This window comes from Papio anubis, chromosome 3 (assembly GCF_008728515.1).
Source record: "Papio anubis isolate 15944 chromosome 3, Panubis1.0, whole genome shotgun sequence".
Classification (NCBI taxonomy): Eukaryota; Metazoa; Chordata; class Mammalia; order Primates; family Cercopithecidae; genus Papio; species Papio anubis.
In genome coordinates this window covers 176,933,609-176,994,920 of record NC_044978.1, presented here as the reverse complement: position 1 = coordinate 176,994,920, position 61,312 = coordinate 176,933,609, and the positions used below count along the sequence as shown (strand labels likewise).

Genomic DNA, 61,312 nt, shown 5'->3' with positions numbered 1-61,312 from the left:
TAGGGTGGGGGCTCAGGAGAGCTATAGAAACTGGAGGATGGCTGTTGCTCACTAGCCTGGCTGGGCTACCTCTGTGTAGCACTAGAGGTTCACCAGGTGAAATGGATAAAGGGGTTGGCGGGTGAACCATGGCCGAGGAGGGTCCACAGGGACAGCCAAGGGGATGGATGGGCTGTAGGTGCTGCGAGGCTGAAGAGCTATAGGAGTTGGGATGAAGGAGGAGCCAGAGGAGGCCACGAGAGGAGAGGACACGGGGAGGAAGGAGGAAGATCTGCATTCACGTGTGGCCACTGTGTTCCAAGTTCACTCCATGTGTGCAACGGGGACAACAGATGCTCGCTGAGCCAGCCTGGCAGGAGCGCAGTGCAGCTGATGGTTGGGAAACCAGGAAATGCACCTGTAATGGACTTCAGAGCTGATGCCCTACTCTGCAACTGTGCTGTTTTTCTATGAAAATCCTCCTCCTCACTGGTCTCTCGTTTATCTGGTACTTCTGAGTTAGAGCTGCTCAAGAGTATTCGAGGGTGCTCTCCACATAGTCCTCCGTGCAGGCAGTGCTATAAGCAGATCACTGTGACGTGCCACATCCACAGTCTCACCTTGATATTCTAGTGACAGCACCACAGGCACATCTCCTTCCCGTGGTGGCCGTCGAGCCTGCTGGGAAGGGGAAGTAAATATTTAGAAAGCCCTGTCAAGGGCCAGGCCCTGGGTAGGTATTTTCAAGTGGGTGCTCAGATCAGTCAAGCCTTGTAAAAATGCTGGAAGATATTCCTCTCATACTGCAAAAAAGAAACCCCAAAGAAGATCCTGACAGGGTGAATAGCTCACCCATGACCTTGCCAGTAAGTGGCAGCCAGGAGTCGGGCTGTTCTGACCACTCAGAAACCCGCTGTACCAGGAGGAGGCTGACCAATGAGGTTCTTATCCTTGCAGAGTGAGTGCTCGCTGCTATTTATTTTTATACCCCTAGTCTTTAGATTCATAAAAATGCTAGAGGACACATATTACTATTATATAGAAAAGTTTCATTTATTCAAATTAAATTATGGTATGAGTTTCATATACAAATAAATTCTGTGTAAATAATACAAAATGCTACAAATTTCAATCTTGTAAAAATGCAAAAATACTTGTAATACTATACATATATAATTCCTTTAACATGACCAACACGTACAGTAGTTGACACTGCACATGCGCTCTCCCGCTAGCTGAAGCTGCTGAGACAGCATCCAGCCTTTGGCTTCTGTGACGTCAGCGCTCCCTCCCGCAGCTGCCTCACAGTGAGCCAGCAGGCCCTCCCCCTCAACCCTCAGTTCAAGATGCTTCAGATTATGTGCCATCATCAGGAGGGAAGCTACCTATTCTCTGGCTAGTTAGAAGGAACCATCATGGGGAAACCGGGTCCTCCTACAGCCCTGACACCAGCCTGCCAAACTGCGAACAGACCTCTACTGTGGAGAAGCGCAGTACATCACTGGTCTAACTCGTTTTCATTCTGCAGCGTCTTCATCGCTAGGCCCCAGAGAGTCATGCTGGAGAAAAACTGGCCCTCTGAGTTCCTATAAGCAGTGGAAGATGCTCGACTGCCCAGGGGATCACCGCAGTGGTTGTCCAAAGCAGCCAGAGAGGAGCGGATCATGGCCATGCCATCGGCCTGCAGCGGCTCGCCACCGGCTGGGGTGTCCACATCCGAGTAAGCATAGGTCTGAGGCTGTGTCTGCTGCATCTGGGGCTTGGCAAGTTTACCAGGATCCAAACTCAGCTTCTCCTGGTCACTAACTCCATGAGGTTGGATCATGGACCGTAACTTACAATAGGAGCCGCCAGAGTGGCTATCAAATTCCGCCACAGAATTTTCCACTGGGTGGACGGGGAGTTTAACTGACACTGGCATCAGCGTCACGGACGTGTCTTGGGAGAAAGAGTCTGAGCTCTGAGATTTCTCCAGGTCGGAGGTCTCGATAGCTTGGCTGAGCTCCTCCAGCACGTCTGGGCTCTCGTCACCAGCTTTGCAGTGCATCTTCTTGTGCCGCCGGAGCACTGCGGAGCGGGTAAAGCACTTGTTACAGATCTCACACGTGTACGGCTTCTCCCCAGTGTGAGTGCGGACATGTCTGCGGAGGTCACCTGACCCCCCAAAACATTTCCCTGGAAAAAGAAAAACAGTTATTTATTTATTTAAACAGGGTCTCGCCCAGGCTGGTCTTGAACTCCCAGCCTCAAACAATCCGCCTTCCTCAGTCTCTCAAGCAGCTGGACTACAGGCGCGTGATACCACGCCTGGCTAATATACATATACATTTTGTAGAGACAGGGTCTTGCTATGATGCCCAGGCTGGAAAAAGATGTTTTTACAGTGGCCATTCTGGAAGGATTCTCTCCTCCCCTCCTAAGAGACTGAACAACCCTGATCTGAGGAGGGGGGTCACCTCACAGCTCCTGCTCACTCTGGAAGGCTTTCCATTCCGTGGGAGGTGCTTCTCCAGCTGCGGACCCCTCCAGCTTACGACCTTTGGTTTTGAGTATCTCAGCGTCAGTCCTTTGATTCTCACTGAGTCCCCCTGCACATGGGTACCATGGGCACCTGCCAAGCCCATGCTGAGAAACCACAGCTCTCCTCGTCAGTTTCACTACATGTTCATAAATCGAACACAGCCAATCTATAATTTAGAAACATCTTTTCTAAAGGTGTTTGTGTATTCGGGTGTTTGTCTCGAAAAAAAAAAAATTGCCCAGGCTGGAGTGAAGTGGCGTGGTCTTGGCTCACTGCAACCTCTGCCTCCAAGGTTCAAGTGCTTCTCCTGCCTCAGCCTCCTGAGGAGCTGGGACTACAGATGCCTGACACCACGCCCGGCTAATTTTTGTATTAATATTTTTAGTAGAAATGGCATTTCACCATGTTGGCCAGGCTGGTCTTAAACTCCTGACCTCAAGTGATCTGCCCACCTTAGCCTCCCAAAGTGCTGGGAGTGAGGCGCCCAGGCTGTAGTGAGGCGCAATCTCAGCTCACAGCAACCTCCACCTCCTTGGTTCAAGCAATTCTCATGTCACAGTCTCCTGAGTAGCTGGGATTACAAGCGTGTGCCAACACACCGGGCTAATTTTTATATTTATTGTAGAGATGGGGTTTTGCCATGTTGGCCTGCCTGGTCTTGAACTCCTGGCCTTAAGTGATCAGCTCATCTCAGCCTCCCAAAGTGCTGGGGTTACAGGCATGAGCCATGGCGCCTGACCCTGTATTCAGCTTTTAACAAAATTGTATGCATTCCTGTCCAAGTTCTATTTCCTTTCTCTGTGAATATGGCAAAGGTAAGGAATCTAGCTCCACCATTGGAGTAGGTAAGATGAGAAGGAACTCAGCACATAACCTTACAAAGGCCACAGACTAGCCAAGAATGAGCTGCACAACTCACATGGCTAAATATTTAGAACTTTTCACTTTACATCTGAATTCTCAGCTATCTAGCTCCAGTCAAGCAATGGGTAGGCTATTTTTTTGTTTTTTTTTGTTTTTTGAGACGGAGTCCTGCACTGTTGCCCAGGCTGGAGTGCAGTGGCGCGATCTTGGCTCATTGCAAGCTCCGTCTCCTGGATTCACGCCATTCTCCTGCCTCAGTCTCTCAAGTAGCTGGGACTACAGGCGCCCGCCACCACGCCCGGCTAATTTTTTGTATTTTTTTTAGTAGAGACAGGGTTTCACCATGTTAGCCAGGATGGTCTCGATCTCCTGACCTCATGATCCTCCTGCCTCGGCCTCCCAAAACGCTGGGATTACAGGCGTGAGCCACCGTGCCTGGCCTTTTTTTTTTTTTTTTTAAGCCTTTGAATAATCAAACTGGACGTGAGCTTACATGCCTAAACTTTGGGCACATTTTCCATATAAAAAATACTGTAGGCCAGCTGAGGTGGCTCACACCAGTAGTTCCAGCACTTTGGGAGTCTGAGGAGGGAGGACTGCTTCAGCTCAGGAGTCCAAGACCAGCCTAGGCAACATAGTGAGACCCTGTGTCTACAAAAAACAAAATAAAAATTAGCTGGGTGTGGTGGTGCATGCCTGTGGTCCCAGTACTCAGAAGACTGAGGCAGGAGGATCGCCTGTGCCCAGGAGGTCGAGGCTGCAATGAGCTGTGATCGCACCACTGCACTCCAGCATGAGCAACAAAGAACCCCGTCTCAAAAAAAAAAAAAAAAAAAAATTTTAAAAACCAGAAACCAAAACACTACAACAACACATCACAGTGACCTTTGCCTTTGTGCTTTCACGTCTGTGTTTTGCCCACAATGTCAGGCTCAGGCTCAGTCTCCTTCACAGAATGCTAGAGTGAAAGCATATTTAGTTTCTGTGTTGCCCCGTAACACATGCTTTACTCAGACATCCGGAATTTTGTGAATTAGAAGCTTCACTGCTGCACTTGCTGGCTGCTTCCAACTGTTTGCTGCTCTAACATAAAGTTTTTATCTTTTTTTTTTTTTTTTTGAGACAGTCTCACTCTGTCGCTCAGGTTGGAATGCAGTGGCGCGATCTTGGCTCACTGCAACCTCCATCTCCCAGGTTCAAGTTAATTCTTGTGCCTCAGCCTTCTGAGTAGCTGGAACAACAGGCACACCCCACCATGCCCAGCTAATTTTTGTATTTTTAGTAGAGATGGGGTTTCGCCATGTTGGCCAGGCTGGTCTCAAACTCCTGACCTCAAGTGACCCACCTGCCTCAGCCTCCCAAAGTGCTGGGATTACAGGCGTGAGCTACCACGCCTGGCCAAGTTTTTATCTTTCTTTACATTGTTTCTTCAAGATAAATTCTCAATAGTTGAATGACTGAACAAGATGGGACAAGCACTTTTAGTATCCCTAATATGTAAAATTTTTAGTCATGACAGAGTTCCCACCAAGAAAGAGGAGTATGGGAGTCTCTCCTTCGTCTTTCAAGTCAAGAGGAGCTTGGCTCCACCTGTGTCTGGTCGCAAGGAGGGCACAGGGGAATAGCGCCCACCTCCTGCACAGTAGGTCTAGTAGGGGACAGGTGGGTGGGCGCCACACTGCTGTGGGCCTGCAGGCCCCTGAACACAGGCCTGAAGGCTGCCACCCACTGGACAAGAGGCACGCTGGAGCTGCTCTGAATCAGCAGGGAGGCTGCCCAGAAGGCAGTGAAGCCCCAACAAAGCCTCCCTATAGTAAGCTGCTACTAACTCAGGGAGCCAGGAAAGAGGCCAGCTGGACAGAAATGCATGGCTGCGTACTGCAGGCCTGTGTCTTGGAAAGCACAGTGAAATGCTGGGGGAAGACAGGGAAGGCAGACTTGAGAACTATGAAGCCCAGCACGCATGACACAGCGAGAGCGCGCGAGCCTGCGAGCAGTTCGACACACTGAGAAGCTCAGCATGTGAAACCCTCTTAAAATAGAACTGTCTATATACCCAAGAAAATGGAAACACACCCCCACACAGGCCTGTGTACACAGATGTTCATAGCTGCTTAGTGCAAGAAGTCGACTACAAAATACTCCGTGTCGTATGAGTCCATGCATAGGAAATGTCTAGAACGGGCAAGTCCACAGAGACAGAACCTAGAGGAGTGGCAGCCAGGGGCCTGGGCTGGTAATGGGGTTGCTAATAGGTATAAGGCTTCCTTTTGGGGTGATGAAAATGTTCTAAAATTAGATTGTGTTGAGAGTTACACAACTTTGTGAATCTACCAAAAACCACTGAATTGTTCACTTTAAATTGGTAAATTTTATGGTATGGGAATATTGTCTCAAAGCTGTTAAAAACTGACCCTGTCACATAACATTCCTGCTCTCTTCAGCTCTTCCCCATCCCCCAGAAGTTGACCTCATCAGGGTGGGAAACCAGGGTTAGTGAGGCAGGGAAAGGGCAGAACCCTAAGTGGAGTGGAGGGGACGGAAGGCCTCACTTCCTCCACAGCAGCGTCTGAGCAGCAGCAAGTCCTAGCCGGGGAGGGAGGACAAAATTTACCTTTAAATCAAGTTCACAGTTGTGACAATTATTTGGAACTGACATTTTAAATTAGTGATTTGAGACTCATTACTGATGCTTTGAGATGAAGCTCTCGCTGTCACCCAGGCAGTGGTGCGATCTCGGCTCACTGCAGCCTTGGCCTCCTGGGCTCAAGAGATCCTCCAGCTCCCACCTCCCAAGTAGCTAGGATTACAGGCACACGCCTACATTAGTGATTTAAAGTGATGAAACTTCACTTTCTAAGAGTGATCAGAGTGGTCATGGAGCTGCCTAAGTACAATTGAAATGGAGGGACAAAAACCAAGTTTCCTCTGGTTCTATGCGGAAGTCCTGCTGGTTCAGATTCCAATTACGATTAGAATGAGCCCTCTGAATGGTGCCCTGAACCCAGGCTCCCTACAGCTGCACTCTGAGCATTTCTTATTTGGTCTAAACAGATCATCATCGAAGTTGCTGTCACTCATGGTTTTGCCCATGATTCAGTAAGCACCTCAATTACCTGTCATGGGTACACACACTCCCTCTTTAGAGGCCGTGTGTATAGGAATCCCGGCTCCAACGCTGTGATCACAGGTCATGAGCGACCTGATCCTGAGTCTCCGTGTCCTCATCGGAGCAGTCAGGTGCCCTGAAATCGGGGGCCGCCAGCTTTTCACTGTCCTCCCAGAGGCTCACAACAAAGCATCAAGTGCCCACGAGAATAACCTCTGCTCTGTAAGTCTGTGATCTATGGAAGCCCACCCCCTGCGCTCAGCATGTGCTCCTATGCTCTGGCGAGACCGCCGCTCTCCTTCATGTGCGGCCACACGTCCTGCTGTCCTCCACTTTCCCAGCCACCCTCCCTCTTCCCATCTGGACCAGGAGCCCTCAGCACCTGGGACCCTGTCTTAGTCATCTTTGTATTGGGAGCATTTAGGACAGTTCCTAATACCTCAAAGACAAGCAGCAAATGCCTGACACACAAACGCAGGAATGAACGAGAGATCATGTGAGGCAGTAAAAAAACAGCATTGTTCCCATTTTACCTTGGAGAAAACAAAGGGCTCATCCCAGACACACAGTCAGCTAATGAGGGCTGGGGGACAAAGCGCTTCCCACACAAGGATGACTAGGGGACAGCCAGAAACCCAAACTCACCGCAGGCAGAGCAGCTGTAAGGCCGCTCCCCCGTGTGCCGAATTCTGTGCTTTACTAACTTCCTTTGCATATTAAAAGACTTTCCACACTCATCACAGGTGAAGACTTTATCAGCCGTGTGTGTCTTTTTGTGCTCCTTCAAATTACTGAAGTTACTAAACCCTAGAGAAACCATAACAGGTGTTAAGCTGAAGGACAGAGAACATTTGAATCAGAAATCAAGAAGAGGAAAACACTCAGCTGTACCTCGACCACAGATGTCACACAAGTGTGGTTTTTCTCCTGAGTGAATAATAATGTGACGTTGGACGTCGCCAGAGGCTGCAAACCTAGAATGTAATTTGAAAATTCAATTAAGAGCCTTTCCACATTACTGTGGGTCTTTATAACTGCAACTCTCTGAGGGAGGAGATACCTGCCCCTGACATTGCTGCAGAAAGGAATCTGAACTGGACTGGTTTCATCTGAAACGTGCATGGAAAAAATCCTTTTCTATTTTTTTAAGGACAGCAGAACATGATGCAAGTGTCTTGTTTTTGAAGCATTTTTTTCTACCTGATTTCATTACACTTTCTTCCTCAGTTTTACAGAGCACAAGATCAGACACTGTATGGTTTAGCATCTCTACCTTAGGGGCTATAAAGAGAGTGAAAAAGGAGTCTCACCAGTTCAGAGCCAAATGCCCCTTCCACCCTTGCAGTCTTGCCAAGGTTCCTGGGGTCTCATGGGAGAGACCCTAGCTGGGTGGTGCCAACCCAAGGAGGGCGACTTTGAGAGAGCCCAGAGAGAGTTCTGCCCTGGTCTAGCCAGGTGTGACCCTTGACCCTTGCTCTTTTCACTATAAAGTAAAATGCAAACGGGAGCTCAGAGTCTCAGGGACCAAGAGGTATGGTCGTCACCCTCCACTGTGAATATCCCCAGAGAATAAGCTCTCCTCTTTCTGAGCCACAACAGAGACATATACCTGTCAGTCCTAACATTGAGAACAAGGGAACTAAATGAAGAAAGGGAACCAGCATTCACTGAGCGGATGCTGTGTGCAGGTGATCGGTTACATGTTTAACAACCATTATCCCACTGAGTCGTTCCACAACACTGCCAGGCAGGCACCTTCACCCCCACTTTCCAGATGGGAAAACCAAGATCTGAGGCGGTTACTAACTTGCCTTAGACAGTCATTCCAACCCAGGCTCTCAGATGTGGAAATCTATGTTCTTTCCTTTCCACTACGTCTGATAGCAGAGTATGTTATATTCTGAGGAAGACGCTGCATATAGGCCTGGTTTCAAATACATGCCTTGGCCGGGCGCAGTGGCTCATGCCTGTAGTCTTAGTACTTTGGAAGGCAGAGGCGGGTGGATCACCTGAGGTCAGGAGTTCGAGATGAGCTTGGCCAGCATGGCAAAACCCCGTCTCTACTAAAATTACAAAACTTAGGCGGGTGTGATGGCATGTGCCTATAATCCCAGCTACTTGGGAGGCCGAGGCAGGAAAATCACTTGAACCCAGGGGGGTAGAGGTTGCAGTGAACCGAGAGCGAGCCACTTCACTACAGCCTGGGCAAAAGAGTGAAAACTCTGTCTCAAAAAAATAAATAAATAAATAATAAACACATGCCTCACTTTGAAATGGAATTCAGAAGGTTCAGATTTCAAACGCCGTGCAACATGAGACACACAGGGGCCAACAGTGATGTGACGCCATCAGAGGCAGCAGGAGGTCTATGTTCCCAGACATCTGGAAGGAGCGGCAGATGATACTGGGCCCTGAACTTGGCTTTCAGCGTTCAGGCAGCTACAGCAGAAAGGGAGATGTGCTGCCGGCCGCAGCTTTCGTTTGTTTTCTACCATTGGCAGAGACAATGGTTTTCCTGCAACTGAATCTAGAGTTGCTTCTTCCTCGGCTTTCCCCAGCATGTGCTGAGACTGAATATGAGGACTCTGACTTCTAACTGACCCCAATGACTATCTCTTGCCCCAAGATGCTTCGATATGAACCTGTGAGAGGCAGAGACTCTGTACTGTTTATTTTTGTGGACCCATATAGCACTTAGCATACAGCAGGTATCTAAAAAATGTTGAGTCAATGAATGATTAAATAAATGAATATAAAAGCTATGTTACCAAGGTGCGTACGGAGCTTCGTAACTGGTATAGTCCTGGCTGATGCCTGTTGTTCTGGCACAACCACCAGATGATGGAGTATGTGGCCTGACGTACAGCCCAAGGATGGGAAGGAGGGTTGAGGGTGCCAGCCTGCACACACAGCAGGGGAAGAGCTCCTCATTTATACCACGCTGCAGAGGAATCAAACTGCCATACACACTGACCTCAAGAGTCACATTCTCTTTCGCCAGGTCAAAATCCTACCCACCCATCAAAATGTACTTTCCTCCTCCCTGGGGTGGAGCTCCCACAGGCTGTCACAGACCCACGGCTTGTGGCACCTTCCACCATCTCTTTCTCTCCTGAAATCTAGTCACTCGGCTGGCAAGTCCCATCTCCCCTACTAGACAGTCACCTCCTTGGGGGCATTAATCTATTATATTTTCAGAGATATTTTTAGAATGATGAAAATTTTAATATAAAATAATTTTGTGGCATGTAAAACCCCATTTCCTTTTTGCGACTCCTGTCCCAGATTTTCTTTCTTTGAATTTTGTTTTGATTATTCTCTCATGTGTCGCATGCAAAGCCAGAAGGTTTGAATTTACCTGTGTTCTGCAGTGGCAGGGTGAGCCCACATGTGGCTCATCTGCAAGCCACCGCTTCAGAGGACACTGCCAAAGACACTGAGACTAGACATGCTCCCTTCCACACGGAAGAACACGCCCAGCACTGACCTCTTTCCACAGATCTCGCAGATGTATGGTTTTTCACCAGAATGCCGGCGTAAGTGAGTCTGCAAGTTACCTGCCTGCAAAAAGAGGAAAAGAAGAACACGCCAATAACGAAAGTTTTTGGTTTTTTAAATTATATAAATTCAAAAGGAAAACTGACACATTTAGCCAGGTTCTAATTCAACTGCCAGAAGATGAGGCACACACAACTCAGCCGTGGGCAAGAGGATGAGGAGCAGCCAGAGTGCCTGGCCACCTGCTGCACACGGGATGTGTCTCTACCCCATCCTCCATGTGAGCCCTTGGCTGTGTCCCAGCGGAGGCACACACTATGCAGTGCTTCCCTGTTAAACAGCACCCTGTGGAGGCTGCTGTGGTGGTCGCCAAGCCTGGACTTTAAACAGGCCTTGATATATTTTACTTGGGCCATGTATTTAAAATATCATTTAAAACAAACAAAAGCACCACACGTCTTTATTTCAGTATTGTTTCTTTCTAAAAAACATACTTTTGTTCATAAACAAGGGAAGATATTTCCAAAAAGTACTTCCTCTGGCAAGTACCCTTGGTTCTTTCTGACAGGTTTCTCAATGTTACCTTTGTGCAACAGTGCAAATCAGGAGAATCACGGCAGCCTCTCAGGTGCAGGGCCACTGTGTTCCTAATTTCTGAAGCTAGCAAGGCTTTGCGAAGAATAACAGTGAAACGGGGATCATCAGATGGATTTCTATGCACTAATCAGTATCAAATTACCTAAAGTACAGGGAAATCAAAACTGCAAATGCCTCAGACATTTAAAAAGCTACTTGCTAATGTTTCAGATTAGGATTTGGAAAATCTTCCATTGCTGTAATTAATAGTCTCAACCTGTTATTTTCCTCATTTTAATCTTGTACAGTGTTCTGTTGCAAAACAAAGAAAAAGAAAAAAAAGGAAAACCCACTGAAATTAGGTAATACACCCAGCGGTAAAAATAAGCAGGTGTCATGCACAAGATAAGCCAAAAACAAGAATGAATATCAGCCAACTAACATATGGGGCTTTTTCAATTTGCAAATTGTATTTTAAATAAAATGCAAAGATTAAGATTCATGGTTAAGATCTGAAGATGAGTTTGATATCGACTTGTGAGTGAAAACTAGAAATCACAAGTATTAAAAAATGCCATCTGACTATATAACGTGAAAGATTCATCACGTCTATCAAACTCTGGGGAACAGAGTTAGACATTACATTTAAGAATATGATAAATGTGGCTTCGAAAAAACTCAGGTTTATTTTCAATAACCAAAGAGAAAGAGTTTGACAAGACTTTGGAAAATGTCCAGCTTTTAATAGAATGGCTACTAATAACAATAAAACAAGTATCAACAGCAATATACATTTGCTGAACCTGAAATTAGGCCTTTACATGCATTATCAAATTACCATCTATTTTCTAGAGATAAATAATACAACTAACACTGTATTCAGATAAACTGCACAATTACCATTGTATTCAGATAAATAAAGTAGTTGTTCCAGTTACATGGTGGAGGCAGAAATTAATATTGGTTGGTGTGAATCTAAACTCCTCTACTTGTGGGGAAACCTTGAGGACGCACAAGTTTCTATGAATGAAAGTGTGCTTTGAATATTTAATATGACAGTTACTTTGCCACTCAGGAAACACATACTGGAGAGTTAAAATAATACACCAGTGTTTTAAATTAGTCACTTGCAAATTTCAGAAAAGCTGATCAGTTACATAATAATCAGAAATAGCACCATCTGCTGAACTGTTAAATTAGAGCCCTCTTGTTTTTGGTTATTTTGTAAACTATGTACTCCGAATGAAATGCATTCTGGGTTAATTTTTAGCAAAGCTGCATTTTTCTTTTTTAAAAATGGTGGAACAATTACTTGTTTTCAAAAGAAATATAATCAAATGATCTTCCATTTAATATTTTCAGTGATAGAAAAAACTTTAAAGTGTTCTTTACTTATTTTGTACTAGAAACAGACAATGAAAATAATCTTTCTCCCTGATTAAGGAATGCATATTTCTGATAAATAATATAAAAGCAGATTAAATAAAACTAATGGAATGAGCCATGCAAAAAATCCAATAGTACATTCAAATAATTTATTCCAGGTTACATAGCAAACTCAGGCCCAGATTATTAGAGCTTTAGTCAATATTTTTATTTCTGGTAAACTTTTGATATATTCTAGTACTGCATGCACAGACCATGTCTTAGAAATCATCTATAGTTGTGTCCATAAAAATTCTAGCAAGTAAGCCGGGAGCAGTGGCTCACGCCTGTAATCCCAGCACTTTGGTAGGCTGAGGCAGGTGGATCACGAGGTCAGGAGATCGAGACCATCCTGGCTAACATGGTGAAACCCTGTCTCTAATAAAAATACAAAAAAAAAAAAATTAGCTGGGCGTGGTGGCAGGCACCTGAAGCCCTAGCTATTCAGGAGGCTGAGGCAGGAGAATGGTGTGAACCCAGGAGGCAGAGTTTGCAGTGAGCTGAGATCATGTCACTGCACTCCAGCCTGGGCGACAGAGCGAGACTCTGTCTCACAAAAATAAAAAAAAAAATCCTAGCAAGTGGTATAATAGCTATCATTTATTAAGTACTATGAATGAGGCTCTTTGCTAAATTGTTGCAAAGAGTATTTAACTTAGTCAACACAATGTCTTGTAAAGCAGTACTATCCATGTTTTACAGATAAGGCAACAGAGGCTCTAAGAGGTAAGTAACCAGCCTTGGGTCATAAAATGGGGACTGGATTTACTAATGCAGGTTTGCCTAGTGACTCCAAAGTTTGGACTGTTAAACCTATGTTAAAGATATTAGCAGTAAAGGAACTTTGATCCTTTCTAATACCGTTTTAATTCAGATGGAGTTGTTAGAATTTTTAACAGAAAAACTCTGCTGTAGAGAAGAATTAACATCTGCCCTGAGCAATTTTATAATAAACTCCTTCCGACCTTCTGACAGGTACCCTCAGTGCTTCAACGTGAACAAACCCAGCATCTATTCCCAATGCGAGCACTCGCTTTTGAGACGGAGAGTCTTGCGCTGTCGCCCAGGCTGAGTGCAGTGGCTGGATCTCAGCTCACTGCAAGCTCCTCCCGGTTTCATTCTTCTGCCTCACTGAGAAGCTGGACTTAGGCGCCACCCCTGCCAGTTTTGTATTTTTAGTAGAGATGGGGTTTCACCATGTTAGTTGTGATGGTCTTGGATCTCCTGACCTCGATCCACCCGTCTCGGCCTCCCACAGTGCTGGGATTACAGGCTTGAGCCACCGCGCCCGGCCCATGAGCACTCTTAACAGCAGTTGAGTGTTTACATCAAAAAAAGTCAGGAATCGTAATCATTTAGAGATAAAAGAGATTCCAGATCTTAAAAGTCAGTTAGCTCAGGAGTTTCAAGACTTTAGGATTTCACAAAGCAATAAAATTAAAAAGAAAAAAAAACCGTAAGGATTAACATAGAGATATCACTTAAACAATAACTACTATTTTGATGAAATGTCATTTAACAGTAAAGGTGTGGGAAATATAACCTCAGAGATGAAAACGTAATAGCTTGGGCAAAGCTCATTAAGTGCCCTTATTTTTTGTGTTTCCACCATGGATGGATGAGACTGTCACCTCTGGCACGAGTCCACATCGGCATCCTGGAAATGCCTCCTATAGGGTAATCCTGCAGAAGGCACTAGCACCCCCGGACTTGGGCAGACAGCTGGCTAGACAGCACTGCTGGGAGAGCACTGCCTCTCAAAACCCACCTCTCTGTACCAGCTGCCCAGTGTTCCTGTTTCTGCCTGCTTGGAGGAACAAAAGCAATCCTACTCCTCTACCCAAAGAGAGCTAATTACGCCGCATTTTCTTTCCCGTTTCTCATAGGACAAGCACTCAAAACTTGTCACTCTTTTGGTTCTCTCCAATGCCCTCCCAACAGTCCATGTTCTATGCCACAGAGGAAACGTTTCCCTCTGAGTGTGACTCAGTCATACTCTAAAGTACGACATGACTCTTCCTTGCAGAGATCTGGACATATACAGTGTCCAGTCACATGGACAGATGCAGCTTCTGTGGTCACTCTAAGATGATGCTAACTTCCTTATGCTGGCATGCCATACTCATAATGCAGGTTGCGGTTAACTTTTTTAAAAAGACTAACCCACTAAATACTAAATTCTCAGTAAGCAGGATGAGACATTCTTATTTGTAAATGTTTCTATACAAGAGCATTCCAATCCCCTGTAGCCACAAACATTTACTCTAGTTCATTACAAGAAAATAATGTTAGGCATACGGTGGAGGGTGGACCAGCGGGCATTCTTTACCACGCATCCCTATGCAGACAATCTGACTGCTTTCTTGCCCCAGCATGCCAGGGACGCCAGGCTTGCCCAGTGCCTGCTTGTCTGCAGGGCTCACCTAAGCAATCTCTCAAGCATTTCATGGCCTCGTGCTGTCCCAAACACACCTTTCAGGTAGAAAGGACTACTGCCTTTTCTTTGCCCACATTGTTCCTGTAGATATCTGTCAGCAGTTCCGACATTTCACTGTACTCGATCATTTACGTGTCTGTTTCTTCCTCTAAACAGTAAGCTCCTGGAGGCCATGGCCATTATTGTCCCTGCTCCCAGCACACAGCAGAGCTCATGGACAGCATATGGACACTGCAGGCTTGCAACAAACATTAGAACAGTTCCTTGTTCACCAAAACTCATACTTTACTATGAAAATAAAGCAGCAACATACATCTGAAAACTATCACTACGTATGACTCTACAATCATAGAAACCTAATAAAAGTACACAGACGAATACAGAAGGGAAGGGTTTCTGGATTGGGCAGGGCTACCCTTGGTAGGATTTAAGAGAGCAAGTGCAGGTCAAGGGCTATAGTGGTGGTTCTCAACCTTAGCTGCACGCCAAAATTGCTGAATTTTTAAAAATACTGATACCTGGCTGGGTGCGGTGGCTCACACCTGTAATCCCAGCACTTCAGGAGGCTGAGGTGGGTGGATCACGAGGTCTGGAGTTTGAGACCATCCTGGCCAAAGTGGTGAAACCCCGTCTCTATTAAAAATACAAAAAATGAGCTGGACGTGGTGGCACGCACCTGTAGTCCCAGCTACTTGGGAGGCTGAGGCAAGAGAATCACTTGAACCCAGGAGGGGGAGGTTACAGTGTATGCCACTACACTCCAGCCTGGGCGACAGAGCGAGACTCCGTCTACACACACACACACGCGCACACACACAAAACCAAAAAACAAAAAACACCAATACCCGAGCCCCACTCCAAATCACAGAATCAGAACCTCTGATGTGGGCACCAGGGATGTGTGTCAGGAGAGAGGAGTGGATGTGGACTGCAGCCTGACTGAATGTCTGGCTTTAATTTATACAGTCAGCTATGGAGAGTCGGAGAAGGCATGAGAAGGATGGAACTTTGACTCTCATCATAATCTGAATGTATAAAGGGCTTTCAGCTCTAGTTTTTCATTTTCCCACTAGTTCCATGAAGTAGTATTATCCCTATTTTAAACATTAGAAAAAATGAGGCCCAGAGAAGTCACGATTCTAATTATTCATGGTCATTAGTCCGAGTCTCACGCTTTTCCCATCAAACCAAAGCTGCTGAGATGAAAATGGGGGTGGGGGGGGGGGTGGGGAGGTGCTTCAAAAAGACCAGCATCTGGGGGTCATGAGGATGGACAGGACAGAAGAAAGCGGATGGCAACAAGGCAGGGAATGCTGGCATTTCCCGAGCGATTACAACGTGCCAGGCACTGCTCTAAGGACTTTCCATCATTACCTCCTTTACTCTTCACACTCTATAGGGTTAACTAATCTTGTTACCCATGTTTCACAGATAAGGAAACCGAAGAGGCAAAATGTGAGCTTGCCCAGAGTCACAGGGTAGTTAAGCCCTGACAGAGGCAGAGTTCAATTCTAGACTGTCCAGCCCCAGAGGCCAAGCTCTGAACCTCGGACGAGGCTGGCAGGAAGAAGCGGGCGCTCATCAAGAATGGCGGCCAGAGGGACGAGCACTCAGTCTAGCTCATCAAATCCTTCCTGAACACCTGCTGGCTGCTGGGCATCCTCCTGGATGGGAGAGAAGACACGGCCCCAGGCCCAGAGAAACTAACCACCCAGGAGGACACAACCCAACCGAGTAGGCGATGGGAGACCATGAGGACTTGGTGAATTCCAGCAGGCAGGGAGTCAGAGAGTGGGAGAGTGAAGAGTCATTAAGATGGCAGGTTTCAGTGTGTGAGAAAATGGAACTGACACCCTCAACAGATGAAGAGAAACTGGAAGAGTCTGCTCTAGGGGGAATGCGAGCAAACATGGCGCTTGCCATTTCCAAGTTCTGTGGGGCCTGCCTCCCAGCTCCAGAGGCATGCACTGCGGCCACACGATCTACCATGCTGTGTGTGAGACAGTCATGCCAGTGGCTGTGCCCTGAAGAGCTGCGCCCTCACGCCCTGGAACAGCTTCCGTCTGCTCTACCTCTGGAAGCCCAGCGCACTGCACACGGCAGTGAATAGTTACCTTCTGTTTCAGAGAGTAGGTTCCCACAAGCCATTTTCTAGAAAACACTAGGTCTCTAGGTTTCTTTGTGTCCCATGCCCAGCACAGTACCTGGCCCATGGGAGGGTAAAACAAATGTTTCCTCAAGGAGTGAATGACTTCGTGTCCAAATGACATTAATGGAGGTCAGCTAAAGGTAGCAGTCAAAACAGGGAACAAAACTTGTTTCATCTTTTTTCCAACATCCTACAATCTACAGTCCCAACAAGAATAAGGAGACTACTTGTCTTCAGCCTATCCCAGCACAATGTGCAGCCTCCAGGTACACCAAGCTCAAGGTGGTTTACTAGGAACTTCATTCACGAAACGAAAGACATATACTAAGTCTGGACTCATCCTTAGCAAGGGGGAAAAAGTATTGTAAGAATTCACACATGAAAATGCTATTTTTCTCTCAAAGAACTAGAAATCTGTTTTCTTGAAAAGGATTTCTCCTGATTTATTTAGAAGTCTTTAAAGTTACAAATATCACCAGAGGCTTCTCTCACAAGTACAAAAGTATGTCTTATTTCCAATTAAAAAAAACCACTGTGTTGCAGGTTTCCAATTATTAACAATAAATAAGAGTATTCCCACCTGAGAGAAATGTTTCCCACAAATGTTACATTCAAAAGGTTTCTCACCTAAAACAAAACAAAACAAAACAACAACTTGTAAAATCATTACTAGTATTTGTTCAATAATTTTTTGTTTAAACGACCTCCTATGTAGTTTCAAAATGGCATTACATTCTGCATCCTAACCATATGAAAATGGGGAATGTCTACTTCCTTATACCTCTCTCTTGCCTTTATTTCTACACAGAGATGATAAAAGTAGTATTTTCCTCTAAAAAATAAAACTGTTCTCCAAACAAAACATATGTTAAAATCAAGGTATTTATTTGCATTCAGAGCAGACCCACGTTCTGGAAGCGGTCTTTTCCTGTGGTTGAGTTTTCCTGCTGAACAGCACGATCCTGCTCACCTGTTCTTCAGCCTGACGCCACCCAACCACCAATCCTAACAGACACAGGGTCACTTGTTCACACCACACAAGGTAAGAGCACAGAGAGCCCCAAACACAGTGGGACCTCCTGAAGCATGAGTGTGAAAGGGAAAGAGCCCCTCACCACAGTCTTCCTGCCTTGGTTGCTCACGGGAGAAAGTAGGATTTCATCTCGGGAGATGTGCTCCTCTGCGGACTTCTTTGTCACCTCTACTTTCAGTAACTAAGTAACTGCACTTGGGGACAGAACAGATTGTAAGAATGGTACTCTACTACAAAAAACCGTAGCTGTTCTGAAATGTGGCCTATACAACATGATCTGGAGTTAAAAGCACACTCCCTGGTACTGCCTTTAATCTACATAACACTAATGAATAGACTCTGAACACCAAGAACCTCTCATTTTCTCCATTTCCCTGAAATCAAATGGTTTCATTAAGATCTTTAAAAAGTAACAATAATGTTTTCCCTTCCTGCTATATTGTTGGGGCTTGCTACCTTGAAGAAAGCAGCTTGCTAGCTTTCTGGGCTCATTCTAGGATATTTTTATTTTATTTTATCCCGAAAATGTCTAACGGCTTCCTTGACCCTGAATAATTATATTTATATTATTAACTAATAATAAATTAATAATAATTACATTAATTCTCTACTGCAATAAATGAAACTGCATTTATATCTGAAATTATTGCAGGTGACAGATAATAAGTTAAAGCCCTCATAAGAAATATAAGACTTTGAAAACAGAGAGAGCTCACCAGTTACTAAAACTAATAAATGACCAAGGTTAACAATCCTACTCCAGCAGGCCTCAGACTTCTTGGCCTCAGGACCCCTTCACACTCTTAAAATTGAGATCCTAAAGAGCTTTTGTTAATATAGGCTATAGCTATTGATATCTACCATATTAGAAACGAAAGCAGAGTGATCTTTAGAACAGGTGAACACACACTTCACAGGCCACCAGGGTGAGGAGTTCATCACACATCATGTCGCTTTGAGCAGACTAACTGTACACTCATGAGAGGAGGAAAAAGCAAGTAACATCTTAGACAATTTTGAAAATAGTGCTGGCCTTACAGACCCCCAAAAAGGGTTCCCCAGACCATACTTTGAGAATTGCTGCCCTTCTTGGTAGATATTTATGTCTCAGTAAGCATCATTGCCATGACTCTATCTGTCATTCAAAGAGGTTCTCCCAGAATAAACAATTTTTGATTCCTTTAAAAGCTAAGCAGGTAAGTTTCACAAATAATAAATTACAGCCATCAGGCCAAGCATGGTGGCTCACGCCTGTAATCCCAGCACTTTGGGAGGCCGAGGTGGGCAGATCACTTGAGGTTAGGAGATTGAGACGAGCCTGACCAACACAGTGAAACCCTGTCTCTACTAAAAATACAAAAAAATCGGTGGCATATGCCCGTAGTCCCAGCTACTTGGGAGGCTGTGGCAGGAGAATCACTTGAACCCAGAAGGCAGAGGTTGCAGTGAGCCGAGATCATGCCACTGCCCTCCAGCCTGGGCAACAGAGCAAAACTCCATCTCAAAAAAAAAAAAAAAAAAATTGCAGTAATCATTAGGCTGTAGGAGATTTAGACAAACAGAATGATCTAAAGTTTTTTCAGGGCAAAACTAAGTCTGTGATATTGTCTTCACGTGGAATAATTTTGAACTACTAGTGATAATAACAGTACTTTATATTCAAATGCACTAAAATATATCAAGGGCTTTCACAATTATCAAAGAAATCTCCCAATAATACAAGGTAGTAAAATGCAAACTGGGAATCCATACTGATAACGAAGGTCACATCAACAAACACAATTACACAAACACCTTAAAAGCAGCGTTGTCGAAGCGTCCTGTTGCATGTTATTTCTCAGGCCTATAAGGTAATTGTTGTTCATCTGCAATGTGCTATTAAACTCATGTTTAATTATAGGAAGAAAAGTAATACACACGTGTTGTATAACATAATTTGTGTGTGTATAGATATAAACATATATATATCTAGAGAGAGAGAGAGAGAGACAGCATACCTTAAAAAAATCTTTTGGGAAAGAGACAGAGGCATGAATTAAGATAACAAAACTTTGAAAAGTCAATGTTTAAATTGGAAGAATTTTCTTTTGAGAATATCAAATGGTTAAAGCTGATTCTTATTAAAAAGTTTACTTCCTGACTCCCAAATCAGAATTTTAAAAATTAGACACTCAAATTCCTTCCAAGAGAACTTTTAGAATTATTCAAAGTAAATTATGTTAGTCTAAATTAACCTTCATGATGCTTTCAAAAAATAAGCTTAATCTAATTCTAAAAAGACAACTAAATATAGCTAATCCATTTTAGAATTAATTTGAAATTCTGAGTGCACCAAAATTACTACACTTCTTTAGAGATGGATGGTTTGTCATATAAAAATAGAGTTGAAATAAAAATTAAAAGTATACACCTTTTTAAAGCGGCTTTATAAAACCATTTACAAAACTTTAAGTCAGATGCATCACCAAAAATATAAAACAAAAAGTAGCTAATCTCCCTTATTTTGTTTAAAATCATCGATGACATCAAGCAATAGCAAAACTTCTTACAAAAACAAGAAGAGCCAGTGGTGTCTGAGCATCCGCATCACGTCCTTCCCTCTGCCTGTGGGTACTGAATCAGTTACCTGTATGAGACCGTTTGTGAAGCTCCAAGTTGCTTGGGTGTTTAAAAGGTTTCCTGCATAATTCACATGCGTATTGTCTCTGGGACTGAAGTGTCTGGGACTGGTCTTCCAGCGCAGCTGGGTCTTCGTGCCTCTCCGTCTCACTAAGGCAATTAAAATTCTCACAACTGACGACTTCTTCACTTTCTTTTTCTTCAGCACTTTGGCTGCTAGCTTTCTCTAGGGTATTTTCACTAGCAGATTCCATCCTCTTTGTCAAACCATCATCTGACTTGGGTTCAGATATTTGCTCTGCGGATTTCTGTGACTTCAGGAAATTGAGTTTCTTCAGATGAATGGCCTTTTTGAGCCTCATCTGCTTGGCAGGTTGTTGGCACGTGGCGTCTGACTCAGGGTGTGGGGCAGAGTCATTCACAGGCTGGGCCAGGAAGTTGGAAGGTAAGTGCTCAGGAGACTCCAGGATGCATTCGGAATGACTGACAGCACAAGGCTGGCTGTCTACCGTGGTAGGGTCTGTGGAGGTGCTGAAAGCAAAAGGCTGCTCAACAACTCGCTCCTGACTGGGACCAGCTGCGTGTTTATGGTACTGCTTACTGTAAAAGTTTCTGAGTTTGTAATAGTAATTTGGCTGTTTGAAAGGCAGTTGTGTGCAGCTGCCGTCTGAAGTATCAGGGGCTTGTTTTGAGACTTCACCTGCGGAGTGATGACGATTAACTGATGGTGAAGCATGCGGATGCGATTCATCCAACACTTTATTACGCTGTGCATCTGCCAAACATTCCTGCAGTAAATGAGGCGGGTAGTTGTTTTCATTGATAACACAAGTGGCATCTGGGGTCAGGGTGCTTTGCAGAGACAATGTACTATTACAAGGCATGCCAGGTGGCTGTACTGAAGTGGCTGATTTTAAAAATGTGTGACACAGACTCAGAACATTTTGAACTTGCAAACACTGTGCTGTGTCCAGCATTACTTGTATATTGTCCTGGTTAAGATCTAGATGAGAAGTGTACATGAAGTCCAGGATCTGCCCTATGCCACTGACGTTTTTAACATCCAAGTGAAAAACATCACTCTTCTGGCTTGAAGAATTCTGAAAGAGGCTCCTGGTAAAAGAAAGAATATCTGTTTACAGTGTCAAAAGTTCATACTGTCTTTTTCTTATAAATAACGTTCATATATTAATATCAAAAAATACTATCCTTCTGTGAATGTCAAGACTTTTAACATAAGTATGTTTTAATCCTTTAAAACAATCTGGCAAACCATCCAACTAAATAATTCAGATGAATTAAATTAGTGGATTGGATATGCAGACTTCAAAACAGATCTCAAAGTAAATTTCTGAAATATACTCAAATTTACACATTAAAAAATTACATATAGTAATATGACTGATAAACCACAAATCAAGAAGATTCTAAGATAATTCCCAATATGATCTAAGAAATAAAAGATTGCTCTAAATATTTTTTCAAAAGGTAATTATCCATATATATTAAATACATACTAATAGAGTATACAAAATTAAAGAATATACACTTTTCAATATTTCATATTTAGTCTAAATATTTCCACATCTAAGTGCCTAGAAAAGTTAAAATAAAAATAGCTAGAATAAACCAACCCCCCACATACATTCCTTTGTAATCAGTAATTTATTTGGCTGTTAGGATTTTCAGCCACCCAGTGGTTCAAAATCCAACAGTGAGAAAAATCCTAAGAGTTAATGAATACCAAAAGGCACCCTAAAGCCCAGGCACTTTATTCTGGGTACAAGCCAAGGTCACAGGTGAACAAATTTGTATTATGTATGAAATAATAAGCTCAGGTAAGTTGAAGATATTTTGTCATAATCAGTCACCTATTTTCCCCAAACAGCCTTCAGTTCTGTTTTTAAGTGCAAAACAGCCTGTGTATCACAATATCAAAATTTAATTGTCCTGGGAAGACACAAAAAAAATACGTGATAGCAAACGAAGAGTTTGCGATCATTTTTCACAGGAACAAAACCTGCTACCTACCTTAAGAAGCTGATTCATTACAATGTGTAATGTGGCCTATACAATAACTGAGACTCAATTTGATGATTCAGGATTATCAAGGAAGGAGCAAATCATGTCCCATGTTGTCTACTATAGCAGTAAAATGGTATGCATTTTGGAAACAAACAGTACTTTAAAAAGAGAGACTTTGGATTTAAAGAGAGATAAACCTGCTAACGACAAAATGAACTTATGCAGAATCACTTAACTCTAACAATTTTTTTTTAAGAGACAGAGTCTCGCTCTGTTGCTCAGGCTGGAGTACAGTGGCATCACCACGGCTCACTGCAGCCTCCACCTCCTGTGCTCAAGGGATCCTTCCACCTTAGCCTCCTGAGTCGCTGGGAATACAGAATAATGTTTAAATAAGCTGAAACACAACTTCTTGGCATTATTCATTATTTATAAACAAATATTTCATATAAGCCAAAATGATTATAAGGTTTTCTTAGAATATTCAAATGAGGAACAAAAACTAAAATGCTTCAATATAGAAAAAAAGAAAAGAAAAGAAAAATCCAACACACAGAATATGTTTTCCCCTCTGATTTCTTATCACAGAAAAATTCTGACCAGGAACTTAATTTGTCCATGGTTTTATCCTGAAAGGATAAGAAATATACGTAGAAGACTGACATTAACCAGAATTATTAAAATGAAAGACAAAGAACCAAAATACTTTCAATCATACCGAATTCATTTTACTTAAGAGCCTCTTTTCAGGTTACTCTAAACACAAAAGCAAAAATAATAAATATGATTAACAAACTTAAAAATTAAAACAACTCCTACAAAATCCAACGTGCCATAAAAGATAAATACAGTGAAATCCAAGGAGAACAAAATATGAATACTTCCATACTAAAAGAGCTTTACCCTTAATTCACAGCTAGGAGAATGAAGTCTAAAATACCTACCTAAAATACTGGCTGAATGCTGCCAGGACATTCTTATGTGCTTTAAAGCAGACTCCTTTTACCACCAACATACAGTCACAAAGCAGGCCTTGGATTCGCTGCTCATGCAGTTGCTGGAGGAGATGGCAGCTGTGGGTAGCAACAGGGTCCATGCTCAACCATTCAAGTGACCTACAGCAAAAAATCACAAATACGACAGATATTCTTAAGGACCTCACTGGAAACTAAATGGGATTAAAACTCACTGACTGATCTGTGCTTCACTATCCCATCACAGTATCACACATACACATGCGTGTGTGCACACACACCCACACACACACCTCCCTCTGGTTCTGAGGCATCCAGACCACAGCTGTTCAACACAATTATCTGTCATGATGAAAATGCTCTGTATCTGCACTGCTCAATACAGTAGCCACTGACCACACATGGTCACTGAGCACTTGAAATGTGGCTAAGGGACTGAAATTGTAACTTATATTTTAAAAGCCACAGAATCTAAACAGTACAAATCTAGAATATGACCATGTTAATACTATATGTACTTCTCTGTGTCTGCTTAGGAATATGTCAAATGAAACATAAAATATACATATATAAAGATGTATAAGGTGAAAGAAAAGCCAGCTGGATAAGATCAAATCCATATTTATCAAACACCTGTACACAGGTCACTGAATAGAAGTTGCGGAAATTAGGAGCCTAATTTGGGAGATAAGGTACTGGTCAAAATACCTATCACCAGACAATGATATAAGAGGCATTGCAAAGCAGCAGGTCCCCTCACTCTTGCCTTTGTGCCTCTCTAAGAGGCTACTTGAGCAGACGCCTGAAGGAAGGGAAGCAGCTGGGCAGGTACCTGGGCCAGAAAGAACAGCAAGCACCAAGTCTCTGAGGCAGGAGCTTGCTGGGCTCAGGTGTGGCTGAGCGAGTGGTAGGAGATGACATCCAAGAGGGGACAGAGGGTCAGGTCATGCCCGGGCCTGCGGGCCCTGTTACGAACCCTGACTCTCACTCCAAATGGGATGGGAAGCCATTGTGTAGACACCGCAAGTTTCATCCTTTAGCCTCTATTCACCAACTGACTACTGTGTCCAGGCTGCAGGGCCACAACAATGAACAAAACACGCCAGGTCGCCACTCTCATGCAGCTGAAATTCTAGTGAGGGAAACACACAACGAAAGTGCATGACACACAACTAAACAAATAGGGCTAGACACTGGAATACACAGGCCAGAAAGCCATGGTCTTGGACGTCTAGGGGCACAATCTAGTAGGGGATGATTTATGGAAGAGAAATAGTTGGAAGAAATGGAACCAGACTGGGATAAGACTATGAAGGTTAGGCAGTCTGCACTAGGCGTGGTGGTTCACACCTGTAATCCCAACACTTTGGGAGGTTGAGGCAGGAGGATCACTTGAGTCCAGGAGTTTGAGATCAGTCTGGCAACATAGTGAGACCCTGTCTCTATGAAAAATAAGAACAAATATTAGGTGGGCATGGTGATGCATGCCTGTAGTCCCAGCTACTTAAGAGGCTGAGGTAGGAGGACTGCTTGAGCCCAGCAGGTTGAGGCTGTAGTGAGCCATGATTGCACTATTGCCCTCCAGCCTGGGTGACAGAGAGAGACCCCATCTCAAAAAAAAAAAAAAAAAGGCAGTATGGTACTAAAAATCTAAAAAGTCATCATCTGCTTTCTTTGCCTTCACTCTCAGTACTTAAGCATTGCTGAAAAAGTCACTACATCACTAAGCCCAAATCTAAGCTTTTCAACACACCCCTTACATCTCACTTAGACTTATCTCCCATTACTCCAAGTATGTGGCAGCCAAAATGAACTACTAGTAGCTCTCCAAACCAGCTATGTTCTTGGCCAGTGGGTTGGAGACCTAGTTCCACCTCTCACTGGCTATATGACTTTGGGCAAATGACTTCTCTGTGACCCCCTGTCCTTACCCTATCTCACCGGTTATTGCAGTAACCTGTGTAAACATTTAGACTAGTATCTGGCATATGGAAGGATTCTGTATTCATCCATAAGGATCACCTGGGGACCTTGTTAAAAATGCAGGTTCCTGGGTACATCCCAGGATTTTGTTCTGTCAGTCTATAGTGGAGCCTGGTAACTGCATCACAGGCATTCCGTGATTCTGAGCAGGCGGACTGCAGATCTCTGCCTGTGCTCTCCTCTAAAAGCCTTTGGTTCTCCCCTGGGAATACTTTACTCATACCTGACCTTCCCACCTTCCAGATCAGGGCTCAGCTGAGCTGTCACCTACTTTCCCACCATTCTTTTTTTTTTTTTTTTTTGAGACAGCATCTAGCTCTGCCACCCAGGCTACAGTGCAGTAGCGCGATTACAGCCCACTGCAGTCTTAACCTCCTGGGGTTCAGGCGATCCTTTCACCACAGCTGGGACTACAGGTGTGTGCCAACATACCTGGCTAATTTAAAACATTTTTTTGCAGAGATGGGGTTTTGTTATGTTGCTCAGGCTGGCCTTGAACTCCTGGGCTTAAGCAATCTGCCTACCTCAGCCTCTCAAAAGTGCTGGGATTAAAGGCGTGAGCCACTGCACCCAGCCCCACGATTCTTAACCTGCTCTGGGTTTGGGCTTGCTCCTCTGTGATCCTTCCAGTGTCTTAATTCCCACCACGTCTTTTTGCCTCACTCATAAAAATGACTGTGACTTTAACTTCACTAAGAAGGTTGAACCCAATCGGGCACTGTGGCTCACTCCTGTAATCCCAGCATTTTAGGAGGCTGAGGTGGGCGGATCACCTGAGGTCAGGAGTTCGAGACCAGCCTGGCCAACATGGTGAAACCCTGTTTATACAAAAATTAGCCAGGCATGATGGCGAGTGCCTATAATCCCAGCTACTGGGGAGGCTGAGGCGGGTGATTCACCTGAACCCGGGGGCAGGGGGGAGGTTACAGTGAGCTGAGATTGCGCCATTGCACTCTAGCCTAGGCGACAAAGCGAGACTCTGTCTCAAAAAATAAAAATAAAGAAAAGAAAAGAAAGTTGAACACATGTATAACTTGATAAGCATAGTGCCTTAAATTTTTCTCAGTTCCAAATTTCCCACTCACCCCTCCCTCATTACCTTAGGCTTCACGGGATGAAACGTGCCTCCTCCTTCCCAAGATGAACGTTCCCTCTCCTCTTGAGCCTTCCTGCCTCCCCTAGAACCTAGTTCCATCAGTGAAGCTTTCATTGCTTCACCCTGTCCTTTGCTTGCTCCTCCAAACAAACACACCGACATTGCCCCACGATGAAAACAAACCAAAACAGGATAACGACAAAGCCCTCCACCTAGGTTCCTCTAGTCATCACAGGCCTCTCTTTCATGCTTTTCAAAATAGCTATCTACACCCACCACTTTACTTTCTCATGACTCCTTTTTCACCTTGTATATTAGTCCGTTTTCATGCTGCTGATAAGGACATACCCGAGACTGGGCAATTTACAAAAGAAAGAGGTTTATTAGACTTACAGTTCCACATGGCTGGAAAGGCCTCACAATCTTGGCAGAAGGTGAAAGGCAAGGAGGAGCAAGTCATGTCTTACATGGATGGCAGCAGGCAAAGAGAGTGCCTGTGCAGGGAAACTCCCATTTTTAAAACCATCAGATTTCATTCACTATCATGAGAACAGCATGGGAAAGACCCACCCCCATAATTCAGTCACCTCCCACTAGGTTCCTCCCACAACAGGGAGGGATTGTGGGAGTTACAATTCAAGATGAGATTTGGGTGGGGACACAGCCAAACCATATCACCTTGCAACCTTGCTGCCACTCACTCCACTGAAACAGACTTTCCCAACAATGACCTTTCCTCAGTCCTCAACCATCCTCTCCAGCTTTCCTGCCACACATGGCAATGTGGCCTGCCAACTCCCATCCTGAAATCCCTCCTTTCCCAGAACTCTTTTGGTTCTCTTCCTATGTCCCTGATCTGTCCCATCCCTATGCTATACCTGTCTCCCTCAAGCCTTGCAAACGTTGATGTTCCTTAAGGTGCAGCACTATAGCCCTCTCCTCTTTCCCTTGACAATCACTTTCATTCTTGGCTTTCATATGTTCTAACACAACTCCTAAATTTGACACTTTAGCTTCAGCTACCAGTTCCAATCTCCAACTCTCTGCTAAACTTCTTCAACGGCATGCCCCTTCAATGTAGAGTCTCTAAATTTCATCCCCCATCACCTCACCTATCAAATCTAGACCTTATTCTGATTCCCCTCATCTCTTTATGGAAAGCTTTGTTTCTAATATGTAGAGTTTGCGGTATTGCCATGATCTGCTTTGAGATCAAAGTGAGACTCAGAGAAAACTGGGACAAAGAGCAACACTGAGGTACTGCCCCAAACAAAAGTATAGAAAGAAAGGCATGATGGTAGGTGGCGAACACTGTTCCCAGTGCTGAATCCTCAAAGCTAGTAACAGCCAAGTGAGTTATCAGTTACCCACCCCTGCCAAGCTGGTTGCCTGGAAAGGCTTCTAAGTTTATCATTATTTTTAGCTATCATTTACTGACTACTTACCACAGACTTGCGCTAAGCATATCATATCTGTTACGGTTTGGCTCTGTGTTCTCACCAAACCATAATCCCCACATGTCAGGGGAGGGACCTGGTGGTAGGTGACTGGATCATGGGAGCAGTTTCTTATTCTTGGGATAGTGAGTGAGTTCTCAGCAGATCTGATGGTTTAAAAATGTTTGGCAGTCTCTGCTCCCCCCTATCCAGTTCTCTCTCCCCTGCTGCCTTGTAAGATGTGCCTTGCTTCCCCTTCCCCTTCTGCCATGATTTTAAGTTTCCTGAGGCCTCCTCGGCAATGTGGAACTGTGAGTCAATTAAACCTCTTTCCTTTATAAATTACTCAGTCTCAGGTAGTATCTTTATAGCAGTGTGAGAATGGATTAATACAACATCCATTAACTGGAACAATTCTATAAGAACCCAATTACCACCATTTACAAGAGAAACAATTGAGATATGGAGACTTTAAGTCAGTTATCCAAGATCATACAACTATTATGTGCCAAAGGCAGGATTTGAATCTTGGTCCCTAAACAATGGAGTCTGTGCTTTTATGCTATGCTATTTCACATGGGAAAAAAGACATTTTACACACACACACACACACGAAACCCTCCTCCACAGACTTAACTGTTAAAATTAGGTAAAACTGTCTAATTACACAAATGTAAATGTCTAGGTATATTAGGTAGATATCTAATTAGAAAATTAGACATTTTCCAGCTCTACAGAAGTGATAAAGGAAAAAGTTATTTGGAACGATCCCCAGAGTTATGATGAATTAACTGTTACACAATTTACTTTTACTATAAGAATTATAGGCTGGGTGTGGTGGCTCATGCTTGCAATCTCACCACTTTGGGAGGCTAAGATGGGTGGATCACTTAAGGCCAGGAGTTTGAGACCAGTCTGGCCAACACAACGAAACTGTCTCCACTAAAAATACAAAAATTAGCCAGGCGTGGTGACGCATGCCTGCAATCCCAGCTACTCTGGAGGCTGAGGTAGGAGAATCACTTGAACCCAGGAGGTCGAAGTTCCAGTGAGCCAAAATCGCACCATTGTACTCCAGCCTGGGCAACAGAGCAAGACTCCATCTCAAAATAATAATAACTATTCCATATCATTTTGTATAGTTCCCTAAATTACTTCGTGATGTCAATCCTGTACCTCCCCAATAAGGTTATAAAAAGCTCTGGAAACCCCAATAACGTTATAAAATGGCCTGGAAATCCCAATAAGGTTATAAAAAGGTCTGGAAAAAAATTGTATCTTGCATTTCTTATGTGTTCTGTAAATTATAACTATAAACAACAAAGTATCTCATACCTAATAATAGTAATGATTATGACAAATACTTATGTTTCCTAGATGCCAGGCACTGTTCTAAGCCCTTTACATTTATTAACTCTTTTACTGTGCGATAGGTGCTACTATTATCCACATTTTACAGGTGAGGACAATGAGGAATTTGGCAGATTTAAGATGGCCACAAATTCTCTGATGATTCTCCCATGGGGTAGTGGAGTCTAGGTCTCCTTCCCTCCTACGCAGGGCTCTGCCTTAATCTGATTCTGTGCTTACAAAGCTGTGCTCATTTCCCAGGCCCATGCCTTAAGAGCTAACAGCTTCCACTTCCCATCTTTCGGAACAGTGGCTATGGAAGGCCTGAGCCACCTGTAAGATGCCCAACTGGAGAGAATACATGGAGACAGAGAAGGGTTCAGTTGGCTCCCAGGAAAGTCATCCTGACCTCTCCAGGCTGGCCCCTCCTTCAGCTGAGTGCCACTGAGTGACCCCAGTTGACACCACAGAGAATTGAAGAATTTCTCAGCTGACATCTGCCGGAATACCTAACCCACAGAATTCTGAGATAAAAAAGTTTTTAAGTCACTAAATTTGGGGGTAGTGTGTTACACAGCAACAGAAAACCTGACCATGTACAGAGAAGATGGTCACACAGCTAAAATGTAATAGGTAAGCAGTAAGGGACAGAGGTGGGATTCAGAGCCAGGGAAACTGACACCAAAGCCACATTCATAACCACTGTTTCCTTTGATCAGAATCAGCTGCCTCTTCAGTCTACTGCCTATGCCTGATTGTCCAGGTAATCCCACAGACAAGCATTGCATCAAGGAACTGCACAATTCAGGACTAACGTGTGCTACACAAGGTGTTATAGTGTGACAGAAGGAGCACAAGGTTCTCTTCCATCTTTGCGACTAACTCACCTGGTGACAAGCAGTAAAAATTTTCTGTGGTGAAGACATGGACTCCATCTGTCTTATTGAACAATGTATCTCTGGTACCTAGCAGAGTGTCTTCAACAGAGTAGGGGCTCAATACATATTTCTGGATGGAAGAGACTCTGGGCCTCAGTTTTTTGTCTATAAAAACGGAGAGGCCCCCACTGGACTGGATGATCTCTTTTAGAGGTTTTTTCTTGTTCTAAAAGCTACAAATCTATACGAGGAATGTGATGGTGGAAAGATGGTATGAACGGCATTAAAAAATGAAAATATGGGGGGAAAAGAAATAAGAAAAAGTTTAGATCAATGTGAACGAAGAAATGCTTCTAAAGAAAACAGCCAGAATGGAATTTCGACCTGCAGAGAGGGCTCCTAGAGCAAAGGCCTCTCAATTCTACCAACAGGTCAAACACTACTGGATAGAATCTGCGGATGTCTTTTCAGCAGAGCCATTCATAGATTACTTCTCCAAGGGCCCACAGTTCATGCACCTTAATATCAAGCTTACCTTAGAGGGCTCCTAAGGATGTCAGACCATCATCATACTTTCAAATGGCTTACTCGTAGCTCCTTACCTCTACCCTACTCATAAAAGCACTGGCTTAAAGCAAACAAACCTGGAGTCTTGTCTTAGCTTTATGCTGACTCTTATCACACCAGGAAGGCCAATTCAGTTAAACAGACATTATGTGCCTAATATGTGCAACAGACTGTCGCAAGGACGGAATGCTGACAAATGGAACAGATGTGTTCCCTGCCCTCCACAGGCTCTGTGTCTCAGTTTTCCATCATTCACTTAACTTTACAGTGCCCATTATGCGCTAGGCACTGAAGGTACGATGGCAAACACATCAGATATGGTCATCCATGTCTTCATGAAGCATCAGTCTAGCGGGAAAAACAAGTATCATCGCACTGTACCAGAATTATTTGTTTTTTTTTTCCGAGATGCAGTCTTGCTCAGTCGACCAGGCTGGAGTGGAGTGGTGTGATCTTGGCTCACTGCAACCTCTGCCTCCTGGGTTCAAGTGATTCTCCTGCCTCAGCCTCCTGAGTAGCTGGGATTACAGGCAGGCACCACCACGCCCAGCTAATTTTTATATTTTTAGTAGGGATGGCGGAGTTGGGCGGGGGGGTGCTCACCATGTTGGCCAGGCTGGTGTCGAACTCCTGACCACAAATGATCCACCCGCCTCAGCCTCCCAAAGTGCTGGGATTGCAGGTGTGCGCCACCACGCCCGCCCAATTTTTGTATTCTTAGTACAGATGGGGTTTCACCATGTTGGCCAGGCTGGTCTTGATCTCTTGACCTCGTGGTCTGCCTGCCTTGGCTTCCCAAAGTGCTGGGATTACAGGCATGAGCCACCGCACCCAGCCCTGTATCGGAGTTATTACATGGAGGAAGCAGAAATTAATTTGGGAGGGAGGGTCAGGGAAAACTTTCTGGAAGACACATCTATGCTGAAATGTGAGTTAAGTCTGCCAGACTGAAAAAACGAGAGGGTTCACCCTCTTTGAGTTTTCAGGGGGACAAAATGAAAAAACAAAACAAAACCAAAAACAGTAGGAGAGCACAAACAAGACTGAAGTACACATATGTGCCTTGAACACAAAAAACATCTTGAGCACTCTTGGCCATTCTGTCACTTCTGTTGGAAAATATTTCCCTCCTTGTCCATTCTCATGCATTCCTTTTGTTTTGGGTAAACTGCTTCCCCCAGCACCCCAGAATGTGATTGTATTTGGAGATCAGGCTTGTAAGAAGGTAATAAAATTAAAATGAGGCCATTAAGGTGGGCCCTAATACAACCTGACTGATGTTCTTATAAAAAGAGGAAATTTGGATACAAAGAGAGACACCAGAGATGTGAAAACACAGAGGAAAGACCATGTGAGGACACGGCAAAAGTAGCCACGTGCAAGCCAAGGAGAAACGTCTCGGAAGAAAGCAAACCTGAGGACACCTTGATCTTGGATTTCTAACCTCCAGAACTGTGAGAAAATAATAAATTCCTGTGTTTAAGTCACCCAGTATTTTGTTTGCAGTCCTAGCAAACTAATACACCTTCTATTCCAGGCCCAACACTGCTCACTTTCAGAGTGAAACCTTCCTCATCACCCACATACACACACCTTGGGAGTGAAGGTTTCTCACAATACTCTGTGGATCCTCCATTCAACTTTCATTCATTCATTTAAGCAACAAACACCTAGTGACCACCACTGTATGCCAGACCCTGTTTTAAGGGCGGAGCAATAGTTAACGTTTATTGAGCACTTACTAAGTGGTAGCCACTAGTCTAAGCGATTTACATGCACCACCAACTCATGAAATACGACAAGGTTCCAGCGACGCAGGTGCCGCTATGATACCCGCTTTACAGATGCGGGGCTGAGGCACAGAGAGGCCACACCGTAATCAGACTGAGCTAGGCTGTGGGCTCTGCCGTCTTAAGCGCTACTCTCAACTACAGCGTGGACGGAAGGAAACAGGAGCCGAGAGATGGGCAGCGCGGAACGGAGGCGGGCCGGGCTGGCTTCCAGCGGGCAAAGCCTGGAGATGAGAGGACGCGGGTGGGGTTTCCAGGCCGAGGGAGCTGCACCAGGGAGAAGGCCCGGCTCCCAGGCCCGGAACCTGGCCTTCTGGGTCTCAGTTCGCGTCCCCTGTGATGCCGGGTACAGAGCAGAAGCTCGCTGACTCTCGCAGGAGCCGCCAACTCCCCGGGTATCCTCGAGTGCCCCTGAGATGCGGAAGGAACAGCGGGTCCATGCCCTTCTGGGCCACCTCAGGCCGCGCGGCCTCCCTTTCCTTCCGGGCCATTCCCACCAGCACCAGCCCTGCATGCCTTCGCAAGGCCGGCCACCTTACCCTCGGAGGCCGCTCTCTGCCCCGCCGCCTACTCTTCACCTGCAGCAGCTGCCTTCAGAGGCGCTCGCAGGGATCCGCCGGCCGCGGAACCATCCCGACAACGCCCCCTTGGCTTGCCGGAACCGCCCTCCTGCTTCCGATGGCGTCACTTCCGCTGGGGGGGGGGTGGTTTGTGTGGCCGCGGTGCGCAGGCGCGTTGGGTGGCTCAGCAGTGAATTCTTCACCGCGAATCCAAAGAGGCAGGTAGCTGCGGCGCTGGGCCGGCGGCGGTGAGTCCACGTGCTCCCCGCGGCCGGTTGAAACCGTTGGCGGGCGCTGGCTGAGAGGTGAGGGGCGGTGGCCCAGAGGTCCGACCTAGAAGGCTGGGGCTCAGAGAGTGAGTAGGGGAGGGACACCGTCAGCCCCTCTGGGTTACGCATGGAGGAAGGATTTCCATTCAGATCTCACTCCTGCTCTGGGGAAGTGGCAGGAGTCCTGGACTTAGGGTGACCAACTCGTTTTAGTTTTAAAACTTAAAGTCCCGCGTCCTGGGAACCCCCTCAGGCCTGGCCAAACCAGGACGGTTGGTCACCGCCCGACTGGGCTTCAGGCTTGCTGCATGTTGGGGACAGGGCTCTTCTGTAGCCTTGGCCGCGTCCACTCCCTAAGGAGGAGGTCTTAGGATGTAGCGGTCCAGAGCACGTACTTAGGACCAGAATAACTACTGCGTGTGAATCTGGGTTGCCACTACCTGGATGTGGGATGACCTGGTGTAAGTTTTTTAACCTCTTTGCGCCTCAGTTTCCTCATCTGTCATAACATATAGAACCTAACTCGGAGGACTGTGATGAGGATTACATGCGTAGAAATGCGTTGACCTCCTATGAGAGGGCTTGGGTGCTCCATAAATGTTAGGATTCTCTGCAGCACCTGCCTCTGAGGAGGGGGGGGGGGAATGAGGTGGGGTGTGTATTTGCAACCCTGATTTCTAGCAGAGGGGGGCCACTTGGGACTTCTTCACACCGTGCCCCAGGCTCCCAGGGCCTAGCATAGTGCCTGACACATGGCAGTTTCCTGAGTGAAGGGATGGTGTTTGAAACAGTGCTGGTGATGTAGTGTGTGGGGTGGGAGGTGGAGAGACATGGCTTCTGTGCCTCAGTTTGCTCATCTGTTTAGTGGAGATAGGTGCACCTACTTCCCAGGGCTTTTGCAAGGAACAAGGGAGAGATTCTCTCCTTGTGAATGTTACCCATTGTAACCCTTATCAGCCCCACACACAAAGGTACAGGCAGGATGGTGGACAGAGTATGTTTGTCTGTCCTTCTCTTGCACCATATCCATGGTTTCTCAGAATGCTACCTGTGGAAGGGGCTTGAGTCTTGTCAAGTTGGCCTGACTTCTTGTTTCACAGATGAGAGAACCTGAGGTTTAAAGAGGCAGTGGCATGCTCAGGGTCACAGTGTTCAGTGAGGGATGTCCTGGGGTTGCCAGCCAGGCCCCTCAGGTGGGCTGTTTCAGTGGTAGTGGTGGTAATAATGTGTAGGTCAGTGTCTGTATGTGCATGCAAGAATATTTTAAGAATAGTCAGGGCCAAGCGCGGTGGCCCATGCCTGTAATCCCAGCACTTTGGGAGGCCGAGGAGGGTGGATCACCTGAGGTCAGGAGTTCACGACCAGCCTGGTCAACATGGTGAAACCCCATCTCTACTAAAAATACAAAAATTAGCCGGGCGTGGTGGCATGTGCCTGTAATCCCAGCTACTGGGGAGGCTGAGGCCGGAGAATTGCTTGAACCTGGGAGGCAGAGCTTGCAGTGAGCCAAGATGGCGCCACTGTACTCCAGCCTGGGCAACAGAGCGAGACTCTATCTCAAAAAAAAGAAAAAAAGAAAAAAAAATAACAAGTAACAAAAAAATATAGAGGGAGGAAGGTTAAAAAAAATCATTCCAATCTCAGAACCAAACCTGAGGGCATGTTTTCAGGGAACTTGGTAGAGTAGGCACCCATGGGGTGAGAAGCCAGAGAAGGTTAGAGTGAATTTATGAAGATAAATGGGTGGGTTGATGGTCATATTTAAAGGAGCATGGGTTTAGGAGGGGGCTGGGTATAATAGCATTGATGTGCAAATTAGTAGGTCACAGAAAAACCTTTCTACAGTTAGGCAGGGATGAAGCTTTCATATCTGATGTCTTATTTAACTTTCCACCCAACGCTTTGAGTTAGGTATTAGATCCATTTTACAGATAAACAGATTCTGGGAAGTTAAGGAACCTTGAAGTCATTTAGTTTTTAATGACTTTTTTGGCATTAGCAGATGTAGGCTCCAGCTCAGATCCTCTACCTCTGAGCCAGGGCCCTGTCCAGCAAAACCTGGCAACCGTCTTGTTAAGAGACGACTAACAAGTTCCCAGCCCCTTACTGACCACTGGCTGCTGCCAGTCAACTAGCTTAGCTGTCCAGCACCTGACAGCCTCTCCTGTGACATGGGTGGTCTCCCTGCCCACTGCACACAGGCTTTATAATTAAGACTTAGGGTTCTAATATTTTTACATGGAAAGCCATCTTGTAGAGACTTTAATTTTTTTTCCTCTTTGGATGAGGACCTCAAGGTCCTAGGTACTGAGTAACCACCAAGCAAATGGCTAGGACATGGCAGGTCAAGATGGAGGCAGGGTGGGAGCCTCGACTTGTTGCCTGGTCTTTGAGGCTACCTCTGCCACTTACTGTGACTTCGGGCAGTTCACTTACCCTCCTGAGCCTTGGGTTTTCTCTCCAGATGGAGGTAGTATGATCAAAGCAGTCTTAGTTGTGTTGGGTGCAGTCGTGTTCATAAATGGGACACGGCTTCGTAGAGAGCTAAGGATCATGTGTTCTATGGTGCAGACCCCATCATCTTTTTCATGTGTATGGCATGTGATGAGAGCTCAGTAAACTGACCATACAGACAGACGAAGAAGCAGCCAGAAGCACACGCAGAGGACGTGCGTGGGGGCCCAGGTGTATCTGGGTGGATAGTATGGCGTCAGCATTCAGGAAATGTCTGCCGAATTGAGTTAAAGTGACTGGGCAAGAACGGAAGTAAGCTCTCAACCAGTCCAAGAACACTGCCTTCTGCTTGCCTTTCTCTTTTAACATGCCCATGTGGCCAGAAGGAAAGCATGTAGAATCTCTCTGGCTGCACTGGGACTGGGCATTGGGCAGAGGGAGTTGGGGAGCCAGGGAAGGAAAAGAGGACTCTATTTAGATCCAGCCCCATAAAGGGAAAAAAAAACTGCCATCTTTTTACACTTAGGGCTAAATGTTGAAGTCTGTCACCTAGAAGCCCAGCCAACTGGGTGTCCTCAAAATCTTAATGCAGTTTTAAGCTTTCATAATTTCAGAAGCATAAATGTTCCAGACTTGCCAAAACATTATTTAAAAGCTTAATTAAATTTCCTTCATGCTTATCTAGTCTTGTGGAATTTGAGTAATACCGTTTTACTTTTTTGTTTTAGGCAATGTTTGCTGTCTTCCATTAGAGGGACTGAATTTCCACATGACGGCTTTTTGTAAGTTTGTAGCATTTACACTTATGAATATTAAGCCTGCACTAAGACCTGGGACACCCTGTCTGCTGTGCAGTTGGGCTGACGGAAGCTTTTGATGGTTTTGAACTTTTCTTTGAAGCCCAAGCAAGTGTTTATGGCATAATTTACAGGTATTTCCGCCTGGGGCTAGGTTGGGTTTGAGGTGTAATCAAGGTGCTGGGCTGTCCTCCAGGCTCTGAATAAGGGAGAGGTGAGCTCCTTACAGATATTAGCTCATTAGTCAAGCAAGTGGACACAGCTGTTCCCATTTCATGGCTAGTGTAAAAATCCAGAGGAAGGTAGGAAGAGACGGGGTTCTGACTTCCCGTGCAATCCACCCATTCTGCCTTAAACAAGTAAAGACCAAATGAAAATGATGGGACAGTTATTTTTTAGCTGGACGTGTAATCAGATTCTAATCATCTTCTGAATTGATACTTAATTACACTGTGGTGTGTAGCCAATCTCCAGAGATAGAATGTTTTGCACAGTTACTCTTGAGTATCTCTTTGTCAGTATCACTGCTTTCACTGCTTCTTTCAGTCCCTATATTTTGTTTCCAGCTTCCTTCCTAGGCCTTTAATTCCTGACCTGCCGCTACAGGAATCTCTCAATTGAATCTTAAGCCTTGTCAAAACCTTTCTTCCTCCCATCTCCCACTCTATCAAGAAATAGAATTGTCCTCAGCAATAGAGGTTGGCAAGCTCTAAGCCATATCTAAGTTTCAGGGACGGTTTTTCATTGTTGTATCTTATTAGGAAAGTGCTTGAAAGTTTTTCAGCAGATAATTTGGCATATCACAGCTGCTTTCACCTTGTGCCTGTGATGACAATGTATTTCTTGGTGAGTAATAAGATATTCCTGCTCTTCCACCAAAGTGCACCCCTCGCTCTTTGAGAATGTGATGTTGGCTCTTGTTCCAGCCTTTGTTCTCCCTTGTCAGGCAGGATAGCTGCTCTTGTTGCCTGACATGTTGATCATCCCTCTGCCTGTTTTAGAATGGTAAGCTGGGTGGTGGGAAACGTGATTCCAGCTGCCAGGAGCTTGACAGTATCACACATCTTTACAGTAACCAGATGAGAAGCTGACAGTTGCTGCAGCACATCCAGAGGAGTCATGTTTTCTTTCCTGAGGATTTGGTGCTAGGTTGTAGCTGACTAAATGCTGTCCGCTTACTAACATACACTGATAGTGAGCTAAGGAGTGGGGCCTGGGACCCCAGAGTCAGGAGTCTGTGGTTTGTATGTAGCATAGAAGCTGAGCTGGTGTTTGATAGTGTCCCACTGGGCAAGAGGCCTCCACAAGAGACCAGCTGGGCCTTTGTAAACCCTGGAGATGCAGCCTGGATGTACCTTTCCATTCAAGGCTGAATGGACATGAATAACCCTGGTTGCTGCTTGGGTGTGGCCTCACCAGCAGTGATCCAGACCCTGCTGGTGGAGGAGCAACGGTGATTTCATGCATGGGAATTCTTTGCAACCCAAGGGTAGATCATTTGTACTGTAAGCTTGTTGGATGAAGTCCTACCCTGAAGTAAATTGCATCGGTTTACTTGACCCTCACTTTTATTTTCATAATAAGAAAGAAAGCTCTGAGTTAAACGGTTCTAGGTATTTTTGCTGTAAAACTTATAATGTAAAACAACAATGCTGTTTTAAAATCTAGTGATTAAAAAATTATGTAAGTGGGGAAAATTACTGTGACTTCTCTAACACTTTTAGATGAATTTGTGTTTTCTTCAGCACAGTAGCATTTCTGTGAAATTTTAAAATGATGTGTATGTACGTGTGCAGACATACTTCTTATTGGGGCAGTGCTCAGGACACCTGGGTTCGTGAACTCCAGTAATTCAGCACCCAGCAGTTGGGACACCTGGACATGGTTCCATTTCTTTCTGACTTGTCCGACAAGCTGCCACATGAAGGAGGCCCCTGTCCACTACAGCTGAGGCACATGTCCTCCTTTTAACCTTTGTGGATATATAGTAATACTGATATGAATGCTTTTAGTGCCATAGAAATTGTGCCCATAGAATTGCCTCTTCTTCACTTTCTGAACTTCACTCAGTTTTCCTCTTGCTGTGTTCTTAGTATATTTGAGGACCTGAAATAGTTTGTAGTGTACACCTAAATTGCAATGCCTTCTATAAGTTTCATATACAGGGAGTTTAAGGTATTACGGAAAGTAACATTTAACACCCTCAAAGCTCTTCATCTCGAGAGCCAATCTGCCAGGTTTAAATCCTGGTTCTGTTAATTGTGCATCCTTGGGCGAGTTATGTAATCTGTGTGTCTCAGTTACCTCATATAAATTCTGAACAGTAATAGTCCTTCCCTCAAAGGGTTACTATGGGGATTGAATAAGTGAATACACGTAAAGCCTCCAGAATAGTGCCTGGCACATGGTAAGGACACAATAAATGTCAGCCATTCTCATTGTTAATGTCAGTTTTACTTATATGAATGGTGGAATTTTATGTAGATTGCTGGTCAACTTTGACTCTGTTATTTTCATGTGAAATTATGGTTGAAAAGTTAGCTGCATGAGCCATTTATGAAATGAGAAGTTTCAGTTTATAATGATATTATCTTTTATTCCTTAGGACAAGACTTAAAACCTGTCTTGGATAGAGAATATTTAGCCATTTACCTCAAAATGGTATTTTTTACATGCAATGCATGTGGTGAATCAGTGAAGAAAATACAAGTGGAAAAGCATGTGTCTGTTTGCAGAAACTGTGAATGCCTTTCTTGCATTGACTGTGGTAAAGATTTCTGGTAAGCTTCACAGAATTCATGTAAATTCATAGTAAATCCAGATCAATTTTGGAAGCGTTGGCCCCACAAAGCTTGGAAAAATAGTGGCAAATGTGAGGAACGAAGTTAAGACTAAAAACTGGTATGGTCCATTGATTATAACCGGTGTGATGCTTTAAAATGTGCTTTACTAGGCTGGGTGCAGTGGCTAACGCCTGTAATGCTAACACTTTGGGAGGCCAGGGTACGCAGATCATGAGGTCAGGAGTTCAAGACCAGCATGGCCAACATGGTGAAACCCCATCTCTACTGAAAATACAAAAATTAGCCAGGCGTGGTAGTGTGCGCCTGTAATCCCAGCTACTCAGGAGGCTGAGGCAGGAGACTCGCTTGAACCTGGGAGGCAGAGGTTGCGGTGAGCCGAGATTTCGCCACTGCACTCCAGCCTGGGTGACAGAGCAAGACTCCATCTCCGGGGGAAAAATGTGCTTTACTAAACAATTTGCTTTTTGAGAAAATGTTAAAGAGAAGACTAGGGGAAGGGGAATTATGATGATGAGAGCATTCACTCAGTTGGTGACACTGGTTGCTATTGCATTGCCACTGTTACCAGACCCAGGGAACCAACTGCATGGAAGATGGCTCCAGGGTTTTAGAGCCAGTTCCATTAGGCCTCGGGTTTCGTGTGCCTGTCACAGTGAAGAGATGGACTTACAAACCAGAAAGTGAATTTACGAGCTCACGGTCGGGGAGAAGACTGGTAGCAGAGGAAACTATGTCCTCCCTGGAAAATCAGAGGTGCTGGTGTAAGTGAGGCTCTTCCTGGCCCCCAAGTGTCAGGAGACACTTCCATTGAGGAAGCCTCTGTGAATGTGAGGAGTTAGCCGGGAGGGACAGGACAGATCCTGCCTTAGACACTATTTCTTCAGGTGGGTCATTTGTAGAGGGCTGCCCTCCTGAATTTCATGTTCATTCCCCTTCAGCCTCAGAAGGTCCAGGCGAGAAGCTAGCTTCGCCTGCATCTGCCCTAATGTCCTCTGAGGCATTTAGATGGTACTGGCTAAAACTCTGTTTTAATTCATTCTAGAGCAGTGGTTTTTTGGAAACTGCCAACCTCTGTTCAGACCTAATCCTAGGAGGAAGCTTGATACATAAAGTAGGTTAAATTTGAGTTTTCGTTAGGGGACTTTACCCGGGACCTTGTCCCCAGCATTTCCCTAAAGAACCCCATGGAGCTTTACAAAGATTATATGAGAGCAAATTGAATTTTCTTTTTTCCCAGGACCCTAAGGTATCCAGAACTGTTGGTAACCTCATGCTGCCATTTTATATCTGTTTTTGACTTATTCTACAACTAATTATTGCTTGTCCATTCTATTACCAGGAAGTCATTGAGATTTTTGTAATTTAAGAAAACGACCCTATTGCATAGAACTATTTTCTTGTTTATTCAGTATATGTACACTTATGACTAAAAAAAAAAAAAAAAAAATACTGCCTATCAATTTAACTTAAGATGTTTATAAAAATGGGGGAAAAGTTTCGCGATGGGTTTTATATTGAAGACTTTGGAGGCAGAGGGATGTGGTTCTGACCAGGAGGTTGTAAACATAATAAGTGAAATCGATGGGGTGCTTGTGTGGTAGACACGTGTGAAAATACACAGTGTAGGCTACAGAAGGTAGTGGCAGCATGCTGGTATTAACACCTTCAACTTGGTTATCAGTCTAATGGCAGACCCTTTGATCACTTTAAAGGGGTGATGACTATAAAAACCACGTGAAATGCATAAGTGAAGATCAGAAGTATGGTGGCAAAGGCTATGAAGGTAAAACCCACAAAGGCGACATTAAACAGCAGGCGTGGATTCAGGTAATGTCTTTCTAACTCATTGAGTAGCTTCCTTTGACAGCTTCCGCTTTCTTTGGAAGCCCAAGAGACTAAATGTGTCATCCCTGCAGACAAGCCCTGGAAACCTCATGTCCTAGGATAGACAGGTTGAACTAAAACCTCTTGAAAAAGAGTTCTTTGGCTGGGCGTGGTGGCTCATGCCTGTAATCCCAGCACTTTGGGAGGCCGAGGCAGGCGAGTCACAAGGTCAGGAGTTCGAGACCAGCCTAGCCAAAATGGTGAAGCCCCGTCTCTACTAAAAATACAAAAAATTAGTCAGGCGTGGTGGCAGACACCTGTAATCCCAGCTACTCGGTAGGCTGAGGCAGGAGAATCGCTTGAACCCAGGAGGTAGAGGTTGCAGTGAGCTGAGATTGCACCACTGCACTCCAGCCTGAGGGACAGAGTGAGATTCTGTCTCAAAAAAAAAAAAAAAAAAGGAAGAAAAAGAGTTCTTTAAAACAGTTGTGGTGCCTTATACCTTTAAACCACATGTTTTGTTAATTTCTTGAAAAAATGTTTTAGAATTTTCATTAGCTTTCCCTTGGCTGTAAAACTGAATGGAACCCTTCTAATCTCTTCCTGCTTCTAGTGATAATGCAGCTTTTATAACTGAAGCCATGTTATGTGACTCTGTCATGTCTGCCAGTCATTAGAATTTGGCAAAATAAAGATACTTTCATCAATGTAGAGAATTTTCTACTTTAAAATAGTATGAAAACATGCACAATAGAAATGGCAGAAGCATTGACTCCTCCCTAATTCACTCTGGAAGTATAACTCTCAGAATGCTACTGATCATTTACAGAATAGGTAGCAAGAGGAAGGATTCAGAAAGGAAGGGGGGAGAATGAAATGATAGATGTCATCTATGTGAAAATTCTGTGTTTTTCTAAAAACCAATAAAAAATAATCACTCCATTTGATAATAGAGTTGAAACATGAGTTTTTCAGACATTAACTAGCTTCCTGAATTAGCATACTACTAGGGGGACATTTCTGTTCACAAAGCACTTACAAGAGCAGGTTGAGAAGCTAATGAAATCCTGTTTGCGCTGGTGACCAGCAGCCACACTTTTGGGCACTCTCTGTAATTCTCTAAAAACCAGATGACATTCCTAGGCCCTAAGGTTGAGGTGCATGGGTCTGTGAGTTCCATCTCTGCTGTTGTCACACTCAATGAAATCCTCTGAAGCAGGGGTCAGCAAACTACAGAAACTTTTTACAGCTTTGTAATAAGTTTTGAAATTAGAAAATATGAGATCCGCATTTTTATTCGTCTTTTCGAGATTGTTTTGGCTATTTGGTGTCCCTTGAGATTCCATGTGAGTTTTAGGATGGATTTTTCTGTTTCTGCAAACGTATATATACGCACATTGGATTTTGATAGGAATTGTATTGAATCTATAGATTGCTTGGGTAGTATTAACATCTTAACAGCTTTAAGTCTCCCAGTCCATGAGTACAGAATGTTTTTCATTTATTTGTGTCTGCTTTCATTTCTTTCAGTAGTGTTTTTTGGTTTTCAGTAAACAAGTCTTTTGCCTCTTCGGTTAAGTTTATTCCTGATTATTTTTGATGCTGTTGCAAATGGAATTGTTTTCGTAATTTCTCTTTCTGGTTGTTTCTTGTTGTTAGATAAAATGCAGCTTGATTTTTGAATGTGGATTTTGTATCCTGCAGCTTTGCTGGATTTGTTTATTAGTTCTAACAATTTTTGTGTTGACTCTTTAGGACTTTTGACATATAAGACCACATCATCTGTGAACAGAGATAATTTTACTTCATCCTTTGCAATTAGGATGCCTTTTATTTTGTTTTCTTGCCTAACTGCTCTGGCTAGGACTCCAGTGCTATGTTAATAGAAGTTAATCTGTATATTTTTAAGCATAGACATGAATACAGAATCTGGGCTTACAACGTGAACGCTTTAGCCATGGCAAGGACTTTTTCAGTTGGCTTTCATGAAACTCATGTTGGTTGTTTATTGTTTTTCTTTTTTCTTCCTTTTTTGTAGAAAATTAGTGAATTAATAAAGAGACCCAACGTCAGCCCCAAAGTGAGAGAACTTTTAGAGCAAATTAGTGCTTTTGACAACGTTCCCAGGAAAAAGGCGAAATTTCAGGTATGAATTGACTTTCTTGGATGGAGGGGGCTGTGTGGCCCATCAGTGACTGAGCTTGTGTGTACCTGTCCCAGTGGGATCAATAGTTCTTTTTCTTTTTGTTTCTTACAGAATTGGATGAAGAACAGTTTAAAAGTTCATAATGAATCCATTCTGGACCAGGTGTGGAATATCTTTTCTGAAGCTTCCAACAGTGTAAGTCAGATCTGATTTTAGATTTGCAGTGTGACAAAAATGATTAGTAATAATGAAATGGGAGTTTCTTATTTTTGGAAGTCAAGGCAGCCTTCTTTTTTATTTTTATTTTTTTGAGACAGAGTCTTACTCTGTTGCCCAGGCTGCAGTGCAGTGGCGCGATCATGGCTCACTGCAACCTCCGCCTCCCGGGTTCAAGCAATTCTCGGGTCTCAGCCTCCCAAGTAGCTGGGACTATAGGCACGAGCCATCATGCCTAGCTAATTTTTTGTATTTTTTTTTTAGCAGAGATAGAGTTTCACTGTGTTGACCAGGCTGGTCTTGAACTCCTGACCTCAGGTGACCTGCCTGCCTTGGCCTTCCAAAGTGCTGGACTTACAGGCATGAGCCACTGCGTCCGGCCCGGCCTTCTTTTTTAGAGAGCCTCTTGGTGCCTTCATTTATGGAAAGGAAGAGACTGAATGCACTGCAGAGACTTCCTTGTTGTAAAGACCAAGGTGTTTCATCCCAATGTTTCATACTGGTTCCAGCCAGCATGTAATGATTTGCTTAGTAATCAGGCAGGGAGATAGATACATGGGAAAGAACAGGAGCTTTGGATTTCTGACAGACCTGGTTCAAATCCCTGCTGTGCAGTTTGCCTGACGTTTGATCTTAGGCAGATTTTTAGCCTCTGAGCCTCAGTTTCTGTATCTAAAAAAAATGTGAATAGTAATATTCATTCATTTGTTTAATACTTAACTGATCTGTGCCAGGCCCTGAACAAAAAATCTAAAGTATCCCAGGTGGTAGTACATGAAAGAAAATAAAACAGGATGAGGACATAGTGACTCGGTGTTCCTCTGGATACGCAGTGAGGGGTCACAGCAGCCTCTGAAGGTTACAGTTAAGGTAGAAGAGCAGTCTGCGTGCAGCGCCTTCCTTCTGTTAGAAGGAGAGTTCCCTTGGAGTAATTAAATCAGCCACCTGTTAGTCAAAGTGGTTTAATAGAGACCCTAAATGTGGACTATATATGTAGAAAATCTTGGTTTGGTATCCTTTAGCCACATTGTTGATTACATGGTTTATTTTTGTGTAAATATCAGTTTCAAAAAACAGTGGGGTCAGAACCCCACTGGTCTTCACTCTTGTCAAATTATCAAGAGTTGATTCATTTTATGTAGAGAGAATACTTTTGGCAGCAAGTGGGCATCAAAATGAAAATTTATCTTGGTAGTATACCTACCATTTGTCTCTTTCAGAATGTACAGATTGACTCTTTGGACCCGTATAACTGATCATTACATTGCCCTTCATGTGGCACCTTTTTTTTATTATTATTATACTTTAAATTCTAGGGTACATGTGCACAACGTGCAGGTTTGATACATAGGTATACATGTGCCATGTTGGCTCGCTGCACCCATCAACTCATCATTTACATTAGGTATTTCTCCTAATGCTATCCCTCCCCCAGTCCCCCACCCCCTGACAGGCCCCAGTGTGTGATATTCTCTGCCCTGTGTCCAAGTGATCTCGTTGTTCACTTCCCACCAATGAATAAGAAGATGCAATGTTTGATTTTCTGTCCTTGTGATATTTTGCTGAGAATGCTGGTTTCCAGCTTCATCCATGTCCCTGCAAAGGACATGAACTCATCCTTTTTTATGGCTGCATAGTATTCCATGGTGTATATGTGCCACATTTTCTTAATCACATTTTCTTAATCCAGTCTATCATTGATGGACATTTGGGTTGGTTCCAAGTCTTTGCTATTGTGAGTAGTGCCACAATAAACATATGTGTGCTCGTGTCTTTATAGCGCATGATTTATAATTCTTTGGGTATATACCCAGTAATAGGATCACTGGGTCAAATGGTAATTCTAGTTCTAGATCCTTGAGGAAATGCCACACTATCTTCCACAATGATTGAACTAGTTTACACTCCCACCAACAGTGTAAAAGTGTTCCTGTTTCTCCACATCCTCTCCAGCATCTGCTGTTTCCTGACATTTTAATGATCAACATTCTAACTGGCATGAGATGGTATCTCATTGTGGTTTTGATTTGCATTTCTCTGATGACCGGTGATGATGAGCATTTTTTCATGTGTCTGTTGGCTGCATAAATGTCTTCTTTTGAGAAGTGTCTGTTCATATCCTTTGCCCACTTTTTGATGGGGTTGTTTTTTTCTTGTAAATCTGAGTTCTTTGTGGATTCTGGATATTAGCCCTTTGTCGGATGGGTAGATTGCAAAAATTTTCTCCCATTCTGTAGGTTGCCTGTTCACTCTGATGGTAGTTTCTTTTGCCCTGTAGAAGCTCTTTAGTTTAATTAGATCCCGTTTGTCTATTTTGGCTTTTGTTGCCATTGCTTTTGATGTTTTAGACATGAAGTCTTTGCCCATGCCTATGTCTGAATGGTGTTGCCTAGGTTTTCTTCTAGGGTTTGTATGGATTTAGGTCTAACATTTAATCCATCTTGAATTAAGTTTTATATAAGGTATAAGGAAGGGATCCAGTTTCAGCTTTCTATATATGGCTAGCCATTTCCCAGCACCATTTATTAAATAGGGAATCCTTTCCCCATTTCTTGTTTTTGTCAAGTTTGTCAAAGATCAGATGGTTGTAAATGTGTGGTGTTACTTCTGAGGCCTCTGTTCTGTTCCATTGGCCTATATATCTGTTTTGGTACCAGTAACATGCTGTTTTGGTTACTGTAGCCTTGTAGGATAGTTTGAAGTCAGGTAGCATGATGCCTCCCGCTTTGTTCTTTTTACTTGGGATTGTCTTGGTAATGTGGGTCTTTTTTGGTTCCATATGAACTTTGAAGTAGTTTTTTCCAATTCTGTGAAGAAAGTCATCGGTAGCTTGATGGGGATGGCATTGAATCTGTAAATTACCTTGGGCAGTATGGCCATTTTCACATTATTGATTCTTCCTATCCATGAGTGTGGAATGTTCTATTTGTTTGTGTCCTCTTTTTATTTTGTTGAGCAGTGGTTTGTAGTTCTCCTTGAAGAGGTCCTTCACATCTCTTATAAGTTGGATTCCTAGATATATTATTCTCTTTGTAGCAGTTGTGAATGGAAGTTCACTCATGATTTGGCTGTCTGTTATCGGTGTATAGGAATGCTTGTGATTTTTGCACGTTGATTTTGTATCCTGAGACTTTGCTGAAGTTGCTTATCAGCTTAAGGAGATTTTGGGCTGAGACGATGGGGTTTTCTAAATATACAATCATGTCATTGGCAAACAGGGACAATTTTACTTCCTCATTTCCTAATTAAATACCCTTTATTTCTTTATCTTGCCTGAATACGCTGGCCAGAACTTCCAACACTACGTTGAATAGGAGTTGAATTCTTAGTTTTAACTAAGAATCAAAGATTTGAAATTGCTTCAACTGCAGGGTTTTAAAAAGTTTTTTCCAGTTTCCCTTTTGAAGTATGAACATACTAAGCATTAAATAAAATAAGGAGTAAATAGCCCCTGGTAGACCCTGAGCTCTGCGAAACACAGCCTGTCATCCTCCACCTCTACCTTTGCACTGTGACCCTCCCAGCATACCCTGTGTTTGTAGTGCAGAGCAGAGGGTCCTGAGGCCTTGTCCTCCATACCTTGGATGTTTATCCTCCTGTAACTCTGCCAGATGTCAGGTCGGATGTTTTTCTGCCCTATACCCCATCACAGATAGGACCCCATCTGTCCTATACCACAGTTCACCTGATCACTGTGGATGCAACCGTAATTAGGCCAAGGTCCTGGCTACTTGGAGCTATGTTCTAGTCGGGGAGATAGACAGCCACCTACGGGTCCATGGTGTAATGTCAGGTCCTGATCGGCACTGGGAAGAAGCCAGAGCCACTGGGAGGCCAGGACTGAAGGAGGTGCTCGGTTAGAAAAGAGTCAGGGAGGGCATCACAGAGGAGACCACATTTGAGAAGAGTGTGTAATGAAGTAGAAAGGAGATGGGGAAGAATTGTTTTACCTATTTATTGAGCAGCCGCCAGATGGGAAAATGTGTGCCTCCCTCTCTTTTTTATGGCCAGGTGCAGTGGCTCATGCCTGTAATTCCAGTACTTTGGGAGGCCGAGGCAGGGAGATCACTTGAGGTCAGGAGTTCGACACCAGCCTGACCAACATGGTGAAACCCCATCTCTACTAAAAACACAAAAATTGGCTGGACGTGATGGTGTGCTCCTGTTATCCCAGCTACTTGGGAGGCTGAGGCACGAGAATCATTTGAACCTGGGAGGCGAAGGTTGCAATGAGCCGAGATTATGCCACTGCACTCCACCCTGGGTGATAGAGCAAGACTCAGTCTCAAATAAGAATCATTTGAACCTGGGAGGCGAAGGTTGCAATGAGCCGAGATTGTGCCACTGCACTCCAGCCTGAGTGATAGAGCAAGACTCAGTCTCAAATAATAATAATAATGATGATAATATTTTACTAGAAGATACCAACAAAATTGAAGGATAGATGTGAAGTTTCTTTGTCCCCTTCTTCCTAAGTCTATTTCTGACATCATCCTCTGCCCTTTTCCCCATGAGCCTTGACAACTTGATGTTGTTAAACCACTGCTACTGAGAAAACTTGAACTCCTTAGTTCAGTATCCATTTTCTTTTTTTCTTTTCTTTTGAGATGAAATCTCACTCTGTTACCCAGGCTGGAGTACAGTGGCGTGATCTCTGCTCACAGCAACCTCTGCCTCCCAGATTCAAGCGATTCTCCTGTCCCAGCCTCCCGAGTAGCTGGGATTACAGGTGCTCGCCACCACGCCCAGCTGATTTTTGTATTTTTAGTAGAGACGGGGTTTCACCATGTTGACCAGGCTGGTCTTGAACTTCTGACCTCAAGTGATCTGCCTGCCTTGGCCTCCCAAAGTGCTGTGATTACAGGCATGAGCCACTGCGCCCAGCTTACAGGCCTACAGTATCCATTTTCTTTTCTTTTCTTTCTTCTTTTTTTTTTTTTGTTTGAGACGGAGTTTCACTCTTGTTGCCCAGGCTGGAATGCAGTGGCATGATCTCGGCTCACTGCAACCTCTGCCTTCCAGGTTCAAGCGATTCTCCTGCCTCAGCCTTCCCAGTATCCATTTTCTAATGCTGCTCCTGTAGCCAAGGACTGAGCCTTAAGGTCTGAGTCTAAGTCCTGAGTCCTTGCACTCTAGTGAAATCTAGTCTTTTTTTTTTATTGGGTCCAGTTTTGACAACATTGTTCTTCCTTGCTACCCACAATCTCCCAAAGGAGGAAGACTGTAGGTAACTTACCCTGTCATTTGGCTGGACTAACAGACGGAATTTGAACCCCGCCTGCAGGTGCGTCAGCTCAGTGGTTTCTCACACCTGGAAGCAACCCTGGACTGCTGCCACTGGCCACTCCCTTTCTCTCCAGAGGCATCAGGGAACATGGAGCAGTTCAATAAATTGCTCCAGGTCATCTCTTGAGAAAGGGGCTCAGGGAGTTCAGGAAGAATTGGGACTGAACTGTGCTGATGTCATTGTTTAAAGTAGGATCTATGTGCTGATTTTAATAAGGTAATGCAAGGCTGGGTGCTGTGGCTCATACCTGTAATCCCACCACTCTGGGAGGCCAAGGCGGGTGTATCACCTGAGGTTGGGAGTTCAAGACCAGCCTGGCCAACATGGTGAAACCCTGTCTGTACTGAAAATCCAAAAATGAGCCAGGTGTGGTGGCGCATGCCTGTAATTCCAGCTACTCAGGAGGCTGAGACAGGAGAATCACTTGAATCTGGGAGGTGGAGGTTGCAGTGAGCTGATATTGCACCACTGTACTCCAGCCTGGGTGCCAGAGTGAGACTCTGTCTCAAAATAATAATAATAATAATAATAATAATAATAATAATAATGCATTTAACAGTGGTAACCATGAGAGAGACCCCTCCATACGTAAAGAATAGGTGACCCCGTCTCTACAGAAAATGCAAAAATTTTCCAGTTATAGTAGCTTGTGCCTGTGGTCCCAGCTACTTGGGAGGCTGAGGCAGGAGTGTTGTTGAGCCTGGGAGGCAGAGGTTGCAGTGAGCTGAGATTGTGCCACTGCATTTCAGCCTAGGCAACAGAACAGAGCAAGCCCCTGTCTCCATTGAAAAAAAAAAAAACAAGAATGGTGAGAATGGTGACCATTCTTCTAATGGTAACTTTCTAGTCTGAATAATGATGATAATAACTACCATTTTCCAATGCTGATAATTTACAAAACTCTTCACACACAGTGGGCTGGTTTATTGGGCATCACTGTGCTAACAAGCATGTGACGGATCTTCCCTCGTTTCATCCGCCCATGTGTAAGGCAGGAATTACTACCTTTCATTTTACAGATGAGGAAATAGGTTTGGAACAGATAAATAACTTGCCCAGACTAGGAGTTAACAGAACTGGAACTTGAACCCAGGTCTGCAGACACATACATCCAGTGGTTCCTACCACCCCTAAATACTCTTATCTGAAAGGCGCATAGTGAACTGGAATGAAAGGTCTTATCTTCAGTGACATAAGGATTCTTCGCTTTTCCAATGGAATGAAAATGTCTGTTCCGTGCAGACAGAGGAGTGGGGACTGGGGGAGGTGGTTTCCCATTTTGTATATTTACTGCTACATTTTAGCTGCTGGTGGGGGGTCACAGTTATAAAACGGTAAGGGATAAAATCAACCATTTTTCTTGAACAGTTTATGTAGTAGCCCAGGCAATAATGTGACAACTCTATTTACACATTTAAAATGAATATGTGTTTCTTGGTTTTGCTTAATAATAAGGAACCAGTCAGTAAGGAACAGGATCAACAGCCACTCCACCCAGTGGCAAATCCACGTGCAGAAATCTCCACCGAGGTTCCACCCTCCAAAGTGAAAGATGCCGTGGAACAGCAAGGGGAGGTGAAGAAGAATAAAAGAGAAAGAAAGGAAGAACGGCAGAAGAAAAGGAAAAGAGAAAAGAAAGAACTAAAATTAGAAAACCACCAGGAAAACTCAAGGAATCAGAAGCCTAAGAAGCGTAAAAAGGGACAGGAGGCTGACCTTGGGGCTGGTGGAGAGGAAGTCCCTGAGGCCAACGGCTCTGCAGAGAAGAGGAGCAAGAAGAAGAAGCAGCGCAAGGACAGTGCTGGTGAGGAAGAGGCCAACGTGGGTGCAGGAAAGAGGAAGCGGAGGCACTCAGAAGGTAAGTGGCTGGCCAACGCTCCAGGATTCATCTAAAAACCGGGAAAGCTGTGAATTTGGGGTATTTAATCCTGTTAGACCTAGTGTTGTGTGTGTGTGTGTGTGCGCGTGTGTGCGCGCACGCGTGCACGTGTGGTTTTAATGTTTTGTTTTGTTTTTTTTTTTTGAGACAGAGTCTCGCTCTGTTGCCCAGGCTGGAGTGCAGTGGCACGATCTCGGCTCACTGCAACCTCCACCAAGCGATTCTTCTCTCTCATCCTCCTGAGTAGCTGAGATTACAGGCATGTGTCACCAGGCCCAGCTAATTTTTGTATTTTTAGTAGAGATGGGGTTTCGCCATGTTAGTCTAGCTGGTTTCGAACTCCTGACCTCTGGTGATTCGCCCTCGTCGGCCTCCCAAAGTGCTGGGATTACAGGCATGAGCTGCCGCGCCCAGCTAGACTTTGTGTTTTGAACCAAGTAAGGGAACGAGCATAAGCTTTGTGGCCAGGCTGAGCTGGGCCCTGCCCAGGCAAATGACCTCACTTCTCAGCTCCCTTCGTCCCATCTCCAGCATGGAGGAGGATAAAACCCTCCTGGCGTTTTGTAAACCGGGGCTGGCTAGGCAGCCTGGAGAAGAAATGAGATGATAATGTGGTGCATGCCTAGCTTGCATAAGGTCTCATTAAATGGTAGCTGCTAGCGTAAATGCAAAATCTTCTTTAAAAAAAATCTTTCCAAATAGTTGAAACAGATTCTAAGAAGAAAAAGATGAAGCTCCCAGAGCATCCTGAGGGCGGAGAACCAGAAGACCATGAGGCTACTGCAAAAGGTATATCACTGCTGTCATTCCAAGAGCACAGCTGGGCACAGCAGCTCTCGCTGATAGTCCCAGCTACTTGAAGGGCAGGGGCAGGAGGGTCACTTAAGCCCAGGAGTTTGAGGCTGTAGTGAGCCATGGGCATACCACTTTCAAAAAGAAAGAGAGAGAGAGAGAAAAGAAATGCATGGTCCCTTGTAAGTTGGGAGAGGGGCCGATAGATGCCCCCTTCTCGGGGAGGAAGGTGTAACCCGGGAACTTCTGATAGGGTCTTACCCTCCAGAGGCATGTATAAGAATTTGAAAGTAAAATCAGTTCTCTAGGGTGTATGAGTCAGTCTTACAGTGCCTCTCACCCACTGTCTTTAAGGAGAAAAGTAAAGCAATCTAGTTTGGAAATGTATGTTATCTTGGGAATTTAAATAAACCTAATATAGCTTTCTGAGACCATTCCCTTTCGCTCCTCCCCAACTCTCTCATCCCTGCCTTTCATTGTCCTTTTAGGAGTCCCCTCAGCTGTGCCCCTGCCCATCTCTGGGCCTGTTTCTGGGATCTCCTTGCTTATATCTTCAGCCTCAGAATGCAGTCCCTGGCCTTCACGGGCCCTCTGAAATGCTGCCTCTTACACAAAGCTTCTCTCCTGCTTCCTCAGGTCTGAAGCACTCACACCTGTTGGGAGGTGGCAAGTCGTCATCTCTCTGCCACTTCCCCCAACCCCCAGAATCCTGCAGTTCAGAACAGGTCTAAGGACTCAAATGGGCCTGCAGCTTTATTAGCAGAGTTCAGTGACTCCCAGCGTTGGGTTAGATCCCTTAGCTTAAAACCCCCTTCTCAACTTTGTAAACAGTAGTGCCCCCATATCTGTGGTATGGAAAATTCCAGAAATAAACAATTGATAAGTTTTCCATTGCTTGCTGTTCTGAGCAGCATGGCGAGATCTCTTGCTGTCCTGCTCTGTGCCTTCTTCACCACAAGAAGGATGAGGATAGTACAATAAGGTGTTTAGAAAGAGAGAGAGACTACATTCATATAACTTTTATTATAGTGCATTATAAAATTGTTGTATTTTATTATTAGTTATTGTTAATCTTTTACTGAGCCTAATTTATAAGTGGAGAATTATCATAGATATGCATGAATATTGAGGAAAAGATAGTATATATAGGGTTCAGTACCATCGTGATTTCAGGTATCCACTGGGGGTCTGGGAACTCTGATCCCTGCAGTTCAAGGGGGACAACTGGAACGGTTTTTTTTGGTGGTTGTTGTTGTTGTTACATTTTTTGTTTTGAGATCCTTGTAGACTCACATGCAGTTGTAAGAAATAATGGAGACTCAGGCGTCCTTATGTATCCGCGTACCCTTTACCTTGTTGCCACCCAGGATAACACTTTACACAACTGTAGTACAGCATCTCAGTCGGGATGTTGACATTGATCAGCTTCTATTTCCATCGCCATCGCACAAGGCTGCCTCCTGCTGCCCTCTTGCAGCCATAGCCGTTTCCCTCTGACCCCCACCCCCTCCTTAGCCTCTGGCAATCACTCATCTGTTCTTCATTTCTGTAATCTCAGAATGTTCTATGAATGGAATCATACAGTATGTAACCTTTTGAGATTGACTCTTCACTCAGCATTTTTCTCTGAAGATTCACCCAGGCTGCTGAACTGATAATATTCATGTTATTGGTGAGAAGTATCCCATGCTATGCATGCGTCACACTTTCTTTCATCATTCACCTGTTGAGGGACACCTGGGAGGTTTCTAATTTCTGGTTATTAATGAATAAAGCTGCAGTAAATATTGATGTGCAAGTTTCTGTGTGAACTAAGTCAGTTTTTCTGAAGTAAATTTGAGTTGTTTGGGGGTTTTTTGGTGGTGGTTGTTTTTGTGAGATTTTTTTGTGTTTTTTTTTTACGTTGAGATTTGAATTTTTTATTCTAAATATTACTCCTTTGTGGGACATATGGTTTGTGAATTTTTTTCAGTCTGTTGTTTTTTCGTCATAACAGAGTCTTTTTTAGGGCAAATGGTTTTATTTTGATAAAGTTTAATTTATCAGTTTATCTTATGGATTGTGCTAACAACTCTTTACCTAGCCCGAGAGCCTAAAAATTGTTTTGTTTTCTAAATTATCTTATTGGGTAACTTTTTTTTTTTTTTTTTTTTTTTTTTTTTAACAAATCAACATTTTATGTATTTCAGGTGTACAACTTAATGTGTTACTGTGTTTTATTTTATTTTTTGAGACAGGGTCTCACTATTGCCCAGGGTAGAGAGCATTGGTGTGATCATGGCTCACTGCAGCCTCAACTTCCTGAGCTCAAGCAATCTTCCTGAGTAGTTAGGACCACAGGTACACACCACCACACCCAGCGAATTTTTAAATTTTTGTGAGGATGGAGGTCTTGCAATGTTGCCCAGGCTGGTCTTGAACTCCTGGGCTCAAGCAATCCTTCTGCCTCAGCCTCCCAAAGTGCCTGGTTTACAAGCATGAGCCACCATGCCCAGCTCAACTTAATGTTTTATTATACATGTACATTGTGAAATAGTCACTACAATCAAGCTAATTAGCACATTTATCACCTCACATAGTTTACCTGTGTGTGTGTGTGTGTGTGTGTGTGTGTGTGTGTGTGTGTGTTGAGAACACTTAAGATACATCCTCTCGGCCGGGCGCGGTGGCTCAAGCCTGTAATCCCAGCACTTTGGGAGGCCGAGACGGGCGGATCACGAGGTCAGGAGATCGAGACCATCCTGGCTAACACAGTGAAACCCCGTCTCTACTAAAAAAAATACAAAAAACTAGCCGGGCGAGGTGGCGGGCACCTGTAGTCCCAGCTACTCGGGAGGCTGAGGCAGGAGAATGGCGTAAACCCAGGAGGCGGAGCTTGCAGTGAGCTGAGATCCGGCCACTGCACTCCAGCCTGGGCCACAGAGCGAGACTCCGTCTCAAAAAAAAACAACAACAACAAAAAAAAACAAACAAAAAAAGATATATCCTCTCAGCAAATTTCAGGTCTATGTTAAATGCCTCCTAGTCTTACATTTTATATTGAAGTCCATGATTCATTTTGAGTTAGTTGTTTTTGTAAGGTGTGAGATCCTGTTTATGCTTTCAATTTTACCTGGCTTTCTCTCACACGTCTTTGGTGGTTGTAGAGGGGCACGGCCTTGTTGCTGTCAGGTGGGGGCGGAAGTCCAGGCTCCCCACTCAGCCTCCATCAGCACCTGAGGACAGCCACTTCTTGCTCCTGGCCGGGCAGGGCTCCTGGTGCAGGCTCCACTGACATCACAGCAGGGGCAGCCTCATGACTGGCCTGTATGGTTGAGAACCCTGAATTCCTGCTTGGCCTTCTGTGACACCATCCCTCATTACAGCCTGGCAAAGGTAGAGAGCTCAGGCTCCCCACTCGGCTTTGGCTGGTGCAGGTGGGGGTGGAGCCACCGTTTTTTCTGTGCTGTGAGGCTGTGGTAGGGTGGTTATTGTACAAAAGTCTTCTGTCTTGCTAGGCTGCCCTTTCCTGGTTCTTTGCCAAGAGCGCGGGCTTCTGTTGGAACTGTTTTGTCTGTGGCTGTTGGTGTTCAGGTTGCTGGCTTCTTGAGCTCCAGATCTGGGGTACAGGCTGCAAGAAGCTCACCTCGTGTTTGCTCTGCAGGCCCCAAGGTCCCGGCTGGTCTCTGTCTTTCAGAATCTTCCTGTGTTTCTTGTGTGTATAGTTTCAGGGTTCTCAGTTGTAGCGGGCAGGAGGAATGGGGAAAGTATGTCCACTCCATCTTCCCAGAAGCAGAAGTCCCCTCGATGAGGACTTTCAGTCCCTCTTTAATAGTTTGTGATTGTCCTCTCTTTCATTCCAGGTCAGGCTGCTTTTGCTCATCTTTGTCCTCCCTACTGTGCAGGGACAGCCCCATGATCTTAGTGGATTCTTAGGAAATCTGTGTTGAGTTCATTAAATCAACTCTAGGAGTTTGTCATACCGATGGCACGTGGGCACCTGCTCACTCTAAGAGCCAGTCCTTTGAAGGGTAGTGAGTGCTTCTAGGACACTGGAATTGAACAGATGCATGGTGCTGTGGAGTCCGGTTCATTACAGGGTTAACTCATTTCCTGGGAAGCAAATAGGTGTTGCAGAAGTTATTTCTTTACCCTTCTCATAGTAAAACAAAACATTTGTCTTAAATATTATTATTTATATTGTAGGTAAATTCAACTGGAAGGGAACGATTAAAGCAATTCTGAAACAGGCCCCAGACAATGAAATAACAATAAAAAAGCTAAGGAAAAAGGTATGGCATATGAACAAACCCACGTGTCAAACAGCTGGGGAGAACTGATTTCTAAATGTACAATTGTTTGCTTTTTCTTTTTTCACCTAAAACACTGAAAATCTGTGTGTGTCTCCGTGATTTTCAAGCTGCTCCAAAGCCCCTCACACAGCCTCAGCCAGGGTGGTTTCTAGATTTTGGGCTTGTTTATAAGACTTTGAAGAGAGGCTCCATTTATTTAATTTTTATTGTTTGGAAATTATTGTTCTAGGTATTTGCTCTCTTTCGCCTGTTCCAGAGCAATGGTTTCTTCTCCTTTATTTTACTTTGTATCTCAGGGTGACTCACACATAACCCAGCCCCCACACGTGGCTGCTACCTGGGTTTTCACAAGTGGAGCACACCTGAGTAACTTACTCCTGGGTTTCTTTTACTTTTTACTGTTGTCCTATTTCTGGGTTAAAGACAGAACATTTTAAGATAAATTTCCAGGTGAAATACACTCATTTGATGTTTTTCTTTGTGAAGGTTTTAGCTCAGTACTACATAGTGACAGATGAGCATCACAGATCCGAAGAGGAACTCCTGGTCATTTTTAACAAGAAAATCAGCAAGAACCCTACCTTTAAGTTATTAAAGGACAAAGTCAAGCTTGTGAAATGAACATTTCTGTATTTAAAAATTGAATCCATTCTGCTGTCTTCTTCCTTTCACTGCTGTTTATAAAATGTGTAATGAATTCTAACAACTCAAATTTTGCTTTTTGAAGCTATATTTTTAAGTTAAGAAAAAATGTATTTTTGGTATAACTTTTATGAGAAAAGTAAAATATATTCTTGTCCAAACTTCTAAATTTGTTGTGGCAAAAATTATTGAACTTGACAAAATAATTTTGTGTGAAAAATTTTTTTCAGTGTAGTACAGCAACAAGTAAAAAAGTAATTCCTCTTTTGATCAGACTAAAAAGTATTCATTTTAACCACATCGTTTCTACACTTTGTTGTTGTTGTTTGAGAAAGGGTCTCTGTCGCCCAGCCTAGAGTACAGTGGCACAGTCTCAGCTCACTGCAAACTCCGCCTCCCAGGTTCAAGCAGTTCTCCTGCCTCAGCCTCCTGAGTAGCTGGGATTACAGGCACCCGCCACCACACCTGGCTAATTTTTATATTTTTAGTAGAGCCAGTGTTTCACCATGTTGGCCAGGCTAGTCCCAAACTGACCTCAAGTGATCCGTCCGCCTCAGCCACCCAAAGTTCTGGGATTACAGGCATGAGCCACTGTGCCCAGCTATTTCTACACATTTTTAATTAGAGATGTTTTGTGCGTTTGTTTTTTGTGTTGTTAGAATGTATATGTGACCTGCGGGAATGATCATGACAAAAGTCTTTTGTATGTGTTAATCCTTCTGTAGCCAGAAGTGTGGTGCTGTAGAGGAGGCTTCTCTGTAACAGGTTCACCCATCCACACTGGCCCCATCTACCGTCAGCCAAAGAGACGAGTTTGTCAGTGACTGGATTCAGGAGCATGGCCTGTGACTGGAAGTAACAGGCACAGGGAAATAGCTCATCGGAGACTGAGTCTGTTGTGCAGCTGTGTGGCTGCTCCAGCACTTTAATTGGACTGAATGTTTTCAGAAACAGTGTTTGAAGTCCTGGTTGATCGTGCTGTAGGACAGCCTTTTTGCCACCTCTTGGATGGTTCAGTAGGTTTTGCCCACAAGACCCTTAAAAGCTGGTGCTCTGGTACGGATCACCCCTTAGCCAGTTTCGTTAATATCTCATCAATTCCCCACAAAAGCAAGTCTGGGACATGGAACAAGTGGTTTAAAGGGTCAGGAGTGAGAGGGAGGACAGAGGCCCTGTCTGAGCCTCTGAGTGTCCAGAAGCCCATGGAGCAGCTTCTCTCTGGGACTTGCCAGCCAAGCCAAGCAGCATCTTGAGTTCAGTGCTTATTAGGGTATGTGCCACGTATAAGTGTGGCGATGGAATTGAGTGGCACTGTCAGAATGAGTAGGATGCAGCCTTCAGAATCAGGCCCAGAGTCAGGTCCTGACTCTGTCCCTTATTGGCTAACCTCTGAGCCTCACTTTTCTCAGCTGGACAATGGGGATAGTAAAGGTTGTGAGTGAATGAACTACTTCATGTAAAGGACACAGCATGTTTCCTTACACACAATAGATCCTCTCAGTGGGTGCTGTCACTACTCTTACTGTCACCAGTAACAATTTTGGGGCCATGTGAAGCTTTAGACATTCTAGAAAGCAAAAGGAAACTGAGATAGTGAAACAACCCAGACCACATACCTAATTAGGGACAAAAGCAGAACAGAGCTGTGACCCCCCCAGTCCAGTCCAGAAATCTTACTATGCCAGCACTCCGGGGACCAAGGGGAGGTGTGCTCTGCAGTTATCACCCGGGCACAGGGGACAGGCAGGGCCACGCCATGAGAGTCGCATGATGCTCTACAAGCACCGTGGTATTTCGGTTTGTGATTGTATTAGTTTGTTTTCACTCTGCTGATAAAGATACCTGAGATGGGGTAATTTATAAAGAAAAAGAAGTTTAATGGACTCACAGTTCCATGTAGCTGGGGAGGCCTCACAATCATGATAGAAGGCAAAAGGCATGTCTTCCATGGCGGCAGACAAGGGACAGGAGAGAATTTGGGCAGGGAAACTCTCCTTTATAAAACTATGAGGTCTCATGAGACCTATTCACTATCACAAGAACAGCACAAGAAAGACCCACACCCATGATTCAGTTATCTCTCACCAGGTCCTCCCACAACACATGGGAATTGTGGGAGCTACAATTCAAGATGAGATTTGGGTGGGGACACAGCCAAACCATATCAGTGATCTTTATTTTTCAGTCAAAACTGTCAGTGACTGTGATACATTTAAGGCAAAGTTTGGCAAATGTGATGCAATTAAAAGGTGTCCTTAGCACTGCAGCAGAGTCTTCATTTCTGTTCTTGCCATCAATTACCCCAGGTCCTCGAGAGTTAGAACTTCTGGGGCTGGCTGTGCTGCTCAGGAATTCAGCAGAGCATCCATCCCACGGGGGTTGGAGGTGGCCTTAGCTCTCTCAACTCTACAAGGACAAAGAAGCAAAGCTAATGATGGTGACTCTGATGGTCCATGTTATGGAAGAGTCTGCAGTCAGTGGCAGGAAGGACTAACTGTAAGTGCAGTCGCCCCAGGGGTCTGGCTGCAAAGCATGGTCCAGGGGTCATTCCCAATGTCCTTGCAGAGACCACCCTTTTCAGTTTGGGCAGCTGCCTGCCTGACTTGGACTCAAAACACCTGATATTGAAGTTCCTAGGAACTTTAGAAAGTGATCTAATGATATTGCTGTAAGGTCTTTCAGCTTCATTTTGTCTAAGTTGGGTATATGGCTGAATTCTACCATGTTCTGCCTGTCCTCAGGCTGGTCTGATGAGCCTGACACTTGGGTATCTCCAAGGCTGCCAGGCATGCATTTTGACATACTGTGGTTGTCTTACCTTGATGTTCCATTTTCTGGGGATTCCTGGCGTTTGTCAACTTTGTGTACCGGCCATTTCCTGTGATGCTGCTGAACCAGCAGGATTTGGGAGAAGATGGACTCTGTCAACCTCCCAAAACTTAAAATGTGGGACTGTTGCATGCCCTTAATTTGGGACACAGTAGGTGCTTAGCACTCCAGCAAGGAAACAGGCTCAGAACAAGTGGGAAGCCAAGAAGTGAACCAAAGTTTCCCTTCTTTTTGCCTATGGACGAGGCAGCTAGACCCAGACTGATGCAGAAGTCAAAAGAATGCAAATGAGGCTGGGAGTGGTGGCTCACGCCTGTAATCCCAGCACTTTGGGAGACTGAAGAGGTTGGATCACTTGAAGTCAGGAGTTTGTGACCAGCCTGGCCAACATAGTGAAACTCCATCTGTATTAAAAATACAAACATTAGCCATGCATGGTGGTGCACACCTGTAATCCCAGCTACTCAGGAGACTGATGCAAGAGAATCACTTGAGCCCGGGGGGGGCGGAGGTTGCAGTGAGCGAGATCACACCACTGCACTTCAGCCTGGGTGACAGAGTGAGACTCAGGCTTTAAAATTGCAAAATCACTCAAGTTTTCCCTTGGTGAAGTAAGATGACCCCTCTGCTCTGAGGAACTAAGGCTTTTCCAGAACCCCATTTCTAGTTATCTGTTTAAACCCACCTCAGGGTGGTTAGGAGAACAATGAAAAACCAAAAGGCATGATTAATCAACAGCATTTTTACAGGTCTGTAGGTTTTCATGAATAGTTATGAAAAGCTCTCACATTATCCTTCTAAGCATCTAAATTTTCTTTGAAAGTTAAAACTTGGGCTGGGCGTGGTGGCTCACGCCTGTAATCCCAACACTTTGGGAGGCTGAGATGAGCTGATCACCTGAGGTCGGGAGTTCAAGACCAGCCTGACCAACATGGAGAAACCCTGTGTCTACTAAAAATACAAAATTAGCTGGGCTTGATGGTGCATGCCTGCAATCCCAGCTACTTGGGAGGCTGAGGCAGAAGTATCTCTTGAACTCGGGAGGCGAAGGTTGCGCTGAGCCGAGATCACACCATTGCACTCCAGCCTGGGCAACAAGAGCAAAACTCCATCTCAAAAAAAAAAAAAAAAGGAAAGAAAAGAAAAGAAAAAGAAAGAAAGTTAAAACTTGAGCTGACCAGGTCCTCTTAAACAATTTACTTTGGTAATCTCACTACCCTTGAATTGCCTTTCTCATCCAAAATAGATTTCTAGGAATTAAACATTGTTTTTCAAAAAAGCAGTCTTTGATATAGAGTGCTGTCTTTTAGATAGCACTTTTGCAGTCGAATAAAGAAAGTTTTAAGAGATCAAGGGGTTTTATCCAATTAATCTCCATAGTGAAAGCTATTGAGAGTATACCGTAGTTCTTTATTCCACCACCGAAAACTGAGCCCCCTAGCTGGCGTTTCTCTTTTTCTGGCTCAGTGATGAACTGCGACTCCAGCATAAAGCAGATAATTGTATGTTGTTGACTTTTGCCTGGATATAGAACCATGACACCATAGCACTCAAGATTGTAACTCCTTCCCTTGTGGAAGGAAGTTGGAGATCAATTATTATCCTCATCCAAGGTAAGAGAAAGGCATATCCTCTATATTCACCTGTTCTTTGTGGTTGATCTCAGAATGTATTCAGCCTTTATCCTTCTCCAAATTAAGCTTTCAAGAAATGGCTAAAATAGGCCTTCTAAATTTCTTTTCTACTCAGGGAGCATATTATGTTTCTCATTTACTGAGTACAGAGAGTGTTACTTGATAGTGATTCCTGAATTACATGTGGGCAGGAGGTTGTTTGTGTAGTTAATCCTTGCTCTTATTCCAGTAAACTGGAGTTTAGCAAAAGAGTTGGAAGGTAGGAGACAGCTCGTCCTTTTCAATTTCTTTCTTCTTTTTGTTTGTTTGTTTGTTTGTTTCTGAGATGGAGTTTCACTCTGTCGCCCAGGCTGGAGTGCAGTGGCGTGATCTCAGCTCACGGCAAGCTCTGCCTCCCGGGTTCACGCCATTCTCCTGCCTCAGCCTCTCAAGTAGCTAGGACTACAGGCGCCTGGGACTACAGGCGCCCACCACCACGCCCGGCTAATTTTTTTGTAATTTTAGTAGAGACAGGGTTTCACCGTGTTAGCCAGGATGGTCTTGATCTCTTGACCTCGTGATCCGCCCGCCTCGGCCTC

The 61,312-nt window shown here is 44.4% G+C and overlaps 2 protein-coding genes across 11 annotated transcripts; one reads left to right on the top strand and one right to left on the bottom strand.

The window, feature by feature from the left end:
• Positions 1 to 1,013: 1,013 nt before the first annotated feature.
• Positions 1,014 to 32,999, bottom strand: ZBTB49 (zinc finger and BTB domain containing 49). 3 transcript variants are annotated; one of them, XM_009206520.3, is made up of 9 exons: positions 32,849 to 32,999; positions 23,180 to 23,350; positions 20,218 to 21,323; positions 17,139 to 17,185; positions 9,961 to 10,034; positions 7,365 to 7,447; positions 7,119 to 7,280; positions 6,481 to 6,609; positions 1,014 to 2,154 (listed from the first exon to the last, which is right to left on the bottom strand). In XM_009206520.3, exons 2-9 carry the CDS (start codon positions 23,329 to 23,331, stop codon positions 1,478 to 1,480), a joined length of 2,430 nt encoding a protein of 809 aa, XP_009204784.2. In that variant the 5' UTR covers positions 23,332 to 23,350; positions 32,849 to 32,999; the 3' UTR covers positions 1,014 to 1,477. The 3 variants fall into 3 exon arrangements, with proteins under 3 accessions (XP_009204784.2, XP_003898519.2, XP_021793903.2); XM_003898470.3 differs by lacking the exon at positions 6,481 to 6,609; XM_021938211.2 differs by lacking the exons at positions 6,481 to 6,609; positions 7,119 to 7,280; positions 7,365 to 7,447; positions 9,961 to 10,034; positions 17,139 to 17,185.
• A 46-nt stretch (positions 33,000 to 33,045) lies between these two features.
• Positions 33,046 to 56,440, top strand: LYAR (Ly1 antibody reactive). 8 transcript variants are annotated; one of them, XM_031664721.1, is made up of 10 exons: positions 33,046 to 33,174; positions 36,321 to 36,374; positions 38,995 to 39,169; positions 40,906 to 41,020; positions 43,056 to 43,163; positions 43,275 to 43,358; positions 50,122 to 50,524; positions 51,248 to 51,334; positions 55,523 to 55,608; positions 56,116 to 56,432. In XM_031664721.1, the coding sequence occupies exons 3-10, from the start codon at positions 39,048 to 39,050 to the stop codon at positions 56,248 to 56,250; spliced, it is 1,140 nt and encodes a 379-aa protein (XP_031520581.1). In that variant the 5' UTR covers positions 33,046 to 33,174; positions 36,321 to 36,374; positions 38,995 to 39,047; the 3' UTR covers positions 56,251 to 56,432. The 8 variants fall into 8 exon arrangements, with proteins under 8 accessions (XP_031520581.1, XP_031520584.1, XP_031520583.1 ...); XM_031664723.1 differs by having other exon boundaries at positions 33,099 to 33,117; positions 56,116 to 56,436; XM_031664720.1 differs by having other exon boundaries at positions 33,111 to 33,224; positions 56,116 to 56,440.
• The last annotated feature ends 4,872 nt before the right edge of the window (positions 56,441 to 61,312 follow it).

Coding starts and splice junctions, on each gene's coding strand:
- ZBTB49 (XM_009206520.3), bottom strand. CDS start 23,331: ATGGACCCTGTTGCTACCCACAGCTGCCATCTCCTCCAGCAACTGCAT. Junction 21,324..23,179: donor GCATTCAGCCAGTATTTTAG/GTAGGTATTTTA, acceptor TTCTTTTACCAG/GAGCCTCTTTCAGAATTCTT. Junction 2,155..6,480: donor AGTGTGTGTACCCATGACAG/GTAATTGAGGTG, acceptor TTCTTTTTCCAG/GGAAATGTTTTGGGGGGTCA.
- LYAR (XM_031664720.1), top strand. CDS start 39,048: ATGGTATTTTTTACATGCAATGCATGTGGTGAATCAGTGAAGAAAATA. Junction 39,170..40,905: donor GACTGTGGTAAAGATTTCTG/GTAAGCTTCACA, acceptor ATCACTTTAAAG/GGGTGATGACTATAAAAACC. Junction 50,525..51,247: donor GAAGCGGAGGCACTCAGAAG/GTAAGTGGCTGG, acceptor CTTTCCAAATAG/TTGAAACAGATTCTAAGAAG.